Here is a 72,089-nt window from a genome sequence, read left to right as displayed (position 1 = left end):
TTTTGCAAAGGGAGGGAAGCATTGAGCAAAACAGCACCCGCCAATTAAAATAGCACAGATAATAACTAAATAACATAGGATATTTCCCAACAGACCTGTGGGTAGCCAAGCCCAAAAGCTTTCCCACCAAGATCCTAGGTTATCAATTTTCAAATCAGAGGCCAATTTATGTAAAATATCGAGCTGATGCTGAATAATTCTGGATTCATCGGAAAGATTAAAACAACACATCCCATCAAAACTTTCACAACCGACTTCCGGTTCCGGTGGCTGACGGCGACGGGCAACTTGTTGCTCGCTCCGGCTCCCCGGTGGGCTTCCCCACTCCTTGGGGGGCACAGGACGCCCGGTAGAGGTGTCCTGCCAGAGGGGCAGCATCGCAGGGGATCCCTGCATCGGCGGCGGCCGGCGGGAGTTCTCCTGCGCGCTCAAGGCACCAGGGACCAGATTGGAGGGCGCGTGGGCGCGTCTTCGCTGACAGGCTGTTCGGAGTGAAAAAAGAAAGCTGAAGGATGCGGCGGTGGAGCAGTGAGGTGTAGACTCCCTTCATTCCTATTACCAACTTTAAAATCTGTCAGCTGTGCAAAGTTGAACTTTTGGCTTGATTTGGAGAGGTGCGGCTGGAGGGGAGGGGGATTCCCCCCCTCTTGGACAAGCGGCTGGAAACAAGTGAGCTCTCAGCCCCAAGGGAAGGAGGAGGGGGAGAGCCAAACCAAAGATGTCACACCCCTACTAAATGGATTTTCAGATTTAAACTTTTAAGGTTTAAGACAATGAGATCTGGAAGCTCTGGGAACTTTGAACTTTGAAAACTTTATTTGTTGCCTCAATATCCGAAGCTGGCAGGGTAAGATGGCACACTTCTGTTGTCTTCATGAAATGTGAAACTTGACTCCACCTTTTAGCTTCAGGCTTCCGGTCTTTGTCTCCGTGCTACCTGGATAATTCTCTTGTGGATTGTTTGCTTCTGAACCCCCTGGAGTGAAAAATGACTGCTCTTTTGCCAGGGTGATTAGAAAACTCCCCTGTGCCTGGACTCTCTGTCTCCTGGACTCTCTTGGCTGTTCTATCTCTCTGACTGATCCTTCTTTATACTGACTGGACTCTTTACTTTATAAACAATGGCATCTAAAAGACCACCTCCTGGAAAGTCAGGCTTTGCTGCCTCTGCCCCAACATCTGCAACCTCCAGTCCTAGCACACAATCAACGTTAACATCCTTCAAGCAACCAAAATCTACGGACCTGGAGCTTCATCAAATGCTTCAACAACTTCTACAGGGACAAGAGGAAATAAAGAGACAATTGAAGGAGATGAAAGAAGAAATTAAAGAGAACCAGGATAAAATTAATAAGAACTCACAGACTGGATCTTTTGGAAGATGGGGCGGGTGAGATGAAGGGGGGGATAGAGGGTGTGCAGAGGGGAAACAAAGAACTTGACACCCAACAAATGAAAATAGAGTTTGAGAGAATGTCTTTTTATCTTAGATTTCAGAACGTGATGGAGACAGATGATGAAAACATAAGGGACATCATGACAACCATTTTGGCTGAGTATATTCAGAAGGAAAAACAACAGATGGGGTGGGAAATAGATCTGGCCTATAGAGTGAACTCAGTGTATGCTAGAACACACAATGTCCCCAGGGAGGTACACATTAAATTTCTTAGGAAAAGCACAAGAGATGAAATCCTGAATGCACAAAGGGGGCAAGCCTTGACATACAAAGATAAGGAGATAACCATTCTGAAACAGATCCCCAAGAAAGTGAGGGAGAAAAGAAAATTTTATTCGCAATTGGCGAATAAACTATAACAGAAGGGGGTGTGGTTTCGATGGTTACTGCCTGAAGGTATGCTAATATTCTGGGAGGAGACAAGAGTTAGAATTAATACACCCATAGAGGCGCTGGCCTTTATGGAAAAAAATAAACTACTCCTAGAAAAACCAGAAGACACTTCAGTAGATGTACAAGACACGGGAGGGGCCGGAGCACTGCCAACTGGGGGAGAAGGGGCGACATCAAGAAAGCTCACATCACACAAATAAGTAAGAAAATCCACGTGATATAAACTGACCGAAATTACCAATTGAATTTACCACACTGACTATATGCTATTATGTAATATTTGAATTCTATGCAAATGTATACTATGAGTTTGGAGGGGGGGGTGCACCTACCGCATTTCGCGGCTGCCAAAATTTGTAATCTTTCCCATACCTTTTTCCTTTGTAAAATATTAAAAAACCAATAAAACTTTGTTTAAAAAAAAAAACTTTCATAACCCATATGCTGGCGAAGAAGCAAATAGTCAATAGCAGCACGATTTTGCAAAATAGCTTTATGCAAAGCTTGTAGCTCATGATTAATTGCTGAAATAGCTAAAGAAGTAGCATTAATTGTTTTTGCCAAATTACATGCAACAGCGTTAATATTAAAATGAGCACGAGCAGCAAGTGCTGGCACACCCACTATAGATATAGCCAATGCTACATATTCTGCTTTATTAAGAAAAGCTATCTCAGAGTCACAAGTGTTGTCTGGAGTTGCTGTTTGGAAAGCAACACAGGACTTAACTAGCTAAAGCAACATTGCGCTTCACTAATATTAGCAGGAATGTAATTAAAAGTTTCATGACCACATGTAAAAACCATCCTTGCGGAAGCCAAACATTAGCAAAGTGAAAGGAAACCTCCTCAAAAGCTGTACAATTTAAAGTAGGTGAACTAATATGAAAACAGTAAGGCTTTTTACTTGAAGATGTACAGTTAACTACTTTAGCACATGTTATATTCTCAGGAACTGCTACTATAGGAGTATACAAAGCAATTGCATCAGGGGGCGGTTCATAGGCAATCAATCCCCAACTAGATATAGTTTTATAGTTAAAATTTTCATTCAATAGCAATTTACTCAAACCAGTAAAGTTCTGGATTACTGCAGGTGGGGTACAAACAGGAACCAAGCATGTAGAAAGTAAATGTTCCATGTACTACAATTCGGATAAGCAGAAGACATCAGTTTGTGTAATGTTAGCTGCACCCATAGATTTTTACTTCAGTCATGTTCAAATGAGTTTTTTGGGTGAGAGGACAGAACAAGTAAACATAAATAAATGATGACAAAAGAAGTGGCAAAAATGGCAGCGCATAAGTTCTCGGGGATTTGTTCCACGTGTCGTTGTTACAGCACTGCTTGCACTTTGGTGGTCAGGTTTTTCACATCACTGGACAGCTGTTTTGGCAAGATCGTATTGGCCACTGTGCTGTCTGTAAAGTCACTTTGGTCATCTCTAGAACTGGATTTGGGAACTGGTACCACAATATTCTTGGCTAGACAAACACCACCTGCTAGAATCCACAAGAACCTGTAGAAGCAAGCACAGCATATCCTCGTCTCCCTAGCGGGTGAGGCAAACAAACTTTTAAAATCTATTATGTTACCTATGCCAAATTAGCCAAATTGGGTACACCAAATTGTTAGGTACCCGAAATCCTTCCTTTTTTATTTGTTTGAGAAGACAGTCCTTAAAGGACCAATTAACACGTTCCACAATGGCTTGACCTGTGGAATTGTAAGAAATTCCATGCCTTAAAAAAAAGTGAAAATTGTAAGAAAACCCATGCCTAAAAAAATGGCAAAACATTTTGAAACGGAATCTTCTGTCTTAAAAAACATCAAAAGAGTTAGCTGACAATCTCTATGAGGAATGCGATCCACAAATTGAATGCTCAAAAGATCATTAATCTTCTCAACTGCGGCAAATGCAGCTGAGGAAATCACGATAACATCTCCAGGTTGTTTTCCTTTGGTCAGTAATTCAAACAATAAATGTGTCGGCAAAGAAAAATATGGCCTTACCCAATTAAGAGTACCCAATAACTGTTGTAAATTAACTAGTGACATAACGTTAGGCAATTTCAAACAAGGAAATGCCGGGGCAGAATAGGAATGCAACATCTTATGACCCAAATACAGATAAGGAGCATGTAGTTGTACTTTTTTTCTGGGGAAATTTGCAATCCATAAACAGCCAAATCATTTTGTATTTCTGAAAGCCAATTAGGTGGTATCTTTGGGGCTCCAATTAAAATATCATCCATATAATGATATACTAAAGCCAACGGATGACGCTTACGAAAAGGATTCAATTCTGCAACATAAATCTGATATTTTGGGTATTTTGCTTTTAGCTTCAACCCTTGAGGTTTGCTGCCTTGCGAGAAAGCGGCTGCCAATAAATTAGCCTGATGAGAGGCTGTTCCTATATTTTGACATGCTTTAATCATTTCTGCCAACTCAGGATCATTCCCAAAACCAATAATTGCCCTCCGGCATTCAAAAGTAGCATTTCCCTTTGCTAATTTCATCAACAACTTCATCTGAGCCTCGGAATTAGTTATTTGTTGTTTTAAAGCATCATAAACCGGCACAGACTCTTCCTGAAGAGGGGGAGGTGGGGGGAGGGAAGCAGACACACAGAAAACGGACTTTTCCTGACCGGCAGTAAAGTCAAACTTTTCTTGCAAAGCAGGGCAAAGAATGATAGAAGAACAACAATCCTTTAAGCCAATTACTTCATGATCTTGTGGAATCAATTTAGGTGGACAGACAGAAAACATATCTTCTTTTGTTGGAAGTTATCACCCAGCCCTCTCCCAGAAAAATGAAATATCCTAGGAAATATTGAAAAGGCAGAATATTTCTCTGGATGTGAAAAGAAACATGTTTCAAAAAGGCAAGGTAACTCTCCCTGCAGCTTCCTGCCCCCACCTTTTGTCCATGAGTCATTAAAGGCCAAGCTAGTCCACTTTACATAATAAAAGAGTTCTATCCTTCAGCTCCATGGGGAAGGGAATAAAGGCATGGTAATATAACTGACCACATGGCATCTGAACTCAACCAAACCCAGATTCAAAACTCAGCCTAGAGGGTTGCCCTTGCATGGGCCCATGTGAGTCTGAAACCAATCAGAATACATTTCTTACACAGGAACAGGAAACAGATTATAAAAACCCTGCAAGCCCTTCTTCGACCCTTCTTCCCTTTTCTTCTTCTTCACCCAACACCTGGAAGCATGTGATCACCTTTTTCCCCAGGACCTCCAGCCATGCGATCCTGTCCTCCATTAAAACATTAAACCATCTTTGTAAGCAGCCTCCATGCCTCCATTGTATTTTTCCCCACTTGGGGGCGAACCCAGAAGGACATTTCTTCCAACAATTGGCACCCCAGATGGGACCCCAAGCTAACCTGACCAATGGATATGGCCCAGGTAAGTCTCCCTTGCCGGCACAGACCCATTGAGTCTGTGGGAGAATTTTTCCTTGACCTTACCCATTTGGAACTAGGTTTTAAAGGGGTTTTGAGTTTTGAGCTCAAAGGCTGCTTGGAAAGAAGGTGAGTACCATGCTAAATTTAAATTTGTAGAATTAAGCAGTGTGAGTGTGTGTGTAATCTTGCCAATAGAAGCAAAGCCCTAAACCCTAGGAAATTAGAAAAATTAGACTAAATTAATAGGAGCGCCAGTACTTGTCTGCAAACAAGCAGAAAAGTCCTCCTGGATTTGAACTCTTCCAAATCCAAAAACCTTGGCCTGAACTGAGGAGTGTCAGTACTTTTCTGGTGGGGGCAGAAAAGTCTCCCGGACTGTCCTTTTTTTTCAGTCCGAAAACCGTGACCTGAATTCCCTCTGCAGAAGAGTGTGCTTACTTTGACAGGGAATCAAAGTCTCTTCCAGACACCTTTTTGTCTGCAAACAGATAGCCTGCTGACCTGACTACGCCAAAGTGTAAAAATCCCACATCGGAAAGGGGGAAAAAAACATGGGTAGCTGTAGTTCGAAGGTCCTGTCTGAATGGAACCCCCCTGGGAGAGTTAGGTAATGGGCTTTGCTGAGGGATGACACAGGAAAACCAATTTGGCTAAATAAAGGTACTTCTTAAAAGAAAAGGGGAAATGGTGGTGGTTTTTTGTTTTTTTCTTATCTGTCTCTTTTCTATCTTCTATGAAACCACGTGGTTTGTTAAGATTTGTGCCTTCCCCAATTTAACTGAGATTCATGGCGGGAATGATTTTGTTTGTGAAACTCATGAGTTTTGTTATCCCCTCTTTGTCTGTGAGTGTGTATGTCTAAGTCTTTGTGTGCCCTCGAGGTAATTGTATCTGTAAAATGTCTCCCATCCCCTACCCCACCCCTAAGAAAAAAAGAACCTTTGGTCTGTCTGTTTGGCCAACACACAGAGTAAAGAGAAATATATATGCTTTCTTTCTTCCCTCTCAGTACCTTAAAGTAACAAACCAGGGAATCTTTTAAGTTCATTTACAAGAAAAGTTTTCATTCTTGCATTTATTGTGTGCTTAAATGATTTTACCTGTTCATCTCTTTCCTGAAGCATGTGAATCCAGCTCCCTTTTCTTATCTGTGATATACCAGTTTATCTGTTTGATAACTGCAATACTCTTTTTTTTTCTCAAACTCTGCCTGCAAGCTATCTACCCCTCTCTGCCTCCAATCCTCCAAGGATGCCTTTTCGGTGGGGGAGGAGATCTTGTCCCCATGTCTTTCAGTACAGATGAGCAGAGCACATGGATCCAGATGACTCCAGAGGAGACCCTCCATCCATTTCAGCCAGTAATTGGGTTTGGATCCAGTCCTCCACTGAATGTCCAGCAACTAGAGTGAAGCCTAACTCACCAGCCTTACCACCAAACCAAGCATGGCACCCTAGCAGACATGAAATCATCCTGAGATGGAGAAGTAAAGACCAAAAGACTCTTTTCAATTCCAAGAAGACAGCTGAAAAGACTATAGGGAGGGTGGAATTTGATAAGGTTTTCAATTGATTATGCTTTCTTCCTTGCCTCATTTATATTGTAATCAGTTTAATGTACTCATGTAAGAATTGTATTTGAGAATGGCTGGCACTGCAAGATCTGAACATCTTAAATTTCTGTCTGGTGGGAGGGAAATTCATCCAAAATGTCTGTATTTTATGTATTATAGAAGTAGCTACACACATACACACAAATACACAAACACACACAGAGAGAAACTCCATTCAGAATTAGATTGAAAGTATCTCCTCCACTTTACCTAAGCAGAAAGCTTCTCCTAGGTTGATATTTGCCCTTGTTAATCCCATGGGAGAGGAGAAGTTCCCCTCAGGCAATCCCCCCACTTGAAGAGCTAGCAGAGAGGATTTCCAAAAAACCCAAGCCCTCATTGTGACAAAGAAAAAAACCACACTGCCCAGGAAAGCAGGATATGTTGCACTCGTGGTCTCAGGAGGAGGAATCCCAGGGTTCATTGTGTGTAATTTTAAAAATACTAAATAGTCTGGATTGCACACTAGCTAATCTCAATTTGGCCTCACTAAAATAAGAGCTAGGGCAGGTTAAAGAAATCCCTTGGAAATGGGCAGCCTGTACTTCTTAAAAAGGCAGAACCATGGCTGTGAAGGTTTTTTTTTTTTTTTGGAACTTGTAGTTGCTTGTACCCTCTCTGGAAGCTCATAGAAAGTGATATCAAACATCTGAAAATAATTGGCATGGTAAATTGGATATTGTAAATTTCTTTCCAGAAATTGTGCCCTGGTTGCTAGACCTTCATGGTTGAAAGCTCTATGGAAGCCAATGAAGGGATCCTTCTGCTGTCTCTCTCAATGCTTTTCCATCAGAAAAATTAAGCCTCTCTGATCTGACCAATTTTTATCTTTTGTCAAAAATATGTGCGTTCCACTCACATGTTTTGAAAAAAAAAAGGAGGGATTGTTGGAAGTTATCACCCAGCCCGCTCCCAGAAAAATGAAATATCCTAGGAAATATTGAAAAGGCAGAATATTTCTCTGGATGTGAAAAGAAACATGTTTCAAAAAGGCAAGGTAACTCTCCCTGCAGCTTCCTGCCCCCACCTTTTGTCCATGAGTCATTAAAGGCCAAGCTAGTCCACTTTACATAATAAAAGAGTTCTGCCCTTCAGCTCCATGGGGAAGGGAATAAAGGCATGGTAATATAACTGACCACATGGCATCTGAACTCAACCAAACCCGGATTCAAAACTCAGCCTAGAGGGTTGCCCTTGCATGGGCCCATGTGAGTCTGAAACCAATCAGAATACATTTCTTACACAGGAACAGGAAACAGATAGGTGGGACCGAACAGATTATAAAAAGCCCTGCAAGCCCTTCTTCGACCCTTCTTCCCTTTTCTTCTTCTTCACCCAACACCTGGAAGTATTTGATCACCTTTTTCCCCAGGACCTCCAGCCATGTGGTCCTGTCCTCCATTAAAACATTAAACCATCTTTGTAAGCAGCCTCCATGCCTCCAGTGTATTTTTCCCCACTTGGGGGCGAACCCAGAAGGACATTTCTTCCAACACTTTCTTCCCCTCCTCTTTTGTTAATTGCTCCTCTGACTGTGGAGAAGCAGATGAATTAACCTCTCCGTCAGGAGCTGAAAGTCCAACTAAAGATGATTTTGGGGGAAGAATTTTTACTTGCTCACAATTAGGTGGAGGCTCTGTGGTCAATTGTTGTTCTGCCAAAACCTTAGAGCCAAATTTTCCCACTGCATGACAGCACTGAAACCATAGTTGTAATGTCTTTACTGGGGCTCTGGGTTCAAGATGTAAAGTTTGCCCTATTTTTTCCCAGTCACATAAACAAAGCGTTCCCCTTTCAGGGTACCAAAAACAATCTTTCCCTATTTCACCAACTAGCTTCCTTATTTCTGCCTCAGGTGTGGTATCACCTGACTTCTGTAACAAGAATTTAAGTTCTTGAACATGTTTTTGCTGCTAGTGAGACAGATTGCAACCCATACTTACCTCTGAGGGGTCCCGTAGGACGAAGCGCGCTTTGGGGTCTGTTTCAGACGGGAGGTAATTATGTTGGCTGTTGCTCCCCCGAAGGGTGTCTTTGGTCCTGAAGGGTGTCTTTGTTCCTGGGTTTCGGCACCAGATGTAGGTTTCAGAAATCAATCACGCAGTTTGTGTCCAAAATATCTGTCTTCCTTTCGCAGAGTTTATTTGGCTTTTATAAAGTTTTTACAAGCAAAGCACAGAGTAACAACACATTGCTTTCTGTTCACTCCCCCAAATCTTCCCTAGTGAATCAAGAATGCTATTCAGGCCAAGGATACCTCATGACTTTGCTCTGGTGAATTAACATTTTACCACTTGCTCTAATATAGTTATTATGAATAATGCAAAAATTTACATATTTTGATAGTAAAGCCTATGATGTAGTATGTACATTTATGAAGATAGCCATAATTAGGATATGATTCCTACTAAAACTTTGGATCAGTTTTGTTTTTCAACCTTCCCTGGTATCTCCTTTCAGGTTTTCTCCCAACCCATTGAGTAGCCTGATTTGCAATGTTGATTTGAACCAAGATAAGAGCTTGATTGAACTAAAGTAACAACTTGACTACTTCTAAAAGCTCTGGAAATTCTGAAAGACTGTGAAATTGTGGTAAAATGTTCTCTTTGCAAGGGGACTAATACTAATAACTGAAAATCTGAGAGAATATTTATTTCCCCCACCTTTTCATACGATCTATGTGTGAGGGTGAATCTGTGTGTGTGCACACACGCATACATATATAAATTTTGTTGGATGTTGTTGTACATCAGCTTAGGCAAATAACATAGTTCTAACTGAATAATATAATTCTAACCAAATGAAACAAGGGGACTGATAGCAATAAAAGTTGGACAGGAGTGCAGAAATAAAAGAAAAAGGAACTATCCCTCCGATCATAATCTATGTCATCGAATCAGCCTACCAGGTTTTCTAATGATTCTGTTACTGAATGTAGGGTATGCTTAATTTATCATTTAAGTTTAATTAGTAGGTGAGAGGGCCAACTTGGCATATTTAATTAGTTTTGATTTGAATGGGTGAACTTGTATATAGTTGGGTAGACTATATGATGCTGAATCAGCCCAGTCTGAAGGAATTGAGAAGAATGGTTGTAGTTTACTAGTCTTATCTGGAGACTCTTCTGCTTCATTGAAGGATCTGAGTATTTACATCGTTGTTGCAATTATTAATCAGCCTGGTGCCTTGTGAAGGCTGATACTTCGGTTTATACAAAAGACTGACACATACAGACTTCAAAGAAACACATTTCTCTCTGACCTTCCAAGGATGGACAGATAACATTCCTTTCCTGGCCGTAATGAAGGGGAGGCGTTCATCTCTATCTCTGGCTTGTAACTACTTTTTATAATCACGTGTAGAGTGTTGCTATGTATGAAATCATAATCTTCCCTATGATTCCTTTGTTTGCCTTCTGTAACCACCCACTTTTGTAACCAATAAAAGGGACGTGTAGGTTTAGATTTGGGCGCTCCCATCACGAGAAAACTGTGTCTTCTCATCATTCCGCCGGTTCATGGGAGGCCCTCCAGTGACTCTTACACATCGTAAGTTAAGTTAAAGCAGCAGCATAAAGACGTTGATACAGTGTCCATCCCATTGCCTAAAAGCCACTTTATGTGATCTACCTGTGATGTAGAGCAGGGCATCACACACTGGCCACGCCCATGCCGGGTTTAGCAAAAGGGGAAAAAGTCATGATATTTCATGTGATGAGTTTGATACTCCTGATGTAGAGAATCTGAGGCTCTTTAAAACTCACAAGCATTCACATATGGTCTTTTTCATACTTCCATCTAAAGACCTCATGATTTCCATTATGGGCAATATTACTATATCATCAGTCTCAGTCTATGTCAGTAGCACATAAAGCAAAGCCTCTTCATAATAAGCATTGTGTAAAGGTTATGCATGGGAAGGCTTTGTTAGCCCCCTGTTCTCATAGTCAAATTATTTTCTGGTAAGGGTTGGATTGATAGCCATCAGTTTTTCTTATAGTAGGAAGGGATCCATTACGCTTGTAAGGATTGGTGAATTCCAGAATAGTCTGAGGGGTTTCCAGGTGAAAGGTTTGGAAACTGTGCCAAAAAGCATTTACAAAAACTTGAAGAATGTTGAGCCATTACTTTCAGTAAATCATATTCCATAAGAAACAATGCTTGTTTTCCACTTTATTTTTAAAAACAGTTTGCCTGAGTGTCTAAATCTATGTTGGATTATAGCAATTTGCTGTGCTTGGAGCCACTCTTAAGCTTGGCCAGAAAAATGCATAACCCAAGCATTACAGCAATATTGGTTCTGAAGGAGCTGTAACAATTTCCAATTTGGCGCTGAGCTGTGTTTGGTGTGACTATAACAATTTACAAATCTGTATGTAAGTTAGAACCTGAAGATCATTCCCTCTCTCTTATACCACGTTTTCCCCAAAATAAGACCTCCCTGGATAATAAGCCCAGTCGGGCTTTAGCACATGTGCTAAAATAAGCCCTCCCCCCAAAATAAGCCCCTCCCAAATATTGCAACACAGCAGCAGCCATGAGATGACCATGCTCCCCACCTCCTGCATCTCAAAAATAATAAGACCTCCCCGAAAATAAGGCCAAGCGCTTATTGGGGGTGGGGGGTCAGAGAAACACGGTATATCTGAGACAGTAGATATTTTTTAGAAGATTACTTTGCTAGAAATTTCATGCTGCCACCTGAAAAAAGCCATTCTTGATAACAAGTCTGAAATCCCTTGTCCATTGTGCTACAGTTGGCATTTAGCACAATAGATGCTTGTCTCCATTTCAAAATATATCCTTTCCTGTAAGGCTTGTGGCAGTGACGTGCAGTCAGGGGAGGCAGTGGAAGCAGAGCCTCACCATTCTCATCATGAAAATAAAAAAAATTACTCCGGGAAGCCGCGAAAGTGGCTGTGAGAAACGCGCGCCTTGGTTTAGCCTCCCTGGACATTGCAGCAGCAGCCCCAAGTGTGCCGATCTCGACATTTTTTGCATCGGGTGAGCCTGGGATCCTTGCAAGGGGAATGGGACCATGTGTGCAGGAGGCTCCTCAGCGCCAGCCTCAGATCAGCGCAGCCGCGATCCCCTTCATGTTGGCTCAGGAAGGAGGGGAATGGGACCACGTGTGCAGGGGAAGGGGACCGCGGCTCGTGCTGATCTGAGGCTGGCACTGAGGAGCCTCCTGCACACCTGATCCCATTCCCCTTGCAAGGATCCCGGGCTCGCCCGATGCAAAAAATGCCTAGGTAACATCATCAGTGCTAGAAGGGAGTGGGGGGGGGGGAAGGAGGAGAAAGGAGAAGTTTCTCTTCTCAGAAATGTCTTGTCAGTGGAGCTGTGGCAGCCTGCCTGTCCCTTTCTGACATTTCTGAGAAGAGAAACTTCTCCAGTTGGGCTGCGCCCATGAGATCAGAGAAACTACGCGGTTTGATGACGTCACCAGCCTCACCAGCCATAAACCTCACCGCACGTCACTAGCTTGTGGTCAAATTGGGCTTTTGAATCTTTATTTTTTCTTTTTAATCTGAAGTTCTTCTGTACTGTATATTTTTGGTACACATAATAGCATTTTATTATTTTAAAGATGTAGATATTCTTAGGTTTCCCAAAATAAGGGTTCTTCTGGTTTTTACAGTTTCTATGGTGAAAATATTTTTATTTTAAATTGTTTTCATATCTTGTAAAATTTAACATATGTTGTATCTTTCTCAGGGACTGTTTCATGAAATAAAAGCAGGAAAGAAATCTTCAAAAGTAAATACATATAGTAATTCATAGGTTTGATTTTTCTATAAAAGTAGTTCTCCTTGTACCAAAATAATAAGCTCACTCTTAGTTTGCAAAGATAGCAATTTTATTGCAATGCATTGGAAGCAAAATACAATTTCTGATAATTTGAAATTAATTTAGTGACAAAGCTTTTGTATTCATATATACAGCATGGAATACTAAAACTTTTTATTTTTGTAGCTCATTCATCTTAGGGGTCCTTTAAAAATTATCCTTTCTCTCATTAGTTTGGCAAACCACATGTTGGCCTATATTGACCTCTTTAGTGTTTATTATTCAATTTATTAAAAGTCTGACCAAGTCTTAATATATCATGTAACTTCTCAGACAGCAGAAGCTGCCTCATAAAGTGCCATTGGTGTGAGAGAAAGAAGAATAATCCACAATCATTTTCAGAAATAGTTGAAGTAATTTTGCTTTTCAGAGCATGAAGGGATGTTACAATACATGATAGATTTATACAATTTAGATATTAAATACAACTAGTATGTATCCTTCCTGTGTGAAATACAGGGACATATTTTTTTTCTGTGTAGGTTGACTATTAAAATTTGTATATATTCTATGTCAGACTTTAATAAAATAAGAATGACAAAACATATGAAGAACGTTTTAAAAGTTAGCTGTTTTCTAATCGTTTTACTAAGAGTATGTTATTGATGGACTCTCAAATATTTTAAAGGCTAACAATCATCATGAGGAACACAAACCTCAAATGGACTTTGGCATTTTTGTATATAAAGTGCTAATATAAACGGCCTGTTTATGTTATGATCTACTACATCAGCAAATTGCACAGCCATTTAGGAAAAGTCCTTGTCTATGTAAAACGCAGTTTAGACTAATTTTCCTTTCCCCCTAATATTGCCTGATGAAGAGCTCTGAAGATCTTAAAAAAGTAGTTTTAATATTTCATTCGCTTTTAGTTACTTGTATAAAAGATAGTATTCAGCTGTGGATTTGAAATATTTTCTCCATGGAGTAACATGGGTATGATTATTTTTTTAGGTATCTATCTAGCTGTCATCATTTTAACCAGAAAACATAGCCAAATGGGGGGGGATCCTTATTTTTGAACTTCATTTTCATCCTTCAGAAGTCTAAGTGGTCCCACAACAACATTAACCTTCTCCTGAGACTCATCCAGGCCTCTCTTTTTTCTCATTAAGCATCCCTGGTGGCATCTAGATGAACGATCATCTGCTCTACACACTACGAATTTACATTGTAGGTATACTGAATTGTGCATGTTAAGGAACTTAAAGGAATTGAATTGGAAACGAACTACATTGTTTGTCGGTGCGGGCAGGCTTCTATAAGTAGAGTCTCGTGGGCATCTGAAAAATAAAAGAAAATATTGTTGTGTCAGGTATGCCTAGATGCTTATTTCAAATATTTTATTACAGGGTAATGATGTATGTAATTCCTAAATTTCTGCATTAGATTAAAGCTGATGATTATAAGATGCACTAGAGAGCAATGGGGAAAGCATATATTGCAATATTGGAATATCAAAATGAATAAATAAAACCCAAATTTGGGGCTTGTAAAAGTGCTTTAAGATATGTACTTGGGAGGGAAAGTAATATGTTGTTAGTACAGAGGACTGTATAGTGAGAGCAAGGCAACGGCTCTGTAGTAATAACTATTTTTGTACAAAGTATGTGAAATTGACCATAATCTAAACAAAGTTTGGTCATTAGTATACATTTTGTGACCAATCAATTCAGCCCATAATATCCTTTTATTCGCCTTAGTTTTTGTATATGTGATTGAATTATTTGATATTAACTCTTAATTTTATAATTTGATATTAACACCTAACATTCGATAATTTAAGTGAAATATTAACATCACCTGGTATTATTTTGTTTGAAAATGAGTTATTATAGTTTGCAGTCCTTTCTATACTGTGTTAAGAAATATGCAGAAAATCTCATTCAGAATCTATGTGTCTGACACAATGGCAATTTGTTTGTGGCAACTTGGATTATGGTTCTTACATATTTAATACACACTTACCCACTTCGGATTAAGTCATAGGTCAATGTTCTAAAATCATTACTATCTGGAGATGCGATACATGTGTCTAAGAAGAGTAACATATTTGGATCAGCAGTGTGCAGAGTAGCTTGGAGATATAAATTCTGGTTGAGTGAAACGTAGTATGGTGATCCCACAACTTTACGGGCGAAGGATAATGATGAATAGAATGCCAGAGACACATTGCAATGGCCAATATGCCTTTCAGTAAGGTCAACAGCATTTTGGGCAACAAACATTGTTTCTACTATAGTGTTTTGCTTCATTTCACACATAATATGAAATTGAAAGTTTTTCTTTCTTGTAATAATATAATCGGAGTCGATTGTCTTGATTACATTGTAATAAATTATTGTCTCATTCTTCACCTAAAAAAGCACAGAAAGACAGAAAAAGTAATCAACAGTAGCGACATAAAAACACTAATTAAACATCATCATTTTAAAGACTACTATTATTTTAGAATTATAGTAACAAAAGTGATGTTAACAAAAACCATGTTACCCATTACAAAACATTTCAGCAGCCCCAACCCTGGCTTTTCCTCAGATTATAAAGTAGGAAATCAGTCTCAAAGACATTGATTTTTTTTCTCCCTTCCAAAATTCCCCCTTTTAAAATTTTAATTGTAATATTAGATCCAGTTAATGTGTTCAAAGTTAAGCAGAATTTCTTAAACCCAATATCGGAAATTAACTTTAAACTTACATTTCATATTGCTATTAAACATAATTGTTTGTAACATTAGTTCAATTTAAAACCCAATCCAGAGTACATTTTCTTATAGTAATAGTTAAGACAAGAAGAGAGAGCAAACCGTTATTAGCTTTAAGAACAACAAATGATTCTCACCCTTGTCTTTGTGTTACAGCCATAGAATGGTATAACAAAATAAACAAAACCTCTTATAATTTGGGATCTACATGATCCATCTAGGGTATTCAGGTAAACCTGTGATGCATTATAGCCGAGTGAATTGAGATAGGGTATGCTAATCCGTGCAAGCATGAATCCATCAGCACACGAAAGTCCTAAATAATAACACAGAGAAACGTTAAGCAAAATACAAATACATCCAAGGATTACTATTATTTTAATTATTGAATCTGCTTGTGGACCAAATTAACTAATTAAGAAATATCTCTTCTACTTAGCCCGCAAAGGAAACTTTCATTTTTCCTGAGAGTAGAAGCATCCAAATCAAATAATGCATAGAAAAGTGGGTTTATCAGAAATAGTTATGAAGTTTTCATCTTTTCAGAAATATTTATTTATTTATTTATTTGAACTTATTAGTCGCCCCCTCTCCCCATATGGGAGAGAGAGGGGAGAGAGAGAGAGACAGTGAGAGACAGTGGGAGGGAGAGGGAGGGAGGGAGGAGAATGGGAGAGGGAGGGAGAATGGGAGAGGGAGGGCGGGAGGAAGGGAGAGGGAGGGAGGGAGGGAGGGAGGGAGAGAGAGAGAGAGAGGGAGAGGGAGAGGGAGAGGGAGAGGGAGAGGGAGAGAGATCCACATGCCAGTAATGCAAACCACACAATCAACAACCAATTTTCAGAGTGCTTAATGTCAGTAAGAGAAGTTGATCATTGTGTTCTGAGAAGTACAGTCATGGACCTTTGAACTAAAAAAAATGGAAAATCACAAGCCTTAACACAACTAATTGGTTTCAGTGAAACTTTTATTACCTTATTTAGAATGTCAAATTCCACTTCTCTCTAGAAGCTAAACAATTCATTTTATAAATGCTCATGTTCTATATAATCAAAATAATGTTAGATGAGTCCCATCTGAAATCACTTCTTTGTGTATGGTGTGTACATAATACAATACTAAGCTCAGTATTGTATTGTCACCATATATTAAGTTTCAGTCAAAACTAAGAAATAAACTGCTTTATCATGCCACAACTTCATCTCTACTATCTTTTCATAATTGTGTCAAAGGATAAATGTCATGTTTAAGCCTTCCTCAATCTGTTGTCCCGGCATTCTAGCTTTGAGAAGACTATCAGTTATGTACAAATGATTCCAGAACGCTTCCGATTCTTACAAATATATTTTACAACCAAGATTCTAAAAAAGAAAAGTTATAGTTCTTGCATCTGTAATGCAAACTGGGAATCTGAAAATACAACAAAGGTGAATATCTTCACCGAACTAGTGGTTCAACAGTTCAATTTACAGTAACCAATCCACCTTCTTCTACCAACATAATGATAATGAGAATATTTTTCTTTTTTTATTAGTTTAGGATGTTAATGGTGGATAACTTCACAAGTTTACATGCAACTAAGAAATTCAAAAATCTGGATCAAGAATCAGAGCACACACTGTGGTCAGCTTGAATCCTTGCCACTCAAACACATGGGACAATACCATATTAAAGTACTATATGTGAAATGTATTTCTGACATGTCAAATTCATTATATGAGACATATATTATGGTATTATATCTCTAGAAACCATGAAAAGGAAATAAATGCAAGATTTTCTGAAGGAAAAAGGGCTGAAGGGGTTGCTAAGATAGATGTTCAAACTTCTGCACTTCTAAATTTCTAAATTTCTCATTCTAAATTTCAAAAGTAAAGTAGGAAAAAGGAGTAAGCCTATAATCTAAATTCAGTTTAAAGAGGGGTGAAAGATTTACTTAAAACCAAGTAAAAGGAAAGCTGATTTGGAATTAAATATTCATTAAATTATTAAGCAATTATAGCAGCATTGGTCTGTGAATAGAACCATTTCATTAGGCTAATGCTGAAATGGATTCAAAATGATATTCATGATTGCTGGGCTATCTAATAGTTAAAGTCTAACTATTAGACTTTAATCTGTTGCTTGATTTAGACATATAAATGGTGAAAACATAATATTTTAAAATCTTAGGTAGACAATCCCTTGCAGAGAAGAAAAGTACTTCCTAGGTCACAGATATCAAACTCGCCATATCACGAACTGTTTCATGACATTTTCCCCATTTTCAGAGCTGGGGTGGACCTGGTCTGTGTGTGACTCATCCGGCCCATAGGCCATCAGTTTGACACCCGTTAACCTACTCAAATGATTATGAAATTTTAGACTCTTGACATGCCGAGAATACACTAAATATGACAGTAGTAATTTATGAATGGGTCTTGAACAAGAGAACAAGAAAACTCGAGAAAACTTTATTCTAATATGCCTGCTGCTACTTTGTTCCAAACTGAGAGGGGTAGGTAAATCCAGCTTTTCATATTTTTTACAAAGCAAATGAACATGCCTGATTCATCTCATATAGTGGATTCAAATCCTCCTACCTCCATGCCACGATACTTGTACAACATTTGCGGGTTTATTCCTAGATAACTTTACCTACCATCTCCAGTGAAGGTTTAACTCTTTACAGCTCATCAATTAAACAATATCAGAGAAAAAAGAATATCTTACTTGTATATTTAGAAGTAGAAACTGGTGTAGTAGGTCTCATTTCTGTGAACACAATAAAACAATTTCATTAAACATGAGATGATTATTACTTTCATCCAATCTGCATACTACTAAAACTCTTTGGTCTGTTTGTTTGTAACCTAAAATTGGGTGAAATTGGAAAGTGCGTAGGGCAACAGTTATTAAACTGAAGAAATTCAAATGGCTTAATTTACAGAATGCTAGGTGCTGTGGCAATTGTGGGAATGAAATTTGGGGAAATTGTGGTCACTTCAGAACCACTGCACCTTCCAACTATACTTCCCAGAAACCCATAGGTTGCATGGCATAGGGGAAGATAGTGGGCTCTATCCCCACCCTCTTTCCAACCTCCTTCTGGCCCCTGCATCAGTCATCTGGTGTCAAGCAGTGATTGGCTGCTTTGGAACCAAATCTGAAATCTCATAAAAGCAATGGGTAAGATGGGGAGAACAAGGGTTGGGTGATCTATGCTACGAACGTATGTGATTGGATTACATATAGTGAGGCTTCTACTGAAATATAGAAGTATAGCTGTTGAACAAACTTTGTACAACCAAACTGGATTATACAAGTATTGAAAGGGTTGTACTGAATACTTCTTTTAAGATTTTCAGGTTTACTTTTGAAATTCTAAATGACTTGAAAATAAGATCTGCATTCCATTTATCTATTTTTGAACTTTTAAAAAAGGCATTTCTCCAAGCATTTTAAATACATTATAAGGCACAACTAGAGAAAATATGTTCTATTATGCCATCTCAACTGTGGAACCTTTCGATACAACTGGTACACTGCCAGTAGTCTAGCACCATTTTAAAACATTGTTGATTCTCCTAGTTTAAATATTAAATTAAATTAGTTGTGTTCTGCTCTGTTGCATCTGATGCCTCTTCTAATTAATTATAGCATTGTTATATTGTTGTGTCCTTATTTTGTTTCATTTATTTAAATATTATTCAGTTTCAGAAAGTTCAAAGATGATAAAGATTATTTTGTTCATGAAGATAGGCTGTTGAAATATTCATATGAACCAATGGCCCTACACATGGCACAGGACCTAGTTACCTGCGGGATCACGTCCTGCCCCATACATCCCTACGACCAATTCGCTCGCACAGAGAGGGACTTCTCCAGGTGCCGTCCACCAAACAGTGTTGGGGGGCGGCGCCTAGGAGCAGAGCCTTCTCTGTGGCGGGCCCAGCCCTGTGGAATGACCTCCCCCCTGATATCAGGATTACCTCTGACCTCCGCTCCTTCCGTGTAAAGCTCAAGACCCACCTCTTCCAATTAGCTGGCCTGGCTCAACCATAGTTTTATCCTATTGCTCCTGACGGGTTTTTAAATTTTTGTAATTTTAACTGAGGGTGTTTTAAATAGCTATTTTAATTTTATTTTTATATATATTTTATGAATGTTACCTCCTCCAGGTACATGTATGTGTATGTGTTTATTTGTATTTGTATATGTATTGTATATATATGTATATTGTATGTGTTTTATTGTACGCCGCCCCGAATCCTTTAGGAGAGGCTAACAAATTAAATTTCATTCATTCATTCATTCACAATATAAAACTAAATAGAAGTTAGTTTAAAACAATATTGAATCCCTAAATTACATCATTAACAGGATACAGGTTAAATGAATTACATAAATAACCTTACCTGGTGGAGTAGATTGGAAACGAGCAGAGAACCCATTTCCTGAGTCACCTGAATCTCTATGCAGCACTATTGTCATTATGTTGGAAGTTGATGAATAGGTATAATTGAGATAGGCGCTAGAACAAATTCTTCCAAGTGGATATGAACCATATCGGAATCCATCATAAATCTCAACATATTCTTTATCACAGTCCAAGCTGTACAGAAATAGATAAATATTTCACTCCTTATCTCTTACTATGCCACCATTTTTCCCCCTTCCATTCAATCACTGATTTTCTGTGACTGCCTGGACAGGTCCCTGTGGTTTTCTTGGCAAACTGTTTTCAGAATTGATTTTTTTCCCCACTGCTTCCTTCCTAGGACTGAGAGAAAATGATTGACCCAAGGTGGCTTTATGCTTAAGGCAGGACTAGAACTCACGGTCTCCCAGTTTTTAGCTTGATGCCCTAACCACTAGTCCTCAATTACAACTATTCATTTAGCCACCATTCAAAGTTACAATGGCACTGAAAAAATTGGACTTATGACTGGTTCTTGGATTTGAAAACGATGCTGAATCCAGCATCACACAATCAAAATCTGGGCACTTGGCAATCGGCATGTATTTATGACAGTTGCACTATCCCAGGGTCATGTGATTGCCATATGTAACCATTCCAGACAGCTTCCAACAAGCAAAGCCAACGGTTGAAGCTGGACTCACTTAATGACCAAATGATTCACTTAACTGCAATGATTTGCTTAACAACTGTGGCCAAAATAGATTATAATGTTATAAAGTTGGGTGGTACACCTCACTTAACAAATTGTGTTAAATCATTTAAGGAAGAAATAATCACATTAAGCCAAAAGGAGTACCGTACTTAGAGTTTCTTTTAAGGGAGATATTTAAAATCGTAAAGACATTATCTCAGTCAAACTGTGTTGAATTCAGTTAAATATGGAGTTGATTGCTTCATCCCAAATGTATATTATGCCTTGCTAACTCAGTCTGGTTCACTCTGGAATAATAATTATTTGCTGATGTCCCCCGATAATGTATTAGTTGTTTACAAAGCCGAAAACACATTTATTAAGCATATAGAAGGAAATAGTTAAACGGATCTTTCAACTTACTTAATAGAAGAGAACTTTAAATTTATGCGTTCAAGGGGCCTCACTTGAATTTTCCAGACACAGGTCATATTGGTGTGATTTCCAGGATAATAAGGTCCAGAGAAGGATCCATAAGCATTTGTCAGCTGCCCTCCACATTGATTTGCTAGACAACACAAAGACAAATATTGTGCATGTAAGGCACATGAAACTTTGTAGATTTTAAGAATTATTTCCCATGCTACAGTTAATTTCGTTTTGTTATAGGAAATAAGATCAAGAATTCCTTTCCTGCCGGTGTTTCAGAAAAAAATTAAAATTTCTGAGAATTTGGAAGAATACAACATAGGCAATAGCATCAATAAATTATTTTACTTTTAAACCGAATTAATTAGGAGAATCTGCAAGGCAAGTGCAGTGCAATGATTTATGATTTTTTAAAAAAGAAATAACACACGCACAATCACTATTATAGATGTATAAATATCTATTTGCTGACTCTGAAAACCTGTGCTATTGTTACACACACACACACACACACACACACACACACACACACACACAGAGTACATATATAAACATATGAAGCAAAATAGCTGGTGGGTAAAGCCCAATATAGTCGGATTTGGGGAAAACTATCCACAATTGGGCAAAACCTATTTAACAAATGTCTCACTTAACAACAGAAAATTGGGGCTCGGTTCTGGTTGTAAGTTGAGGACTACCTGTAAAAATGACAGTTACATAAAAAAAAGCATCCTTTCAGTTTTTGAAACTTCCAAAAGGAAGGATGAGGAAAAAAAGGTAAGACTGATTCAGTGGTGGGTTTCAATTTTTTTTAGAACCTCTTCTGTAGGTGTGGCCTGCTTTGTGGGAGCGGCTTGCAGCCATGTGACCAGGTGGGAGTGGCTTGCCAGTCATGTGACTGAGTGGAAGTAGCTTGGCAGTCATGTGACTGGGGGGCGTGGCCAACTTATAAAATGTGGTGAAACTTACTTAACAACGCTCTTGCTTAGCAACCAAAATGTTGGCTCAGAAATTCTGGCATTTGAAGCACACAAATCTTAAAGCTGTCAAGTTACAAGACCCTTGCACCCCTAACCCTTTAGGAAAAAAAACCCCAGGGATGTTCAAACTTGACAGCTTTAAGACTTCAAGGTTTAGATAGGATTCTTAGAGGCGGGCAGGACGTTTGTTGAGCCAGCCAATCAGTGAGTGGTGGGCGGGGCAAGCGTGGTGCGACTGGGTGGGGGGAGGGAGCTGGAACCAGTTCTAAACGGCATGGTAGATTTGAACTGGCAGGAACCCACCCCTGCACTTTCTCCCTAATTCAGTATAATAAGGAAGAGGAGACACATTCTCGTCAGGCTTTCAAGAATCTGTGTATATAGCTATAGTACTACAGTCCCAGTTGGTTTCTTAATCTGTTTCATCCTATAGGGCTGATATCAGTCTTCAAGGCCTGACTGAACTTTGCTCTCTTTCCTTCCTTCAGATGCTATCAGAAGAAAGTTACGAGGAAGTCAGTCTGAGCTTCTTTTTCATGCTTTTGCTGTTTCCGGAGCCTGAAGGGCAGTTTTCTTTAGGTAACATTCATTGCTTCTGCTTTGTTTCTCCAGTGTCAACAGGTGGTTCATTGCAATTATTAATAAGACTTGAATTAAATGGATTGTCTGTTATTACAAAACATATGTGCAACATGAATGATACAGAGAATGTCAATAGCCATTTCTCTGAATTAACAAATGAGGATCTCAGATGCAGACTTACTAGGGGTGGTCTCTATCACTGGAGGAGCAGGTGTAGGAGAACCTGTTAAGAAAACAAACTTAATCAAGCAATGAAACATAAATACAGAGGGATTAATATTGGAGACAAACAGAGAACATTATACCTGCTAAATGAAATTAGTCTTATTCGTCTGCCAAAATTTATCAGCGTTATCCCAACTGCTGCAACCAGGTTATTAATTAAAATGTCGGTTAATAAAGGGAAGAGATCCCTGTGGTGCTCAAGACCTTTCAAATGAAGGTGAATAGACTTTCCCTCCAAGCCTGAGTCACCCATGAGCTTTCTTTGGATACAGTGATTCATTTGGCCAACTGCCAACCTTTTTAATAGCAGCATTTGGGCACGTACACTGTGTCTACTGCATTCTCATCTCAAAACTAATATATATATAGTTTTGCATGATGGTCTGATAAAAAAAATGTTTTAGTTCTTTTTCATTATAACAAGCCTGAGGATTACAACTTAATATTCTGTTGAGGAACATGCCCATTAGAGATGTCAAACTGGATTTGTTTAGTCTATGTGCTGCTTTCCCCCCCTTTATTTGAGTGTGTGTGTGTGTGTGTGTGTGTGTGTGTGTGTGTGTGTGTTGTATTTGTGCTGATAAATAAATAAATAAATTTATCAGCACAAATACAACACAAATATAAAAAGGCAACATTAAAAATAAAAATATGGTTTTCTGCCTGGATGGTTTTCTGTGATGAGCCGAAGGACAGAAAGAGAGAGTAGTGAGCTTCCTCCCATATTTGGGCATACCAGGGGTTGTAACACAAATACATACCTATTTCCCTGGCTCAGCTGATAAGGAGGAGAGCCTGTGGCTTAGTGGCTAAGACTCCTGCCTAATAGGTAATGCAGCCCAGGTTCAAATCCCAGTAAGGGTATGGCTAGCTGATGAGAGCTAAATAGCTTGAAATGGATCCATACTAGTCTCCCTTTATTTATTTATCAGCACAAATACAACACACACACACACACACACATATTCAAAACATTAAACCTGTTCCACTGGAAGAAAAATATGTAAACACATTGCATTTTCTTTCCTGTTGTGTCCTTATGTTTCAGAAGATACCTGAGCACGTGACACCAGCATCTTCTCCATGGTTGCAATTATGACGGAACCATCCACTATGAGAACATTTCTCCAATCTGTCTTCAGTCCCTTTACAATTCACATCATCCATAGTGATGTTTCCTGAGCCTTGACCAAAGTAGGCTCCTTGAAATGCATTGTCAGCACGTCCACAACCGAGCTGCCTGCACACGACCTTTGCATCCTTTATATCCCAGGAGTCATCACAGACGGTCCCCCACAATCCATCGCGTAAGATTTCAACACGTCCCTCACACATATTGTTTCCATTGACCAGTCTTATAGATTTATCTGAGAAAGATGAGTCAGAATCCATGTTTTTGAATGTGAAGCTGGAAATAATGAGGCATTTGATGCTCTAAAGATGAGCAAACAATTTTTCAAAATGTTGCCAATTAATTAGGATTAGTATAAACTTCTTTTATGAAAAACATAATATATGTTACTTCATAGTATTCATTGTTCATAGCATTCAACTTTAGAATTCTTATGCAGACTTACCAGGCAACTTTTCTGAGTGTGAAATAGCATCATGTGAAATAGTTACATTAAAGAAAAGAAATAAGGCATAAAATCTATAATTAGGTTAATTATAGTGGAGCATAATTACTCCCAGTTTTGGGGTAACAGTACTACAGTTCATCACTAAAAATGATATATACTGGTAATTAGTGAAATTTTCTTTCCCCCACAGTATAAAGCTGCAGGGGCAAAATATCCAGAGAAAAAACATTGAACCTGTGGACATTTCTAACGATATTTCTATACTAGTATTTGCAGAACTAATATTAGCACATAACCTTTTAACATTACTCATGAAGTCCATTTTCTTTACTGATGTATCTTCATATTTGTGACTGAAATATGATCTTGTACTAAGTTTACATACGTATAAACTTTTCCTTCAATGTTATACTGTGGAAAAGGAAATTTCCCTGTATGTGTGCACGTGTGTGTGTAAATATATGTATGTGTATACATGTATGTGTGTATATATGTCTGTCTCTGTGTGTGTATTCAAAATTAATTAAAGAAGGTTCATATGGCAAGTATATAGTTCTCTGTCATGAAGAATGGTCAGCTTTCATGCATCTATTTTAATATATCCTTCTGTATATAACATTCTTATTTGAAAAAAAATAAGATAGTTCATGTTTATTTTATAATTTGACAATAAATTAGTGCTGAAAAAGTATGGGAAGATACAAAACGTGTGTTGTCCGATATAACTTTAGTTATTTGTTTCATAGAATTCTGACATTGATTCATAGAATATTGTTAATCTTCTCTCATTTGATTGAGAATTACCTCTCTAAGTGGCTTACAACTCCCCCCCCCCCAAGACTCCCTAAATGTTCCTTCCTTTGATCCTTGTCACTTGAAGTGCAATAAGTGATGTGAATATAACAATTATTACTAGACTACATTTTTGATCACTCATCAGTGCATTCTTATAGAAAATAAAAGTGTGAATTTTCTTACTAGGGGCCACTTCTGGCGTGATGGCTGTTTTGATAGTTGTTTTGATAGGAGGTGAAGGTGGAGTAGCTGGAGCTAAAAATGCACCCCAAAAAATCAGAACATATTTATGAGATAATAACAATGAATACAGGCACGAAATAAATTGTATACAGTACGTGAAATTGCCTTACTCCCCAGTATGAGACTGTGTATGCTATCTTTAGTAGTAAAGGGCTTATATATGTTCACTTACTAAGGATATAAAGGGCTTATATATAATCACTTACTAAGGAAGGATTTTGCATGCTAGACATTTACAATGTTTATTGTTAGATTAGGTAATGGATAGGCACACACAGGCTCAACGGTAACAACACCTCTTTATTAAGTACAAGTGAGAACAATCCTGCAAAGGTTGAGTCTGACACCAGCCCTTTTATAGGGAGCTGTCAGACCCTTCGACCAATAGGATTAAACCTCTTTTCCCGTTGGAACAGAGGACCTTGGTGGAAACCACTCTAGTTAGAACAAGTATCTAACATTTATAATACAAAACAGCGCCTGCGCGACACTCCGCCGAGCAGCTGGAGCATCGTGGAGGCTTGCGGAGGCGTCGCTGGAAAGTAAGACACATGCACGCGCTGTGCCACATGCGTTCATGTGGAGGATACCGGGCTCCGTTGCAACGGGATCCGGAACCCACCACTGAGATGCACCCACATACTTTTAAAGTCTGTTTTAAATGGGAAACCTTTACTATTAATTCCTGAAAAGCAATGTGTATTCTACTGTATATTTCTATAAATTTCTGGCGACAAGTGTGCCCCCCAGGAGAGCTTTCTCCTATTCTGATCTATTGATGGAATTTGACAATCATTAACTAGGCAAATATCAAATGGCCAATCATCAAGCCATTTAGAATGGGCAGCATAATAAGACATATGTGGCTATTCTTCCACAAGGAAGAGGCAATTTCATATTGCAGTCATTTACGTCTTCCTTAACACGCTTGGTAAAACAAAGTTCCCCATGTGCTACTCAGAGATTGCGTTAGTTGATGGGAAGGTGGTGTGAATAATTTTCTGAAGAATCAATATCATTAAAAAAGGGGTGGGATGGGGGAAGAGGATGTGCTAAGATCCTTTAGAAGATCAATATTAAAGATACACTACTTCATTTTTAATAATCAAATCAGATCAAATATTGCAGTAAGGAAGGACAGCATCTAAGACCAGATAATGCCATTCCTTCATGATTGAAGATTATCCAGAAGGGTCATGGGGGTTATAGATCCATTATTGATGCTTGAGTAGAACCAGGATTTAAAACAGCAAAGCCTTATGCATACCATGAGACAAACTGCTACAGATTCTAGATATAACAGAGAATTAGGCTGTCTGTAGAGTATATTTTCTTAGCTATCAGATGAACTGCTTTGGTATAAAGAGAAGTTAAAAAATGAGAAATGAATGTGCCACACATTTGCCACTTGGTTGCTTCCAGGAAAATTCCAAACCAACAAGAGGTACCTTCACATAGAAGCAAGGTTTGATGCCCCTCCAAATCCAGCCATGCATTTACAAAACAAGAGGACCAAACACAATTCATATCCAACAAACAATAAAGAAAAGTAAAATGAAGATTGACTCAGCCTTCCATCCTTCTGAGATCAGTAAAATGAGGATCTAGATTTTTTTGGCCAATATGTAAATAATGCTGACTTTGTAGTGTTTTACAGAGAGTCCTGTAAAACACTATGGGGCAGTATATAAGTCTAAGTGCTATTGCTAAAGAAAGAAATACTTTTTCACTACTGAATATTGCATTAACAGTCTGTGGTTTAATATCCAACTAACTATTCCTAATTTTGAGGAAAAAGATACTCTTGGACTTTTTCTGCCAAAAAAATATTTCTTCAATGAGGGTTTTTTAAATCAGTTATTTAAATGACTAAAGGTATCATTTAAACAGAGTAACTAACCAGAAAGAATTGGTTTTAAGACATGAAAAAGGGCTTATTAAACTTACCACTTGTTTCTTCAGGACGAGCTGTTCAGAAAATAAAATTAAATACAATTATATGTAAATAATATCACTTGTATTAATTGTCAATACTATTATAAACAGTCACTAAAATCTGGTATGATTACAACTAAAGTGTGATAGTGAACTGAATTTTGTCAAAAACATCATGAGGGTCAATGTAAAGACAGAATGGAAGGAAGGAAAGAGAGAAAAATAAAATAACAAAGGCAGAAATATTTGTCACATTTCCCAATTTAGAACAATCCCACAAAATAGGAGTCCAATGCCTTATATTTTCCATTTGTGATTTTGTTTTGGAATTGGAAGAATGAAGGAAGAGTGGTCCTGAAAAAGACATCTCAGTACACATACAGTATCTACACAGTAATGTGCATCTTAATGATTGGCAGTTAAAACTCATTTACTCCTCAGAGTAAAATGGCAGGCTTTCCTAACATGGATTTCCCCAAATGGAATAGGGCTGAAGTTCCTAGAAGCAAGATAAACTCAGAGTTATGTAATATTGTTGAAATCTCTGGACTAAGGGTCATGCTTGAGAGCCTGTTCTATTTTAATGTAACCCTCTTGAATTGTATACATTGTTCTTAATTACTGAACAAAAAGTAAACCTGACAATTTTTGATTCATCACACAGTCAGCCTGAATTTGGCATTTTTGTCTATCTTTTGAGTCCTTTCCAAGGACTTGGCATAGGCAGATGTGGATGTTCGATTGTGTTGCAGATATTGTCGCAGGATATACGCTGTTCCAAGTAAAGTTGTCTTTTGTAGCTGACTGATGATGAATTTGCTCCAGTTGGTTTGTAATTGCATCCAATCGATCTATTACTATTGGTTACCGGGGGTGGGTTCTGGCAGTTACTACTGCTGGTTTGCTAATGGCCGTGCAGCAAGCACACATATACTTGATGCACACTGTGCGTGCATGCACAGTGCAATAAAAATTGCTCTGTGCATGCGCAGAAGCAAAAAACAAGATGGCCACGCATACGGCGGCACCCGGAGAACCAGTTCGGGGGAGTGGCAGGCCTGGGTCGCTGCTGGTTCCAGTGACCCAGGCTGCCAAATCACTACCAATTCAGCCAAACAGGTCCAAACTGGTAGGAACCCACCACTGTTGCTTACTACATTTGTTTTCTTTTCCCATAGTCATTCTATTATTATTTAGTTGATTATTTAGTTTAGTTTACTTATTATTTGCAAACAATAATTTTTGAACTTCTTGGAAAAATTATAGATTGAGTGTATAAACTTACTTGTGAGGTCAGCTCTTGGCAATGGAGTTGTGAAAGCCTCTGATAAGAAAAAAAAAAAATATCAGTCTTTGCCCAATACCCTTAGATAGTAGTTATGAGTTATTTGGAAAAATAATGAAGGTGGGATACAAATAAATAAACAAATCTCAGTTGTTTTCTCTGTTTTTCAATTGCTTTTCTACCAATAGCCATAGAAGGTCCTTCCAATTTGTTGTTTTCACTGAGTGGTGGGCGGGGCAAGCCTGGTGCGGACAGGCAGGGAGAGGGAGCTGGAACCAGTACTAAACGGCATGGTAGATTTGAACTGGCAGGAACCCACCCCTGCACTGATTCCTCCCTAATTCAGTATAATAAGGAAGAGGAGACACATTCTCGTCAGGCTTTCAAGAATCTGTGTATGTAGCTATAGCACTACACTCCCAGTTGGTTTCTTAATCTGTTTCATCCTATAGGGCTGATATCAGTCTTCAAGGCCTGACTGAATTTTGCTCTCTTTCCTTCCTTCAGATGCTATCTGAAGAAAGTTACGAGGAAGTCAGTCTGAGCTTCTTTCTCAGGCTTTTGCTGTTTCCGGAGCCTGAAGGGCAGTTTTCTTTAGGTAACATTCATTGCTTCTGCTTTGTTTCTCCAGTGTCAACAGGTGGTTCATTGCAATTATTAATAAGAATTGAATTAAATGGATTGTCTGTTATTACAAAACGTGTGTGTGTGTGTGTGTGTGTGTGTTGTAAAGGCAACATTAAAAATAAAAATATGGTTTTCTGCCTGGATGGTCTTATGTAATGAGCCGAAGGACAGAAAGGGGGAGTAGTGAGCTCCCTCCCATATTTAGGCATACCAGGGGTTGTAACACAAATACATACATACATATATTCAAAACATTAAACCTGTTCCATTGGAAGAAAAATATGTAAACACATTGCATTTTCTTTCCTGTTGTGTCCTTATGTTTCAGAAGATACCTGAGCACGTGACACCAGCATCTTCTCCATGGTTGCAATTATGACGGAACCATCCACTATGAGAACATTTCTCCAATCTGTCTTCAGTCCCTTTACAATTCACATCATCCATAGTGATGTTTCCTGAGCCTTGACCAAAGTAGGCTCCTTGAAATGCATTGTCAGCACGTCCACAACCGAGCTGCCTGCACACGACCTTTGCATCCTTTATATCCCAGGAGTCATCACAGACGGTCCCCCACAATCCATCGCGTAAGATTTCAACACGTCCCTCACACATATTGTTTCCATTGACCAGTCTTATAGATTTATCTGAGAAAGATGAGTCAGAATCCATGTTTTTGAATGTGAAGCTGGAAATAATGAGGCATTTGATGCTCTAAAGATGAGCAAACAATTTTTCAAAATGTTGCCAATTAATTAGGATTAGTATAAACTTCTTTTATGAAAAACATAATATATGTTACTTCATAGTATTCATTGTTCATAGCATTCAACTTTAGAATTCTTATGCAGACTTACCAGGCAACTTTTCTGAGTGTGAAATAGCATCATGTGAAATAGTTACATTAAAGAAAAGAAATAAGGCATAAAATCTATAATTAGGTTAATTATAGTGGAGCATAATTACTCCCAGTTTTGGGGTAACAGTACTACAGTTCATCACTAAAAATGATATATACTGGTAATTAGTGAAATTTTCTTTCCCCCACAGTATAAAGCTGCAGGGGCAAAATATCCAGAGAAAAAACATTGAACCTGTGGACATTTCTAACGATATTTCTATACTAGTATTTGCAGAACTAATATTAGAACATAACCTTTTAACATTACTCATGAAGTCCATTTTCTTTACTGGTGTATCTTCATATTTGTGACTGAAATATGATCTTGTACTAAGTTTATATACATATAAACTTTTCCTTCAATGTTATACTGTGGAAAAGGAAATTTCCCTGTATGTGTGCACGTGTGTGTGTAAATATATGTATGTGTATACATGTATGTGTGTATATATGTCTGTCTCTGTGTGTGTATTCAAAATTAATTAAAGAAGGTTCATATGGCAAGTATATAGTTCTCTGTCATGAAGAATGGTCAGCTTTCATGCATCTATTTTAATATATCCTTTTGTATATAACATTCTTATTTGAAAAAAAATAAGATAGTTCATGTTTATTTTATAATTTGACAATAAATTAGTGCTGAAAAAGTATGGGAAGATACAAAACGTGTGTTGTCCGATATAACTTTAGTTATTTGTTTCATAGAATTCTGACATTGATTCATAGAATATTGTTAATCTTCTCTCATTTGATTGAGAATTACCTCTCCAAGTGGCTTATAACTCCCCCCCAAGACTCCCTACATCAGTGATGGCGAACCTTTTTCGCCTCGGGTGCCAAAAGCACATACGTGCGCGCTATCACACGAACTCGAGTGCCCACCCACATAACTTAATATCCCCCCTCACCTGTGTGGACCGTGCATTTTTGCGCAAGGCTCCCTCGCCACTCCCTGCTCTGGCTGCTTCCCCTTGGATAACACCCAGTGAGGGGAGAAGTTGCTCTGCCACTATAGCGCAGAGATTGGGGTGGGGGTGGGGGGATGCTCAAGTGTGCTCCTGTGTCAAAAAAGCTTCCCTTATCATTCTCCTGTGTAAACATTGGGCCCTTTTTACAATGGCAGGTGTGAGTCCAGTTGCTAAATTCTCCCCTTCTATTAAAGAGGATCCTGGGCACTACAGTCAATAGACAAATGAGGAAGGGCGCTGCTGGCACAGGGGAAAGAAAAGCAGCAAGGAAATAAGGAAAAGCAGCTTTTTTCCCTCAAGGTGGCTGCTCTGTTTCCCCCCCTCCCCTGTGCTAGCACAGAGGATCCTGCCTGGTCCCTGCAATCCAAAGGGAAATGAGGAAGAGAGCAATCTGCATGAGGGAAAAACAAGCAACAAGGAAAGAAGAAAAAGCAGCTTTTTTTCCCTCAAGGTGGCTGCTCTGGTGCCCTTTTCTCCATTTCAGCACCACTCCATGGAGCCTGCCCCCACCCCCCATCGCCCAGGTCCTCGCTTCTCCCAAGCATTTCTTTGCCTATTTAATTTCCCCTCCGTAGCATTTTCCCATCGTGTTTCTTGCCGTTTTGGACAGGAAAACAAAGTTTGTGGGACTAAAAAAAACTCCTTTCAATCAATCAATTCCAACTTTGCGAGATCTCTTCCCCCCCCCCAACATGTAATTGATTGAAGTTTTGTTTTAGTCCCACAAACCTTGTTTCTCTGCACACGATGGCAAGAAACGCGATGGAGCTGGAAATCAGGTAGGCAAAGAAATGTTTGGGAGAAACGAGGACCTGGGCGATGGTGGGTGGGGCAACCTCGATGCCCTAGCACTGAAATGAAGAAAAGGGCAACAGAGCAGCCACGTTGAGTGAAAGAAGCCTATTTTCTTCTTTTCTTGCTGCTTGTCTTTCCCCCCTGCTGGTAGCTCTCATTTCCCTGTGGATTCAAGCGATCGGGCACGATCCTTTTTAGTAGCAGGGGAGGAGGGGGGAACAGAGCAGCCAGCACGAGTGAAACAAGCCTCTTTCCTTGCCGCTTGTCTTCTCCCCCTCCCCCCTGCTGGCAACTCTCATTTCCCTGTGGATTCAAGCTATCGGGCAGGATCCTTTTTAGTAGCAGGGGAGGAGGGGGGAACAGAGCGAGTGAAAGAAGCCTCTTTCCTTGCCGCTTGTCTTCTCCCCCTCCCCCCTGCTGGCAACTCTCCCCATTTCCCTGTGGATTCCAGCGATCGGGCACGATCCTTTTTAGTAGCAGGGGAGGAGGGGGGAACAGAGCAGCCAGCACGAGTGAAACAAGCCTCTTTCCTTGCCGCTTGTCTTCTCCCCCTCCCCCCTGCTGGCAACTCTCATTTCCCTGTGGATTCAAGCGATCGGGCAGGATCCTTTTTAGTAGCAGGGGAGGAGGGGGGAACAGAGCGAGTGAAAGAAGCCTCTTTCCTTGCCGCTTGTCTTCTCCCCCTCCCCCCTGCTGGCAACTCTCCCCATTTCCCTGTGGATTCCAGCGATCGGGCAGGATCCTTTTTAGTAGCAGGGGAGGAGGGGGGAACAGAGCAGCCAGCACGAGTGAAAGAAGCCTCTTGCCGCTTGTCTTTCCCCGTTCCGGCAGCTCTCTCCTCATTTCTGGTTTGCATTGGGCTGTTTTTCGCCCTTTGGAGGCTTCAGGGAATCCTCCGGAGATTTAAAAAAAAAACTATCGAAAATCAGCTGGCCAGCGGGCGCATGCGCACTGGAGCTGACAGGGCATACCTCGCGTGCCCTCAGAAATGGCTCTGCGTGCCGCCTGTGGCAAGCATGTCATAGGTTCGCCATCACGGCCCTACATGTTCCTTCCTTTGATCCTTGTCACATGAAGTGCAATAAGTGATGTGAATATAACAATTATTACTAGACTACATTTTTGATCACTCATCAGTGCATTCTTATAGAAAATAAAAGTGTGAATTTTCTTACTAGGGGCCACTTCTGGCGTGATGGCTGTTTTGATAGTTGTTTTGATAGGAGGTGAATGTGGAGTAGCTGGAGCTAAAAATGCACCCAAAAAAATCAGAACATATTTATGAGATAATAACAATGAATACAGGCACGAAATAAATTGTATACAGTACGTGAAATTGCCTTACTCCCCAGTATGAGACTGTGTATGCTATCTTTAGTAGTAAAGGGCTTATATATGTTCCCTTACTAAGGATATAAAGGGCTTATATATAATCACTTACTAAGGAAGGATTTTGCATGCTAGACATTTACAATGTTTATTGTTAGATTAGGTAATGGATAGGCACACACAGGCTCAATGGTAACAACACCTCTTTATTAAGTACAAGTGGGAACAATCCAGCGAAGGTTGAGTCTGACACCAGCCCTTTTATAGGGAGCTGTCAGACCCTTCGACCAATAGGATTAAACCTCTGTTCCCGTTGGAACAGAGGACCTTGGTGGAAACCACTATAGTTAGAAAAAGTATCTAACATTTATAATACAAAACAGCGCCTGCGTGACACTCCGCCGAGCAGCTGGAGCATCGTGGAGGCTTGCGGAGGCGTCGCTGGAAAGTAAGACACATGCACGCGCTGTGCCACATGCGTTCATGTGGAGGATACCGGGCTCCGTTGCAACGGGATCTGGAACCCACCACTGAGATGCACCCACATACTTTTAAAGTCTGTTTTAAAAGTGAAACCTTTACTATTAATTCCTGAAAAGCAATGTGTATTCTACTGTATATTTCTATAAATTTCTGGCGACAAGTGTGCCCCCCAGGAGAGCTTTCTCCTATTCTGATCTATTGATGGAATTTGACAATCATTAACTAGGCAAATATCAAATGGCCAATCATCAAGTCATTTAGAATGGGCAGCATAATAAGACATATGTGGCTATTCTTCCACAAGGAAGAGGCAATTTCATATTGCAGTCATTTACGTCTTCCTTAACACGCATGGCAAAACAAAGTTCCCCATGTGCTACTCAGAGATTGCGTTAGTTGATGGGAAGGTGGTGTGAATAATTTTCTGAAGAATCAATATCATTAAAAAAGGGGTGGGATGGGGGAAGAGGATGTGCTAAGATCTTTTAGAAGATCAATATTAAAGATACACTACTTCATTTTTAATAATCAAATCAGATCAAATATTGCAGTAAGGAAGGACAGCATCTAAGACCAGATAATGCCATTCCTTCATGATTGAAGATTATCCAGAAGGGTCATGGGGGGTTATAGATCCATTATTGATGCTTGAGTAGAACCAGGATTTAAAACAGCAAAGCCTTATGCATACCATGAGACAAACTGCTACAGATTCTAGATATAACAGAGAATTAGGCTGTCTGTAGAGTATATTTTCTTAGCTATCAGATGAACTGCTTTGGTATAAAGAGAAGTTAAAAAATGAGAAATGAATGTGCCACACATTTGCCACTTGGTTGCTTCCAGGAAAATTCAAAACCAACAAGAGGTACCTTCACATAGAAGCAAGGTTTGATGCCCCTCCAAATCCAGCCATGCATTTACATAACAAGGGGAACAAACACAATTCATATCCAACAAACAATAAAGAAAAGTAAAATGAAGATTGACTCAGCCTTCCATCCTTTTGAGATCAGTAAAATGAGGATCCAGATTTTTTCGGCCAATATGTAAATAATGCTGACTTTGTAGTGTTTTACAGAGAGTGCTGTAAAACACTATGGGGCAGTATATAAGTCTAAGTGCTATTGCTAAAGAAAGAAATACTTTTTCACTACTGAATATTGCATTAACAGTCTGTGGTTTAATATCCAACTAACTATTCCTAATTTTGAGGAAAGAGATACTCTTGGACTTTTTCTGCCAAAAAAATATTTCTTCAATGAGGGTTTTTTAAATCAGTTATTTAAATGACTAAAGGTATCATTTAAACAGAGTAACTAACCAGAAAGAATTGGTTTAAAGACATGAAAAAGGGGTTATTAAACTTACCACTTGCTTCTTCAGGACGAGCTGTTCAGAAAATAAAATTAAATACAATTATATGTAAATAATATCACTTGTATTAATTGTCAATACTATTATAAACAGTCACTAAAATCTGGTATGATTACAACTAAAATGTGATAGTGAACTGAATTTTGTCAAAAACATCATGAGGGTCAATGTAAAGACATAATGGAAGGAAGGAAAGAGAGAAAAATAAAATAACAAAGGCAGAAATATGGTCACATTTCCCAATTTAGAACAATCCCACAAAATAGGAATCCAATGCCTTATATTTTCCATATGTGATTTTGTTTTGGAATTGGAAGAATGAAGGAAGAGTGGTCCTGAAAAAGACATCTCAGTACACATACAGTATCTACACAGTAATGTGCATCTTAATGATTGGCAGTTAAAACTCATTTACTCCTCAGAGTAAAATGGCAGGCTTTCCTAACATGGATTTCCCCAAATGGAAGAGGGCTGAAGTTCCTAGAAGCAAGATAAACTCAGAGTTCTGAAATATTGTTGAAATCTCTGGACTAAGGGTCATGCTTGAGACCCTGTTCTATTTTAATGTAACCTTCTTGAATTGTATACATTGTTCTTAACTACTGAACAAAAAGTAAACCTGACAATTTTTGATTCATCACACAGTCAGCGTGAATTTGGCATTTTTGTCTATCTTTTGAGTCCTTTCCAAGGACTTGGCATAGGCAGATGTGGATGTTCGATTGTGTTGCAGATATTGTCGCAGGATATACGCTGTTCCAAGTAAAGTTGTCTTTTGTAGCTGACTGATGATCAATTTGCTCCAGTTGGTTTGGGATTGCATCCAATCGATGTATTACTATTGGTTACTGGGGGTGGGTTCTGGCAGTTGCTACTGCTGGTTTGCTAATGGCCGTGCAGCACGCACACATGTACTTGATGCACGCTATGCGTGTATGCACAGTGCAATAAAAATTGCTCTGTGCATGTGCAGAAGCAAAAAACAAGATGGCCACACATACGGAGGCACCCGGAGAACCAGTTCGGGGGAGTGGCAGGCCTGGGTCGCTGCTGGTTCCGGTGACCCAGGCTGCCAAATCAGTACCAATTCAGCCAAACTGGTCCAAACTGGTAGGAACCCACCACTGTTGCTTACTACATTTGCTTTCTTTTCCCATAGTCATTCTATTATTATTTAGTTGATTATTTAGTTTAGTTTACTTATTATTTGCAAACAATAATTTTTCAACTTCTTGGAAAAATTATAGATTGAGTGTATAAACTTACTTGTGAGGTCAGCTCTTGGCAATGGAGTTGTGAAAGCCTCTGATAAGAAAAAAATATATATCAGTCTTTGCCCAATACCCTTAGATAGTAGTTATGAGTTATTTGGAAAAATAATGAAGGTGGTATACAAATAAATAAACAAATCTCAGTTGTTTTCTCTGCTTTTCAATTGCTTTTCTACCAATAGCCATAGAAGGTCCTTCCAATTTGTTGTTTTCACTGAGTGGTGGGCGGGGCAAGCCTGGTGCGGACAGGCAGGGAGAGGGAGCTGGAACCAGTACTAAACGGCATGGTAGATTTGAACTGGCAGGAACCCACCCCTGCACTGGTTCCTCCCTAATTCAGTATAATAAGGAAGAGGAGACACATTCTCATCAGGCTTTCAAGAATCTGTGTATGTAGCTATAGCACTACAGTCCCAGTTGGTTTCTTAATCTGTTTCATCCTATAGGGCTGTGTGTTGTCCGATATAACTTTAGTTATTTGTTTCATAGAATTCTGACATTGATTCATAGAATATTGTTAATCTTCTCTCCTTTGATTGAGAATTACCTCTCTAAGTGGCTTATAACTCTCCCCCCCCCCAAGACTCCCTACATGTTCCTTCCTTTGATCCTTGTCACTTGAAGTGCAATACGTGATGTGAATATAACAATTATTACTAGACTACATTTTTGATCACTCATCAGTGCATTCTTATAGAAAATAAAAGTGTGAATTTTCTTACTAGGAGCCACTTCTGGTGTGATGGCTGTTTTGATAGTTGTTTTGATAGGAGGTGGAGATGGAGTAGCTGGAGCTAAAAATGGCACCCCAAAAAATCAGAACATATTTATGAGATAATAACAATGAATACAGGCACGAAATAAATTGTATACAGTACGTGAAATTGCCTTACTCCCCAGTATGAGACTGTGGATGATATCTTTAGTAGTAAAGGGCTTATATATGTTCACTTACTAAGGATATAAAGGGCTTATATATAATCACTTACTAAGGAAGGATTTTGCATGCTAGACATTTACAATGTTTATTGTTAGATTAGGTAATGGATAGGCACATACAGGCTCAACGGTAACAACACCTCTTTATTAAGTACAAGTGAGAACAATCAAGCGAAGGTTGAGTCTGACACCTGCCCTTTTATAGGGAGCTGTCAGACCCTTCGAACCAATAGGATTAAACCTTTGTTCCCGTTGGAACAGAGGACTTTGGTGGAAACCACTGTAGTTAGAACAAGTATCTAACATTTATAATACAGAACAGCTGCTGTTGTGACTAAATGAAGTCTTTTTCCCCCAGTGAGTGATATATCGTCAAACAATTGACCTTCCTGAAAATGGCGAATGATCAGTCTGGTGGGATTTCCTCTGGACCAAGATTTCTTTAACTACTAATAAGGGAACCATTTTCCTTTCATTTATGACTCTCCCAGGTTAGGCATAGTCTTAGTATCACCCCACAAGACCCTCCATACAACAATGGTCTGCAAGAAGCTTCAGGAGCAGCTGGGGGACAGGGTTGCAATCACTTTGCTGTTTAAGTAGCAGCCATTTTGGATTTTATTTTTTAAACAGATAATAAGAAGTGCATATTACTCTTAATCAGTTTGTAAGATTATTATCTTTATTAAGCTAAAATAAACTTTTTGCAGTCACAGCCTTTTATACATTTTGAAGATCGGTCTCATTTCTGAGACTTCCTTATTGGTAAATAAATAATAATAAACATAGTTATTATATAAATAATAACTATGCCGTCGATATAGTTTACTTGGACTTCAGTAAGGCTTTTGATAAGGTAGACCATAACCTACTACTAGAGAAAGTAGAAGCATGTGGGTTAGACAGCATCACCACCAGATGGATTCGTAACTGGCTCACCAACCGCGCTCAACGTGTAGTCCTCAATGGAACTGCATCTACATGGAGGGAAGTATGCAGTGGAGTACCCCGAGGCTCTGTTTTAGGCCCAGTACTCTTCAACATCTTCATCAATGATTTGGATGAGGGAATAAATGGGGAACTCATCAAATTTGCAGATGACACCAAGCTGGCAGGAATAGCCAACACTCCAGAAGATAGGCTTAAGATACAGAAGGATCTTGACAAACTTGAACATTGGGCACTATCTAATAAAATGAAATTCAATGGTGAAAAGAGTAAGGTTCTACATTTAGGCAACAAAAACGGAATGCCCAGGTACAGTATAGGTGATACCTTGCTCAGTAGTAGTAACTGTGAAAGGGATCTTGGAGTCCTAGTGGACAACCATTTAGGTTTCCTGCCTAGGCAGGGGGTTGGACTAGAAGACCTCCAAGGTCCCTTCTAACTCTATTATTGTATTGTATTGTAAATGACAGGGAAGAGGGTTGTTGGAGACAAGTTAAAATAAGGAAGAATGGAGGTTTTTTTTTAACTTTGATGGAAAACATAAGAATATAACAAGCTGTGGTTTTATTTATTTATTTATTTATTTTGTGCTCTGCAGCTTTGGATTGTTTAGTTGTGGGTGGCTGAAAGTTTTCAATTTGTATAAATTCTGATTGGCCAGGAAGCATAAACAATGTATTAAAAAATTATTCCTTGACCACAAGAGGGGGCTAAGAACATGAAAAAAAATTGTGGCCTTTATCAGATTGCCAGAGTATGCTTGAGAAGTATTTAAATAAAACAATTCACTTTATGGTTCAATTATGTTCTAAAAATGTTAGAAAAGCAAGAGGAACGAACTATTTAAGTAATTGGAATAATGATGACTAATTCAGAGGTGCCATTAAGTGTAGAAAGTTATCAAATCACTGAGGCAATTTCACAAGTACCAGACTATGCAAATAATTTAACTGCAATTTTGGAATATAAATCTGGTACTACTCTCTATTACGATGATGGTTTAATTACAAGCCTTCCATATAGTTGAAAGAAAAGTTCCAAGTAAATCTACAATTCTCAAGAAAACAGGCGTGGAATTTTTTTCTTCATAGATACTAACAAGGTTGAGAATCCTTTGAGAAAAAGAAGTTTATAATTGCTTGATAGTTATTGCACAGAAGAAAAATATTTTATTCTATAAGGACAAGATAGAGGGAGTGACTTAATGAGTAATTGGAATTAGAATGGATTTTTACTGATCTGATATATGTAATAGAAAGAAAGGTCTAGTGTATGAATTTGTTTTTTATTTGTTTCACAGATTTCTGATATTGATTTTCTAGTAAATAGACTCTCAGTTGAGAATTACTTCTCTGACTGGCTCCAACACTTCTATTAAATCCCCAGATGTTCCCTCCATTGATCCCTGTCACATGAAGTGCAATAAGTGATGTTGATATAACAATTACTAGACTACATTTTTGATCACTTATCAGTGCTTGATTATAGAAAATTAAAATATGATTATTATTTTTTACCAGTGGCCTTTTCTGATGAGTTAGTTAATATGATAGCAGTTGGACCTGGAGAAGATGGAACCAAAATGCACAAAAAAAGTCAGAGCATATCTGTGAGATAATAGCACTGAAGCCAGACAAAGAAATAAATACAGTAACCCATCTGACTCCCCAGCTTAACACTGCAGGGATATATTTAGTAGTAAACTGCTTATATATGATCACTTAGTTTCCAATCAAGGATTTTTGCGTACTAGAGATTTACATTGTTTATAATACGAAACAACTGCTGTCATAACTTAATAAAGTCTTTTTTTCCTCAAAAATATATCCTCAATCAATGACAGTTAGATTAGTCTTTGAGATGATAGTCACATCCATGGAGCCAATAGTTTCACTGAACTTCTAGATGTAGAAAGACCAATGGTGAACAAGCTAATTATTATTTTTAAAGAAAAAAATCCAATTGGAGGTTATGACACCTATCATTGATACTTAACAGTTTATTAGAAAGTTATATTTGGAATGGAAAAAAAGAAGTTTGCTACTCACGAGTGGTATCCTCTCCAATAACACCTGTTCCTAAAGAAAGGAAATTTAAACGTCACTCCTATTACTTTTACCATTCTTCCATTTATCCAGTCATATATTTCAGTGAGTAATTTATAAAAACTAGAGTAACTATCTCTTTATCAGATTTGGAATCATCCACAGGGTGGATCGTCCACCCTGGCTTGTTTTGAGCTCGTTTCGGGCTGCCAGGGTGGTCGGGGGAGTTTGTAGTTCGGCGGAATGGAAGGCTGTAAGCTGTAAGCGAGGAGAAGGCTGGGCTGTAATGGCGGCAATAGCGGCGCGTAGCGGCGCGCAGCGCAGCGCGTTGTGGATTGCGCTGGTGCTAGCGCTGATGGCGAAAAGACACTGGCAAGACACTGGTAAGAAGAACAAGGCACCGGGGAGGAGAACAGGAGAACAGGACTGATGGGTGTGAGGCGCGAGGATTGCATGGATGCTGGCGGCGGAAAGACTCTGGTAATAAGAACAAAAGACCGGGGAGGAGAACAAGACAAGGCTAGGAGGCTGTGAGTCAGCCGGGAGAGACTAATTGGAGACGGTTATGGCAGCGGGTGATGGGAAAGAAAGGTCGCCACTGCCAGGGACTCCTGTCGTTTTTCCATCATATCCTGGCTGCTCCCATGCCCCTATGCCCCCCCGGGCACTGTCGATGCCAGCAGGGGGGCGCCAAATGCCTACTACGAGTCTCTGTGAACCTTTGTGAAGTTTGGTGAATTTTGGAGAGCTCTACCCCAAACTTTACCCTGCACCTTGGAGAACCTTGGAGCGCTGGGTGGGAGCCTTTGGAACCATCTTGAATAGTCTCCCACCTTTTAGTCATCTTTGCCATTTTAAATAACTAAGGGATATTCGATCATTCCCCCCCTTTTTTTTCATCCAAGTACATTAACATCTCCTTCCTCCCACTAAGACCCCAACTCATCGTCTATCAACTTTTTTATCAGCACCCTGATCCCACTGGGCTTTTAACTAATTATCTATTATCTATTCGAGGTCTGACCTGCTCCGCCTGCGGGAGGCCCTTCTCTTGCAGGTATGGCCCTTGGCTCTCTCAAGGGCCTGCCTTGATGACGGGTTTGCGAACCCCGAGAGATGGAAGAAACGGAAGCTGAGGGGCTTTTTATCTAAATGTTTTTCTTTGTTATTAAGGGGTTCCAGGGAGGGGGGGTGGGTTAACCAGGCCGGGAGAGGAGCCAGTGCCAGAAGAACAGGTGAGTCCAGGAGGGAAGTGAGCGGGGTGGGGGGGAGAAGGAACAAGCTATTCCAACAGAGGGTTGTTTGATTAAAACGGTCGCGGGGAGGGGGGGGATGCAAGGACAAGAGAAGATCACAAGGTCGGTTGGGAGACCGTGGCTGCTGGCTACGCCTGGTCCTTTGTACCAACCCCCGCAACCTAGGTGGCCAGGAACTACAGAGCCTGGGCCTGCGGCTGATGCTTTGCAATGCAAGGTCCGGGACCAACAAGGCCCCCCTCATTAATGAGTTGATCTCTGAGGGGGAGCTGGACCTTGCAGGGATAACGGAGACCTGGTTGGGCCACGAGGGTGGTTTACCCCTCGTGGAAATGTGCCCACCGGGTTTCCGTGCATTCCATCAGCCTCGGGCCCTGGGTAAGGGTGGTGGGGTGGCGGTAGTTATACGGGAAGGTCTAGAGCCGAGGGAGTTCACTGTTCCTCAGATACCCGGGTGTGAGTCCCTTGGTGTGAAATGGGGCCCAGGGAGGCAGTGGGGTTTGCTGATTGTATACTTGGCTCCTCGCTATACATCAGCGGCCCTGCCCAAGCTCCTCGAGCTGATCTCGGAGACGGCGGTTGAGATCCCCAAGCTTGTGGTTATGGGGGATTTCAACCTGCCGTCAACGGGAGCAGCATCTGAGGTGGCTCGGGAGTTCATGGCTTCCATGACAGCCATGGACCTGACCCAATTAATTCAGGGCTCCACACACGAAGGTGGCCACACACTGGACCTTGTTTTTGTATCTGAGCAGTGGACGAGTGATCTGGGAATAGGGGACTTAGCTGTTACACCCCTGTCATGGTCAGATCACTCATGTCTCCGGCTGGACTTCCCTGGCTCTAGCCCCCACCGCGAGGAGGCGGGACCAGACGGTCCAAGCTGGTACCGCCCCAAGCACCTGATGGAGCCGGATAGGTTCCAGACAGAGCTTGGGCCATTACCTGTAGCCCTGACCCGCGCTCGGTCGGAGGACCTAGCGGCCGCCTGGAATAGGGCGGCGGCTGGGGCCTTAGACCGGGTTGCGCCTTTGCGACCTCTCCTGCGGCAGCGACCCACCTGAGCTCCTTGGTAGACCGAGGAGTTGAGGGTGATGTAGCGCCATAGGAGACGTCTAGAGGCCGGGGGTGGTCTAGAACAGCAGAAACTACCGGAAGATTGGGCCTAGGGCCATGGAGAGGCCGGAGTGGTGCCTGGATTAAGCAGGCCTAGGCTAAGAACGCCCCCCCACCCACTGAGGACCCTAGACTTCTGTCCATGAGCTCATGCTCACCTGGAACCATCTTATGCCCACTCGGGACCATATAGGGCTTTCACCCACTTTTGTCATCTTTTATCATCGTTTATCATCTTTGCCACCTCTATTATGCCTGCACCATCTGGACATTTGGACTTCTATCTGCCCCCCCCCCCTATCCTCATCCAAATACGAACAGGATTCTGCCTCTTACCCCCCCCCCCACTGACTTTGTTACCATCTGCAGCACCCACTGGATTCTTATATCAATTTACCTGAGGTCAGACCTGCTCCGCCTGCGGGAGGCCCCTCTCTCGCAGGCATGGCCCTTGGCTCTCTCAAGGGCCCGCCTCGATGACGGGTTTGTTCAACCCCGAGAGGTGCAGGAAACGGAAGCTAAGGGGTTTTTTAATTAAATGCTTTGTATCTTTTTTAGGGGGTTCCAGGGTGGGGGGGAGGGTCCATCAGACCGGGAGGGAAGCCAGTGCCAGGCAAACAGGTGAGTCCAGGAAGGAAGGGAACGAGGTGGGGGGGGGGGAAAGAAAAGGTCATTTCAACGGAGGGTTGTTTTATTACAACGGTCGTGGGGAGAGGGGGATGCGAGGACAGGAGCAGATCCCAAGGTCGGTTGGGAGACCGTGGCTGCTGGCTACGCCCGGTCGTTTGTACCAACCCCTGCAGTCTGGGTGGTCAGGAGCTACAGAGCGAGGGCCTGCGGCTGATGCTTTGCAATGCAAGGTCTGTGATTAACAAGGCCCCCCTCATCAATGAGTTGATCTCAGAGGGGGAGCTAGACCTTGCAGGGATAACGGAGACCTGGTTGGGCCACGAGGGCGGTTTGCCCCTCGTGGAAATGTGCCCACCGGGTTTCCGGGCATTTCATCAGCCCCAGGCCCTGGGTAAGGGTGGTGGGGTGGCGGTAGTTATTCGCGAATGTTTGGAGCCTAGAGAGTTCACTGTTCCTCAGATACCCGGGTGTGAGTCCCTTGGTGTGAAATGGGGCCCAGGGAGGCAGTGGGGCTTGCTGATTGTATACTTGGCTCCTCACAATGCATCAGCAGCCCTGCCCGAGCTCCTCGAGCTGATCTCGGAAATGGCAGTTGAGACCCCCAAGCTTCTGGTTATGGGGGATTTCAACTTGCCGTCGACGGGAGAGGCTTCTGAGGTGGCTCGGGAGTTCATGGCTTCCATGACGGCCATGGACCTGACCCAATTAGTTCAGGGCCCCACTCACGAAGGTGGTCACACACTGGACCTTGTTTTCGTATCTGAGCAGTGGACGAGTGATCTGGGAATGGGGGATTTAGTCATCACGCCCCTGTCATGGTCTGATCACTCATCTCTCTGGCTGAACTTCCCTGGCGCTACCTCCCACCGCGAGGAGGCGGAACCAGACAGTCTAAGCTGGTACCGCCCCAGGCACCTGATGGAACCGGATAGATTCCAGACGGAGCTTGGGCCAATACCTATAGCCTTGACCCGCTCCCGGTCGGAGGACCTAGCGGCCGCCAGGAATAGGGCGGCGGCTGGGGCCTTGGACCGGGTTGCGCCTTTGCGACATCTCCTGCGGCAGCGATCCACCCGGGCTCCTTGGTTTACCGAGGAGCTGAGGGTGATGAAACGCCACAGGAGACGTCTAGAGAGCAGGTGGAGGTCCTCACGCTCTGAATCTGATCGAGCACAGGTAGGAGCCTACTTGCGGGCTTACCTTGTGGCATTAAGGGCGGCCAAACGTAGACATTGTGCCACCCTTATTGCGTCCGCCGATAACCGCCCTGCCGCCCTGTTTCAGTGACCCGCTCCCTCCTATCACAGAGGACGCGGGGGGCACCCCTGCAGGGAAGAGCAGAGGAGTTTGGGGAATATCTACAGGACAAAGTCGCTCAGATCCGGAGCGGATGGGCCCCCTTCAGTGGACCGGACGAGCCGTCAAGAGCGAGTCTTGTGAGACCACTCTGGGAGGAGTTTGACTCTGTTGCCCCCGAGGATTTGGACAGGTTACGTGGACGGCTGCGACCCACCACATGTTCAATGGACCCGTGTCCCTCCTGGCTGGTACTGGCATCCTGGGAGACGACACGAGGCTGGCTTCTGGGCCTGGTGAATGCTTCGTTGGGTGAGGGATCCTTGCCAACCGCCTTGAAAGAGGCGGTGGTGAGGCCCCTGCTCAAGAATCCTTCACTGGACCCAACGGAACTAGCTAATTACCGTCTAGTCTCCAACCTTCCCTTTTTGGCGAAGGTTGTTGAGAATGTGGTGGCGCAGCAATTTCCGCGACACTTCGACGAATCCGAATATCTAGACTCACGCCAGTCCGGTTTCTGACCCGGGCACAGCACGGAGACAGCCTTGGTCGCGTTGGTTGATGATCTCTGGAGGGCCAGAGATAGAGGTTGTTCCTCTATCCTGGTCCTATTAGACCTCTCAGCGGCTTTTGATACCATCGACCATGGTATCCTATTGCGCCGGCTGGGGGGGATGGGAGTCTGAGGCACCGTTCTACGGTGGTTCGGCTCCTACCTCTCTGACCGGACGCAATGTGTGTTGACAGGGGGGCAGAGGTCGACCCTGAGGCCACTCTCTTGTGGGGTGCCGCAGGGGTCGGTCCTCTCGCCCCTCCTGTTCAACACATATGTGAAGCCGCTGGGGGAGATCATCCGTGGTTTTGGGGTTGAATACCATCTGTACGCTGATGATACGCAGCTGTACATCTCAACCCCAAACCACCCCAACGAGGCTGTCGAAGTGATGTCCCGATGTTTGGAAGCCGTCGGGGTCTGGATGGGGGACAACAGACTCAAACTCAACCCCTCCAAGACTGAGTGGCTGTGGCTACTGGCACCCCGGTTCAGCCAGCTAACTCCATTGCTGGCCATAGGGGGTGAACAACTCCCCTCTGTGGAGCGGGCGCGCAATTTGGGCGTCCTCCTAGATGCCCGGCTGTCTATGGATGACCATGTGGCAGCCGTGGCAAGGGGGGCGTTCCACCAGGTTCGCCTGGTGCGTCAATTGCGCCCCCTACTGGACCGGGATGCCCTACGCACGGTCACTCATGCGCTGGTGACGTCTCGCCTGGACTACTGCAATGCCCTCTACATGGGGCTTCCCTTGGGACGCATCCGAAGACTACAGCTAGTCCAGAACGCAGCCGCGCGGGTGATTATGGGGAGCTCAAGATACTCCCATGTGACACCTCTCCTGCGCGAGCTGCACTGGCTACCTGTGGTTTTTCGGGTGCGTTTCAAGGTATTGATTACCATCTTTAAAGCGCTCCATGGCACAGGACCCAGTTACCTGCGGGATCGTATCCTCCCGCACACATCCCTACGACCAATCCGCTCTCACAGGGAGGGACTACTACTGGTGCCGTCCACTAGGCAGTGCCAGCGGGCGACGCCTAGGGGTAGGACCTTTTCTGTGATGGGCCCAACCCTCTGGAATGACCTCCCCCCCGACATTAGAACTACCACTGTCTTCCGTTCCTTCCGTCAAAATTTAAAGACTCACCTGTTTCGATTAGCTGGCCTTGCACATTCTTAGTTTTTACCTCCTGGTGGATATATTTTAATGGGTAATTTTGGGTAATATTTTAACTCCTGGTTTATTAGAGTTTTTAATGTACTATATTTATTATTCTATATACAGTCTTGCAACCTCCTCCACCTACGTATTTAATTATTTAACTGTTTTATGTATGTATTTTATAACGCATTTTAGTGACTGTACACCGCCCCGAGTTCCTTTCGGGAGAGGGGGGCGGTCTATAAATACGAATAATAAATAAATAAAATAAAAATAAATAGAGAGCAGGTGGAGGTCCTCACGCTCCGAATCTGATCGAACACAGGTAAGAGCCTATTTACGGACCTACCTTGTGGCATTGAGAGCGGCCAAACGTAGATATTGTGCCGCTCTTATTGCGTCCGCTGATAACCGCCCTGACGCCCTGTTTAGGGTGACCCGCTCCCTCTTATCACAGAGGACGCAGGGGGCGCCCTTGCAGGGCAGAGCAGAGGAGTTTGGGGAATATCTGCAGGACAAAGTCGCTCAGATCTGGAGCGGATGGGCCCCCCTCAGTGGACCGGATGGGCCGCCAACAGCGAGTCTTGTGAGACCATCCTGGGAGGAGTTTGATTCTGTTGCCCCCGAGGATTTGGACAGGTTGCGTGGACGGCTGCGACCCACCACATGTTTAATGGACCCGTGTCCCTCCTGGTTGGTACTGGCATCTTGGGAGGTGACCCGAGGCTGGCTTCTGGGCCTGGTGAATGCCTCATTGGGTGAGGGATCCTTACCAACTGCCTTGAAGGAGGCGGTGGTGAGGCCCTTACTTAAGAGGCCTTCACTTGACCCAACGGAGCTAGCTAATTATCGTCCAGTCTCCAACCTTCCCTTTCTAGCGAAGGTTGTTGAGAATGTGGTGGCGCAGCAGTTTCCACGACACCTTGACGAATCCGATTATCTAGACTCACGCCAGTCCGGCTTCCGACCCGGGCACAGCATGGAGACAGCATTGGTTGCGTTGGTCGATGATCTCTGGAGGGCCAGAGATAGAGGTTGTTCCTCTATCCTGGTCCTATTAGACCTCTCGGCGGCTTTTGATACCATCGACCATGGTATCCTATTGCGCCGGTTGGAGGGGATAGGAGTCGGAGGTACCGTTTTGCGGTGGTTCGGCTCCTACCTCTCCGACCGGAAGCAATGTGTGTTGACAGGGGGGCAGAGTCGACCCTGAGGCCACTCACTTGTGGGGTGCCACAGGGGTCGGTCCTCTCGCCTCTCCTGTTCAACACATATGTGAAGCTGCTGGGTGAGATCATCCGTGGTTTTGGGGTTGAGTACCACCTGTACGCTGATGATACTCAGCTGTACATTTCAACCCCAAACCACCCCAACGAGGCTGTCGAAGTGATGTCCCAGTGTTTGGAAGCCGTCGGGGTCTGGATGGGGGACAACAGACTCAAGCTAAACCCCTCCAAGACTGAGTGGCTGTGGCTACCGGCACCTCGGTTCAGCCAGCTGATTCCATCGCTGGTCATAGGGGGCGAACAATTGCCCCCTGTGGAACGGGCGCGCAATTTGGGCATCCTCCTTGATGCCCGGCTGTCAATAGATGACCATGTGGCAGCCGTGGCAAGGGGGGCGTTCCACCAGGTTCTCCTGGTGCGCCAATTGCGCCCCCTACTGGACCGGGATGCCCTACGCACGGTCACTCATGCGCTGGTGATGTCCCGCCTGGACTACTGCAACGCTCTCTACATGGGGCTGCCCTTGGGACGCACCCGGAGACTGCAGTTAGTTCAGAACACAGCCGCGCGGGCTGTGATGGGGAGTACTAGGTACTCCCACGTAAGACCTCTCCTGCGCGAGCTGCACTGGCTGCCTGTGGTTTTTCGGGTGCGTTTCAAGGTTCTGATTACTATCTTTAAAGCGCTCCATAGCACAGGACCTAGTTACTTGCGGGATCGCATCCTCCCACACAAATCCCTGCGGCCAATTTGCTCACACAGGGAGGGGCTTCTCCTGGTGCCGTCCACTAGGCAATGCCAACGGGCGACACCAAGGAGTAGGACCTTCTCTGTGATGGGCCCAACCCTCTGGAATGACCTCTCCCCCGACATCAGAACCACCACTGACCTCCGCTCCTTCCGGCAAAAATTGAAGACTCACCTGTTCCGATTAGCGGGCCTGGCATAACTACAACTGTTACCACCTGGTAGACGTACTAACTGGTTATTTTAGGGGTATTTGTTTTAAATTTGTGTGTGTCTTAGGGGTTTTAAAATTATATTTATATATACTGGCTAACTGTACAGTTCTTTTTAATTCTATTTTAACCTCCTCCATATTTAACTGTACATATTTAACTCTTCTATTTATTGTATTTTGATATTCTTTGCATGGACTGTACACCGCCCCGAGTCCCTTTTGGGAGAGGGGGCAGTCTAGAAGCACAGTAAAATAAATAATAAAATAATAATAATCCTCATTGTCTATTTACAGTCAGAAAATAGCTCTCTGTCGATAATACATAAACTACAAAGAACACCAAAAAGGTAATGAATGAATCCATTTTTTCTGATTGAATTAACTGTTCCTATAGATGCATCAGTGGTGAATTACAGGCGGTACGCCCCGGTACGGGCATTCCAGAGCCTGCCAGGAGCACCGGGTACCATTCCGGTACAGTGCTTCGGAGGGCCCGCCTGCTCCTTACCTATCCTTTAAAACCTTTGGCATTTCTGTGCATGCACATGGTGCATACAGCACCTACGCGACACTCCGCCGAGCAGCTGGAGCATCGTGGAGACTTGCGGAGGCGTCACTGGAAAGTAAGACACATGAACGCGCTGTGCCACGTGCGTTCATGTGGAAGATACCGGGCCCCGTTGCAACGGAATCCGGAACCCACCGCTGAGATGCACCCACATACTTTTAAAGTCTGTTTTAAAAATGAAACCTTTACTATTAATTCCTGAAAAGCAATGTGTATTCTACTGTATAATAAGACATATGTGGCTATTTCTTCCACAAGGAAGAGGCAATTTCATATTGCAGTCATTTACGTCTTCCTTAACACGCATGGCAAAACAAAGTTCCCCATGTGCTACTCAGACATTGCGTTAGTTGATGGGAAGGTGGTGTGAATAATTTTCTGAAGAATCAATATCATTAAAAAAGGGGTGGGATGGGGGAAGAGGATGTGCTAAGATCTTTTAGAAGATCAATATTAAAGATACACTACTTCATTTTTAATAATCAAATCAGATCAAATATTGCAGTAAGGAAGGACAGCATCTAAGACCAGATAATGCCATTCCTTCAGGATGATTGAAGATTATCCAGAAGGGTCATGGGGGGTTATAGATTCATTATTGATGCTTGAGTAGAACCAGGATTTAAAACAGCAAAGCCTTATGCATACCATGAGACAAACTGCTACAGATTCTAGATATAACAGAGAATTAATATGTCTGTAGAGTATATTTTCTTAGCTATCAGATGAACTGCTTTGCTATAAAGAGAAGTTAAAAAATGAGAAATGAATGTGCCACACATTTGCCACTTGGTTGCTTCCAGGAAAATTCCAAACCAACAAGAGGTACCTTCACATAGAAGCAAGGTTTGATGCCCCTCCAAATCCAGCCATGCATTTACATAACAAGAGGAACAAACGCAATTCATATCCAACAAACAATAAAGAAAAGTAAAATGAAGATTGACTCAGCCTTCCATCCTTCTGAGATCAGTAAAATGAGGATCCAGATTTTTTCAGCCAATATGTAAATAATGCTGACTTTGTAGTGTTTTACAGAGAGTGCTGTAAAACACTATGGGGCAGTATATAAGTCTAAGTGCTATTGCTAAAGAAAGAAGTAATTTTTTACTACTGAATATTGCATTAACAGTCTGTGGTTTAATATCCAACTAACTATTCCTGATTTTGAGGAAAGAGATACTCTTGGACTTTTTCTGCCAAAAAAATATTTCTTCAATGAGGGTTTTTTAAATCAGTTATTTAAATGACTAAAGGTATCATTTAAACAGAGTAACTAACCAGAAAGAATTGGTTTTAAGACATGAAAAAGGGGTTATTAAACTTACCACTTGTTTCTTCAGGACGAGCTGTTCAGAAAATAAAATTAAATACAATTATATATAAATAATATCACTTGTATTAATTGTCAATACTATTATAAACAGTCACTAAAATCTGGTATGATTACAACTAAAGTGTGATAGTGAACTGAATTTTGTCAAAAACATCATGAGGGTCAATGTAAAGACAGAATGGAAGGAAGGAAAGAGAGAAAAATAAAATAACAAAGGCAGAAATATGTTCACATTTCCCAATTTAGAACAATCCAACAAAATAGTAATCCAATGCCTTATATTTTCCATTTGTGATTTTGTTTTGGAATTGGAAGAATGAAGGAAGAGTGGTCCTGAAAAAGACATCTCAGTACACATACAGTATCTACACAGTAATGTGCATCTTAATGATTGGCAGTTAAAACTCATTTACTCCTCAGAGTAAAATGGCAGGCTTTCCTAACATGGATTTCCCCAAATGGAATAGGGCTGAAGTTCCTAGAAGCAAGATAAACTCAGAGTTCTGTAATATTGTTGAAATCTCTGGACTAAGGGTCATGCTTGAGAGCCTGTTCTATTTTAATGTAACCCTCTTGAATTGTATACATTGTTCTTAATTACTGAACAAAAAGTAAACCTGACAATTTATGATTCATCACACAGTCAGCCTGAATTTGGCATTTTTGTCTATCTTTTAAGTCCTTTCCAAGGACTTGGCATAGGCAGATGTGGATGTTCGATTGTGTTGCAGATATTCTCGCAGGATATACGCTGTTCCAAGTAAAGTTGTCTTTTGTAGCTGACTGATGATGAATTTGCTCCAGTTGGTTTGGATTGCATCCAATCGATCTATTACTATTGGTTACCAGGGGTGGGTTGTGGCAGTTGCTACTGCTGGTTTGCTAATGGCCGTGCAGCACGCACACATGTACTTGATGCACGCTATGCGTGCATGCACAGTGCAATAAAAATTGCTCTGTGCATGCGCAGAAGCAAAAAACAAGATGGCCATGCATACGGCGGCACCCGGAGAACCAGTTCGGGGGAGTGGCAGGCCTGGGTCGCTGCTGGTTCCGGTGACCCAGGCTGCCAAATCACTACCAATTCAGCCAAACCGGTCCAAACTGGTAGGAACCCACCACTGTTGCTTACTACATTTGCTTTCTTTTCCCATAGTCATTCTATTATTATTTAGTTGATTATTTAGTTTAGTTTACTTATTATTTGCAAACAATAATTTTTGAACTTCTTGGAAAAATTACAGATTGAGTGTATAAACTTACTTGTGAGGTCAGCTCTTGGCAATGGAGTTGTGAAAGCCTCTGATAAGAAAAAAAAATATCAGTCTTTGCCCAATACCCTTAGATAGTAGTTATGAGTTATTTGGAAAAATAATGAAGGTGGGATACAAATAAATAAACAAATCCGTTGTTTTCTCTGCTTTTCAATTGCTTTTCTACCAATAGCCATAGAAGGTCCTTCCAATTTGTTGTTTTCACTGAGTGGTGGGCGGGGCAAGCGTGGTGCGTACGGGCAGGGAGAGGGAGCTGGAACCAGTACTAAACGGCATGGTAGATTTGAACTGGCAGGAACCCACCCCTGCACTGATTCCTCCCTAATTCAGGATAATAAGGAAGAGGAGACACATTCTCTTCAGGCTTTCAAGAATCTGTGTATGTAGCTATAGCACTACACTCCCAGTTGGTTTCTTAATCTGTTTCATCCTATAGGGCTGATATCAGTCTTCAAGGCCTGACTGAACTTTACTCTCTTTCCTTCCTTCAGATGCTATCTGAAGAAAGTTACGAGGAAGCCAGTCTGAGCTTCTTTCTCATGCTTTTGCTGTTTCCGGGGCCTGAAGGGCAGTTTTCTTTAGGTAACATTCATTGCTTCTGCTTTGTTTCTCCACTGTCAACAGGTGGTTCTTTGCAATTATTAATAAGAATTGAATTAAATGGATTGTCTGTTATTACAAAACGTGTGTGTGTGTGTGTGTGTGTGTGTGTTGTAAAGGCAACATTAAAAATAAAAATATGGTTTTCTGCCTGGATGGTCTTCCTTAATGAGCCGAAGGACAGAAAGGGGGAGTAGTGAGCTCCCTCCCATATTTGGGCATACCAGGGGTTGTAACACAAATACATATATACATATATTGAAAACATTAAACCTGTTCCATTGGAAGAAAAATATGTAAACACATTGCATTTTCTTTCCTGTTGTGTCCTTATGTTTCAGAAGATACCTGAGCACGTGACACCAGCATCTTCTCCATGGTTGCAATTATGACGGAACCATCCACTATGAGAACATTTCTCCAATCTGTCTTCAGTCCCTTTACAATTCACATCATCCATAGTTATTTTTCCTGAGCCTTGACCAAAGTAAGCTCCTTGAAGTGCTTTGTTAGCACGTCCACAACCGAGCTGCTTGCACACGACCTTTGCATCCTTTATATCCCAGGAGTCATCACAGACGGTCCCCCACAATCCATCGCGTAAGATTTCAACACGTCCCTCACACATATTGTTTCCATTTACCAGTCTTATAGATTTATCTGAGAAAGATGAGTCAGAATCCATGTTTTTGAATGTGAAACTGGAAATAATGAGGCATTTGATGCTCTAAAGATGAGCAAACAATTTTTCAAAATGTTGCCAATTAATTAGGATTAGTATAAACTTCTTTTATGAAAAACATAATATATGTTACTTCCTAGTATTCATAGTTCATAGTATTCAACTTTAGAATTCTTATGCAGACTTACCAGGCAACTTTTCTGAGTGTGAAATAGCATCATGTGAAATAGTTACATTAAAGAAAAGAAATATGGCATAAAATCTATAATTAGGTTAATTATAGTGGAGCATAATTACTCCCAGTTTTGGGGTAACAGTACTAAAGTTCATCACTAAAAATGATATATACTGGTACTTAGTGAAATTTTCTTTCCCCCACAGTATAAAGCTGCAGGGGCAAAATATCCAGAGAAAAAACATTGAACCTCTGGACATTTCTAACGATATTTCTATACTAGTATTTGCAGAACTAATATTAGCACATAACCTTTTAACATTACTCATGAAGTCCATTTTCTTTACTGATGTATCTTCATATTTGTGACTGAAATATGATCTTGTACTAAGTTTACATACGTATAAACTTTTCCTTCAATGTTATACTGTGGAAAGGGAAATTTCCCTGTATGTGTGCACGTGTGTGTGTAAATATATGTATGTGTATACATGTATGTGTGTATATATGTCTGTCTCTGTGTTTGTATTCAAAATTAATTAAAGAAGGTTCATATGGCAAGTATATAGTTCTCTGTCATGAAGAATGGTCAGCTTTCATGCATCTATTTTAATATATCCTTTTGTATATAACATTCTTATTTGAAAAAAAAATAAGATAGCTTATGTTTATTTTATAATTTGACAATAAATTAGTGCTGAAAAAGTATGGGAAGATACAAAACGTGTGTTGTCAGATATAACTTTAGTTATTTGTTTCATAGAATATTGTTAATCTTCTCTCATTTGATTGAGAATTACCTCTCCAAGTGGCTTATAACTCCCCCCCCCCCGAAGACTTCCTACATGTTCCTTCCTTTGATCCTTGTCACTTGAAGTGCAATAAGTGATGTGAATATAACAATTATTACTAGACTACATTTTTGATCACTCATCAGTGCATTCTTATAGAAAATAAAAGTGTGAATTTTCTTACTAGGGGCCACTTCTGGCGTGATGACAGTTTTGATAGTTGTTTTGATAGGAGGTGATGGTGGAGTATCTGGAGCTAAAAATGCACCCAAAAAACCCAGAACATATTTATGAGATAATAACAATGCATACAGGCACGAAATAAATTTTATCCAGTATGTGAAATTGCCTTACTCCCCAGTATGAGACTGTGGATGATATCTTTAGTAGTAAAGGGCTTATATATGTTCACTTACTAAGGATATAAAGGGCTTATATATAATCACTTACTAAGGAAGGATTTTGCATGCTAGACATTTACAATGTTTATTGTTAGATGAGGTAATGGATAGGCACACACAGGCTCAACGGTAACAACACCTCTTTATTAAGTACAAGTGAGAACAATCCAGCGAAGGTTGAGTCAGACACCAGCCCTTTTATAGGGAGCTGTCAGACCCTTCGACCAATAGGATTAAACCTCTGTTCCCGTTGGAACAGAGGACCTTGGTGGAAACCACTATAGTTAGAACAAGTATCTAACATTTATAATACAAAACAGCGCCTGCGCAACACTCCGCCGAGCAGCTGGAGCATCGTGGAGGCTTGCGGAGGCGTTGCTGGAAAGTAAGACACATGCACGCGCTGTGCCACATGCGTTCATGTGGAGGATACCGGGCTCCGTTGCAACGGGATCCGGAACCCACCACTGAGATGCATCCACATACTTTTAAAGTCTGTTTTAAAAGTGAAACCTTTACTATTAATTCCTGAAAAGCAATGTGTATTCTACTGTATATTTCTATAAATTTCTGGCGACAAGTGTGCCCCCCAGGAGAGCTTTCTCCTATTCTGATCTATTGATGGAATTTGACAATCATTAACTAGGCAAATATCAAATGGCCAATCATCAAGTCATTTAGAATGGGCAGCATAATAAGACATATGTGGCTATTTCTTCCACAAGGAAGAGGCAATTTCATATTGCAGTCATTTACGTCTTCCTTAACACACATGGCAAAACAAAGTTCCCCATGTGCTACTCAGACATTGCGTTAGTTGATGGGAAGGTGGTGTGAATAATTATCTGAAGAATCAATATCATTAAAAAAGGGGTGGGATGGGGGAAGAGGGTGTGCTAAGATCTTTTAGAAGATCAATATTAAAGATACACTACTTCATTTTTAATTATCAAATCAGATCAAATATTGCAGTAAGGAGGGACAGCATCTAAGACCAGATAATGCCATTCCTTCATGATTGAAGATTATCCAGAAGCGTCATGGGGGGTTTTAGATCCATTATTGATGCTTGACTAGAAGCAGGATTTAAAACAGCAAAGCCTTTTGCATAACATGAGACAAAGTGCTACAGATTCCAGATATAACAGAGAATTAAGCTGTCTGTAGAGTATATTTTCTCAGCTATCAGATGAACTGCTTTGGTATAAAGAGAAGTAAAAAAATGAGAAATGAATGTGCCACACATTTGCCACTTGGTTGCTTCCAGGAAAATTCCAAACCAACAAGAGGTACCTTCACATAGAAGCAAGGTTTGATGCCCCTCCAAATCCAGCTATGCATTTACATTACAAGCGGAACAAACGCAATTCATATCCAACAAACAATAAAGAAAATTAAAATGAAGATTGACTCAGCCTTCCATCCTTTTGAGATCAGTAAAATGAGGATCCAGATTTTTTCGGCCAATATGTAAATAATGCTGACTTTGTAAACCACCCAGAGAGTGCTGTAAAACACTATGGGGCAGTATATAAGTCTAAATGCTATTGCTAAATGTTAGATCTGGGCAACGAGAGACAGACTGCGGACACGTAGTGACTTAACAGCTCTTTATTAGTAGTAGTAATGATCCAGCTTGCTCTGTGGTCGGAGGGTTCCCCTTTTATAGGGATCGGGTACGCCCCTCGATCAATCAGAACGATACCTGTTTCCCGCTGTAGCAGCGGACCAGAGGGGAGACTTACTACGATATATGCTAATATCTAACACCCCTCCCCTCCTTGATGGAACGTTGCGGTAGGTAACATAGTCTTTTAGGTATGTGGGTGTTTGTCTTGCTCGGGAGGAGCGTCGTAGTTCGGGCTGGTTAGAAGTGGTTGCAGGATCGGGTGCTTTTCCTGTTTCACGTTCGGGAGGTTTTGTGCCTTCGTTGCTAAGGCGTTCTGGAGTCTGCTCGGTTGCGTTGTCTGGGGTTCGCTCTGCTTCGTGCGTGTTTTCTTGTTCCAAGCTTGGTTCGTAGGTGTCGTAGTTTGGTTCGCAGGTGTCGTAGTTTTCTATGATGGGGCTCTCGCGTGGTTGACTTTCTGTAGGCAGGGAAATCTCGTCTTCGTTTCGAAGGTCTGAGTGTGCTAGGCGACCCCGAAGTTGATCGATGTGCCTTTTCCAGTTCCGCCCATCTTCTAGTTCCAGCAAATACGATCGTGGACCCGTGATGCCAATGACCTTTGCCGGCATCCACAATGTTCCCCCTGCATAGTTGTGGGCGTATACTGAATCCCCTATGCTGAAAGACCGAATTTTACTTGTGGAGTCTGGGGGAGCTGTGGCAGAGTAATTTGGGTGAAGACGGTCCAGGTGAGACCGTAGACGGCGGCCCATGAGTGGTTCAGCAGGACTCCTACCCTTCGTTGCGCTTGGGGTAATATGCTGAATTAGGAGGTAATGGTCAATGCGTGTTTGCCAATCACCTGGACCCATCCTAGCGAGGGCCTCTTTTGCGAATCGCACCATTCTCTCCGCCTGTCCGTTTGATGCCGGATGGAATGGCGCGACGAGGGCATGCCGAATTCCCTGTCCTGCTAAAAACGTTTCGAAATGCATGGCCGTGAATTGGGGCCCGTTATCGGAGACTAGGAGGTCGGGCAGGCCATGAGTGGCGAAAAGTCACCGTAGAACCTTAATGACTGCCTCTGCCGTGGTTGAAGTCATTAGGACTACATCTAGCCATTTTGAGTATGCATCCACAACTATAAGGAAAGTCTGACCTTGGAATGACCCTGCGAAGTCGATGTGTATTCGCGACCAGGGTGCTTTAGGTTTCTCCCATTCTGTGGCGGGCGCTTCCGGGGGTGCTGGTCTCGATTCCTGGCATGGGTCGCAAGTGGCCACCCACTCCTCTATTTCTTTGTCCATGTTTGGCCACCAAATGTAACTTCTTGCTAACGCCTTCATTCTAACAATCCCCGGATGACCCACATGTAAAGCCTCTAATACATTTCTACGTAAAACATACGGAATAACAACTCGATCCCCCCACAATAAACAACCTTGTAACACTGAGAGTTCGTCCCGTTTTGACCAAAACATTTTGAATTCCGGGCCCACGTTTCCTTTCGGCCACCCCCTCCAAACCCAAGTTTGAACTTGCTTTATTACATTGTCTTTAGAGGAGAATCTTGCAACGTCGTATGAAGAAACCGGTCCAGAGTCCAAACAGTCAATGAGCAATACCGGTACTTCTGGAGTGGGGTCTGGCAGAATGTCAGGTAATGGGCAACGGCTGAGTGCGTCTGCATGTCCGAGAGTGGAGCCCGGTCGATGAATCAATTTGTATGAATACGCAGCCAGGAAAACAGTCCACCTGGTCATGCGTGGAGAAAGGGAGATCGGGGTGGGGCGGTTTCCCGCCAAAAGTCCCAACAACGGTTTGTGATCTGTAATTAGTTCAAAATCGCGGCCGTAGAGGTATTCGTGGAAACGCTTTACTCCAGCTACAGCAGCCAGCGCTTCCCGGTCCATTTGGCTGTAATTCCTTTCGGCCGATGAAAGAGTTCTGGAGTAGAAGGCGATGGGTGCTTCTTTTCCGTCGGGCATCCTGTGGCTGAGGACTGCTCCAACTCCGAAGGGTGATGCGTCGCAGGTCAATACCAGCGGTAGGGTCTGGCTGTATTGGACAAGCAGTGAGTCAGTGGTGAGCAGGCGCTTTACCCCGGCGAAAGCTGCAGCTTCGGATCGTCCCCATTTCCATGGTGCGTTCCTCTGGAGTAGACGGTGTAGTGGCTCAGCAACGGTCGCCTTCTGCCTCAGAAAAACGCTGTAGAAATTAAGTAATCCGAGGAAGGCCTGCAACTCGGTCTGATTTCGTGGTGTGGGGGCGTCCTGGATCGCCTTAATTTTCTTTGAAGTGGGGTGTATTCCCTGACCATCGATTCTATAACCCAGGAATTCTACGCTAGGCACGTTAATTTGGCATTTTTCTTTTTTAAGGCGGAGACCCTTTTCTCTGATTCTGGCCAAAACAGTTCTGACTCTTTTATTTAATTGCTCCTCGTTTGCAGCGGACACCAAGATGTCGTCAAAATAGGGGACGACTCCCGGTATCCCTTGCAAAAGTCGTTCCATGACGCTCTGGAACAATCCTGGGGCAATGCTCACGCCGAATTGTAGCCGGTTGCATTTGAATGCTCCTCTATGCGTCACTATAGTTTGGGCCTCCGCTGTGGCGCTATCAACTGGCAGTTGCTGGTAAGCTTGTGCCATGTCTAACTTAGCAAATACCTTTCCTGGCCCCAACGAGTGCAATAAGTGCTGTACTACAGGCACAGGATATGCGCTCTGTTGTAGCGCGACATTAATTGTGCATTTATAGTCCGCGCAGATGCGGACTGATCCGTCTGGTTTGACTGGGGTCACGATGGGTGTTTCCCAACGCGCGTGATCCACCGGCTCAAGGATTCCTTGCTCCACTAACTTATCTATTTCCTTATCTATTTTTGGGCGGAGTGCAAAAGGCACTCGCCTCGGTTTAAGTTGGATTGGCGCCACTTTGGGGTCTAAATTGAATGATATTGGTTTACGCACATACTTACCAAGACCGGGGCTGAACACGTCCTCGAACTCCTTAAAAATCTGATCAGCGCTGCTGTTTCTCATGGCGTTGATTCCGGTGACTTCTAACCCCAAGGCTTCAAACCAATCAAGCCCCAGAAGGTTCTGTAATGGCGCGCTGGCGATGGTCACGGGCAGCTGGGCTTCGATGTCCTTGAAACGGATGTGGAATGTGCCTTGGCCCACGATGGGGACTTGGTTCCCCTGGTAGTCTCGCAGTAGGACGTCTGGAGCGCGGAGTTGGCTCTTTCTGAGGCTAGGGATAGCCTGTTTCATGGATGCCCATGAAATAATCGTCAGGGTTGATCCTGTGTCAACTTCTAGCTCGCAGGGTGAGCCCTCCAAGAGGACTGTGACTCTCAGCCTTTTTGGTCGCTTAGGGCGGACCTGATGTATTGTGGTGAGATACGTTCGCAACTCCTCTCTCTGGGTCAACTCTATCTCATCGTCTTCATCCTGAAAATACTCTCGTTGAGCGTCTTGATAGAATGCTCTTTCAGCTCTTTGTGTGTATTCTCTCTGGGGATACGCTCGCTCAGCTCCTTGTGAGTAATCTCTCTGGGGATACGCTCGCTCAGCTCTTTGGGAATTTTCTCTCTGGGTATACACTTGTGGATTTCTCTCTGGGCGCCCTTTCTGATTCCGCCAAGCCCCTGGGTTGGGCTTCTGTTGGCGGTACATGGGTGGCTGCCATGAGGCAGGGACTCCGCTCCGGCACACTCGTGCGATGTGCCCAAGTTTGTTGCAGTGCGAACAAACAACGTTCCTGAACCTACAAGTAGACCTGGGGTGATTCCCTCCGCAACTTGCGCAGGGCGGCAAGCGGGATCCGGGTCTCCCCCCAGGCCTCATGTGACTGCTCCGCATCATGTGACTGTCCTCGAACTCGGGATTCTCGTAGTCGGGGCTTGTGTCCTCGTAGTGTACTCTGGTTTGCCTCGGTGCTGGCTGGATTACGTTGGCCCCTCGTTGTATGGTCACCGATGATTTCTCTGCTGACTCTGACGCTCTTGCTTCGTTCAGCGCTATCTGTAGGGTTAAATTCGGGTTTGCCAACAGCTTCTTTTGTAGAGAAATGTCTCTTAACCCACAGATGAGCTGTGCTAAGATGTGCTCGTCCAGATCCCTGAACTCGCAGTGAGTTGCTGCTTTTCGTAGGGCTGCAACATATTGATTGATGGATTCTCCCGCCTTCTGGTTCCTCGTGTTGAATTCCTTGCGGCAGACATGGCGGGAAGGTTTTGGCACGTAATGAGTTTGCAGGGCCTGTTGCAACGCCGTCCACGATACTGCCTGTATTGGAGTAGGCGCGGTGAGGTCTCTGGCCGTATTGAAGACTTCCTTTCCACAGTAGCCGAGGAAGATGTTTTTCTTCCTCGCGTCGGTGATCCCCGTGTATTCGTTCGCTTCGAGGAAACACTCGAAACGAATCATGAAGGCTTCCCATTCGTCGTTTGCTGGGTCGAAAGGAGCGGGGGGAGCATGCATCGCCATCTTCTCTGTTTGAATTTGCCGCGCTGCGGTGATCTGAGATGGCTGCCAGAATTTCTGCCGAATTCCTGGGCTGGATCAAATCCGGAGATTCTGGAGGTAGCGTTCTTCGTCCTATCTGCCCCTCAATCCCACCTTCGTCGCCAATGTTAGATCTGGGCAACGAGAGACAGACTGCGGACACGAAGTGACTTAACAGCTCTTTATTAGTAGTAGTAGTGATCCAGCTTGCACTGTGGTCGGAGGGTTCCCCTTTTATAGGGATCGGGTACGCCCCTCGACCAATCAGAACGATACCTGTTTCCCGCTGTAGCAGCGGACCAGAGGGGAGACTTACTACGATATATGCTAATATCTAACACTAAAGAAAGAAGTAATTTTTCACTACTGAATATTGCATTAACAGTCTGTGGTTTAATATCCAACTAACTATTTCTGATTTTGAGGAGAGAGATACTCTTGGACTTTTTCTGGCAAAAAAATATTTCTTCTATGAGGGTTTTTTAAATCAGTTATTTAAATGACTAAAGGTATCATTTAAACAGAGTAACTAACCAGAAAGAATTGGTTTTAAGACATGAAAAAGGGGTTATTAAACTTACCACTTGTTTCTTCAGGACGAGCTGTTCAGAAAATAAAATTAAATACAATTATATATAAATAATATCACTTGTATTAATTGTCAATACTATTATAAACAGTCACTAAAATCTGGTATGATTACAACTAAAGTGTGATAGTGAACTGAATTTTGTCAAAAACATCATGAGGGTCAATGTAAAGACAGAATGGAAGGAAGGAAAGAGAGAAAAATAAAATAACAAAGGCAGAAATATGTTCACATTTCCCAATTTAGAACAATCCAACAAAATAGTAATCCAATGCCTTATATTTTCCATTTGTGATTTTGTTTTGGAATTGGAAGAATGAAGGAAGAGTGGTCCTGAAAAAGACATCTCAGTACACATACAGTATCTACACAGTAATGTGCATCTTAATGATTGGCAGTTAAAACTCATTTACTCCTCAGAGTAAAATGGCAGGCTTTCCTAACATGGATTTCCCCAAATGGAATAGGGCTGAAGTTCCTAGAAGCAAGATAAACTCAGAGTTCTGTAATATTGTTGAAATCTCTGGACTAAGGGTCATGCTTGAGAGCCTGTTCTATTTTAATGTAACCCTCTTGAATTGTATACATTGTTCTTAATTACTGAACAAAAAGTAAACCTGACAATTTTTGATTCATCACACAGTCAGCGTGAATTTGGCATTTTTGTCTATCTTTTGAGTCCTTTCCAAGGACTTGGCATAGGCAGATGTGGATGTTCGATTGTGTTGCAGATATTGTCGCAGGATATACGCTGTTCCAAGTAAAGTTGTCTTTTGTAGTTGACTGATGATGAATTTGCTCCAGTTGGTTTGGGATTGCATCCAATCGATGTATTACTATTGGTTACCGGGGGTGGGTTCTGGCAGTTGCTACTGCTGGTTTGCTAATGGCCGTGCAGCACGCACACATGTACTTGATGCACGCTATGCGTGCATGCACAGTGCAATAAAAATTGCTCTGTGCATGCGCAGAAGCAAAAAACAAGATGGCCACGCATACGGCGGCACCCGGAGAACCAGTTCGGGGGCGTGGCAGGCCTGGGTCGCTGCTGGTTCCGGTGACCCAGTCTGCCAAATCACTACCAATTCAGCCAAACCGGTCCAAACTGGTAGGAACCCACCACTGTTGCTTACTACATTTGCTTTCTTTTCCCATAGTCATTCTATTATTATTTAGTTGATTATTTAGTTTAGTTTACTTATTACTTGCAAACAATAATTTTTGAACTTCTTGGAAAAATTATAGATTGAGTGTATAAACTTACTTGTGAGGTCAGCTCTTGGCAATGGAGTTGTGAAAGCCTCTGATAAGAAAAAAATATATATCAGTCTTTGCCCAATACCCTTAGATAGTAGTTATGAGTTATTTGGAAAAATAATGAAGGTGGGATACAAATAAATAAACAAATCTCAGTTGTTTTCTCTGCTTTTCAATTGCTTTTCTACCAATAGCCATAGAAGGTCCTTCCAATTTGTTGTTTTCACTGAGTGGTGGGCGGGGCAAGCGTGGTGCGGATGGGCAGGGGGAGGGAGCTGGAACCAGTACTAAACGGCATGGTAGATTTGAACTGGCAGGAACCCACCCCTGCACTGATTCCTCCCTAATTCAGTATAATAAGGAAGAGGAGACACATTCTCGTCAGGCTTTCAAGAATCTGTGTATGTAGCTATAGCACTACAGTACCAGGTGGTTTCTTAATCTGTTTCATCCTATAGGGCTGATATCAGTCTTCAAGGCCTGACTGAACAACTTTGCTCTCTTTCCTTCCTTCAGATGCTATCAGAAGAAAGTTACGAGGAAGTCAGTCTGAGCTTCTTTCTCAGGCTTTTGCTGTTTCCGGAGCCTGAAGGGCAGTTTTCTTTAGGTAACATTCATTGCTTCTGCTTTGTTTCTCCAGTGTCAACAGGTGGTTCTTTGCAATTATTAATAAGAATTGAATTAAATGGATTGTCTGTTATTACAAAACGTGTGTGTGTGTGTGTGTGTGTGTGTGTGTGTGTGTTGTAAAGGCAACATTAAAAATAAAAATATGGTTTTCTGCCTGGATGGTCTTCTGTAATGAGCCGAAGGACAGAAAGGGGGAGTACTGAGCTCCCTCCCATATTTGGGCATACCAGGGGTTGTAACACAAATACATACATACCTATATTCAAAACATTAAACCTGTTCCATTGGAAGAAAAATATGTAAACACATTGCATTTTCTTTCCTGTTGTGTCCTTATGTTTCAGAAGATACCTGAGCACGTGACACCAGCATCTTCTCCATGGTTGCAATTATGACGGAACCATCCACTATGAGAACATTTCTCCAATCTGTCTTCAGTCCCTTTACAATTCACATCATCCATAGTTATTTTTCCTGAGCCTTGACCAAAGTAAGCTCCTTGAAATGCTTTGTTAGCACGTCCACAACCGAGCTGCTTGCACACGACCTTTGCATCCTTTATATCCCAGGAGTCATCACAGACGGTCCCCCACAATCCATCGCGTAAGATTTCAACACGTCCCTCACACATATTGTTTCCATTGACCAGTCTTATAGATTTATCTGAGAAAGATGAGTCAGAATCCATGTTTTTGAATGTGAAACTGGAAATAATGAGGCATTTGATGCTCTAAAGATGAGCAAACAATTTTTCAAAATGTTGCCAATTAATTAGGATTAGTATAAACTTCTTTTATGAAAAACATAATATATGTTACTTCCTAGTATTCATAGTTCATAGTATTCAACTTTAGAATTCTTATGCAGACTTACCAGGCAACTTTTCTGAGTGTGAAATAGTTACATTAAAGAAAAGAAATATGGCATAAAATCTATAATTAGGTTAATTATAGTGGAGCATAATTACTCCCAGTTTTGGGGTAACAGTACTATAGTTCATCACTAAAAATGATATATACTGGTACTTAGTGAAATTTTCTTTCCCCCACAGTATAAAGCTGCAGGGGCAAAATATCCAGAGAAAAAACATTGAACCTCTGGACATTTCTAACGATATTTCTATACTAGTATTTGCAGAACTAATATTAGCACATAACCTTTTAACATTACTCATGAAGTCCATTTTCTTTACTGATGTATCTTCATATTTGTGACTGAAATATGATCTTGTACTAAGTTTACATACGTATAAACTTTTCCTTCAATGTTATACTGTGGAAAAGGAAATTTCCCTGTATGTGTGCACGTGTGTGTGTAAATATATGTATGTGTATACATGTATGTGTGTATATATGTCTGTCTCTGTGTTTGTATTCAAAATTAATTAAAGAAGGTTCATATGGCAAGTATATAGTTCTCTGTCATGAAGAATGGTCAGCTTTCATGCATCTATTTTAATATATCCTTTTGTATATAACATTCTTATTTGAAAAAAAAATAAGATAGCTTATGTTTATTTTATAATTTGACAATAAATTAGTGCTGAAAAAGTATGGGAAGATACAAAACGTGTGTTGTCAGATATAACTTTAGTTATTTGTTTCATAGAATATTGTTAATCTTCTCTCATTTGATTGAGAATTACCTCTCCAAGTGGCTTATAACTCCCCCCCCCAAGACTTCCTACATGTTCCTTCCTTTGATCCTTGTCACTTGAAGTGCAATAAGTGATGTGAACATAACAATTATTACTAGACTACATTTTTGATCACTCATCAGTGCATTCTTATAGAAAATAAAAGTGTGAATTTTCTTACTAGGGGCCACTTCTGGCGTGATGACAGTTTTGATAGTTGTTTTGATAGGAGGTGATGGTGGAGTATCTGGAGCTAAAAATGCACCCAAAAAACCCAGAACATATTTATGAGATAATAACAATGAATACAGGCACGAAATAAATTGTATACAGTACGTGAAATTGCCTTACTCCCCAGTATGAGACTGTGGATGATATCTTTAGTAGTAAAGGGCTTATATATGTTCACTTACTAAGGATATAAAGGGCTTATATATAAGCACTTACTAAGGAAGGATTTTGCATGCTAGACATTTACAATGTTTATTGTTAGATGAGGTAATGGATAGGCACACACAGGCTCAACGGTAACAACACCTCTTTATTAAGTACAAGTGAGAACAATCCAGCGAAGGTTGAGTCAGACACCAGCCTTTCTATAGGGAGCTGTCAGACCCTTCGACCAATAGGATTAAACCTCTGTTCCAACGGGACCTTGGTGGAAACCACTATAGTTAGAACAAGTATCTAACATTTATAATACAAAACAGCGCCTGTGCGACACTCCGCCGAGCAGGTGGAGCATCGTGGAGGCTTGCGGAGGCGTTGCTGGAAAGTAAGACACATGCACGCGCTGTGCCACATGCGTTCATGTGGAGGATACCGGGCTCCATTGCAACGGGATCCGGAACCCACCACTGAGATGCACCCACATACTTTTAAAGTCTGTTTTAAAAATGAAACCTTTACTATTAATTCCTGAAAAGCAATGTGTATTCTACTGTATATTTCTATAAATTTCTGGCAACAAGTGTGCCCCCCAGGAGAGCTTTCTCCGATTCTGATCTATTGATGGAATTTGACAATCGTTAACTAGGCAAATATCAAATGGCCAATCATCAAGTCATTTAGAATGGGCAGCATAATAAGACATATGTGGCTATTTCTTCCACAAGGAAGAGGCAATTTCATATTGCAGTCATTTACGTCTTCCTTAACACGCATGGCAAAACAAAGTTCCCCATGTGCTACTCAGACATTGCGTTAGTTGATGGGAAGGTGGTGTGAATAATTATCTGAAGAATCAATATCATTAAAAAAGGGGTGGGATGGGGGAAGAGGATGTGCTAAGATCTTTTAGAAGATCAATATTAAAGATACACTACTTCATTTTTAATAAGCAAATCAGATCAAATATTGCAGTAAGGAAGGACAGCATCTAAGACCAGATAATGCCATTCCTTCAGGATGATTGAAGATTATCCAGAAGGGTCATGGGGGGGTTATAGATTCATTATTGATGCTTGAGTAGAACCAGGATTTAAAACAGCAAAGCCTTATGCATACCATGAGACAAACTGCTACAGATTCTAGATATAACAGAGAATTAAGCTGTCTGTAGAGTATATTTTCTTAGGTATCAGATGAACTGCTTTGGTATAAAGAGAAGTTAAAAAATGAGAAATGAATGTGCCACACATTTGCCACTTGGTTGCTTCCAGGAAAATTCCAAACCAACAATAGGTACCTTCACATGGAAGCAAGGTTTGATGCCCCTCCAAATCCAGCCATGCATTTACATAACAAGAGGAACAAACGCAATTCATATCCAACAAACAATAAAGAAAAGTAAAATGAAGATTGACTCAGCCTTCCATCCTTTTGAGATCAGTAAAATGAGGATCCAGATTTTTTCGGCCAATATGTAAATAATGCTGACTTTGTAGTGTTTTACAGAGAGTGCTGTAAAACACTATGGGGCAGAATATAAGTCTAAGTGCTATTGCTAAAGAAAGAAGTAATTTTTTACTACTGAATATTGCATTAACAGTCTGTGGTTTAATATCCAACTAACTATTCCTAATTTTGAGGAAAGAGATACTCTTGGACTTTTTCTGCCAAAAAAATATTTCTTCAATGAGGGTTTTTTAAATCAGTTATTTAAATGACTAAAGGTATCATTTAAACAGAGTAACTAACCAGAAAGAATTGGTTTTAAGACATGAAAAAGGGGTTATTAAACTTACCACTTGTTTCTTCAGGACGAGCTGTTCAGAAAATAAAATTAAATACAATTATATGTAAATAATATCACTTGTATTAATTGTCAATACTATTATAAACAGTCACTAAAATCTGGTATGATTAAAACTAAAGTGTGATAGTGAACTGAATTTTGTCAAAAACATCATTAGGGTCAATGTAAAGGCAGAATGGAAGGAAGGAAAGAGAGAAAAATAAAATAACAAAGGCAGAAATATGGTCACATTTCCCAATTTAGAACATTCCCACAAAATAGGAATCCAATGCCCTATATTTTCCATATGTGATTTTGTTTTGGGATTGGAAGAATGAAGGAGGAGTGGTCCTGAAATAGACATCTCAGTAATGTGCATCTGAATGATTGGCAGTTAAAACTCATTTACTCCTCAGAGTAAAATGGCAGGCTTTCCTAACATGGATTTCCCCAAATGGAATAGGGCTGAAGTTCCCAGAAGCAAGATAAACCCAGAGTTCTGTAATATTGTTGAAATCTCTGGACTAAGGGTCATGCTTGAGAGCCTGTTCTATTTAATGTAGCCCTCTTGAATTGTATACATTGTTCTTAATTACTGAACAAAAAGTAAACCTGACAATTTTTGATTCATCACACAGTCAGCGTGAATTTGGCATTTTTGTCTATCTTTTGAGTCCTTTCCAAGGACTTGGCATAGGCAGATGTGGATGTTCGATTGTGTTGCAGATATTGTCGCAGGATATACGCTGTTCCAAGTAAAGTTGTCTTTTGTAGTTGACTGATGATGAATTTGCTCCAGTTGGTTTGGGATTGCATCCAATCGATGTATTACTATTGGTTACCGGGGGTGGGTTCTGGCAGTTGCTACTGCTGGTTTGCTAATGGCCGTGCAGCACGCACACATGTACTTGATGCACGCTATGCGTGCATGCACAGTGCAATAAAAATTGCTCTGTGCATGCGCAGAAGCAAAAAACAAGATGGCCACGCATACGGCGGCACCCGGAGAACCAGTTCGGGGGCGTGGCAGGCCTGGGTCGCTGCTGGTTCCGGTGACCCAGGCTGCCAAATCACTACCAATTCAGCCAAACTGGTCCAAACTGGTAGGAACCCACCACTGTTGCTTACTACATTTGCTTTCTTTTCCCATAGTCATTCTATTATTATTTAGTTGATTATTTAGTTTAGTTTACTTATTATTTGCAAACAATAATTTTTGAACTTCTTGGAAAAATTATAGATTGAGTGTATAAACTTACTTGTGAGGTCAGCTCTTGGCAATGGAGTTGTGAAAGCCTCTGATAAGAAAAAAATATATATCAGTCTTTGCCCAATACCCTTAGATAGTAGTTATGAGTTATTTGGAAAAATAATGAAGGTGGTATACAAATAAATAAACAAATCTCAGTTGTTTTCTCTGCTTTTCAATTGCTTTTCTACCAATAGCCATAGAAGGTCCTTCCAATTTGTTGTTTTCACTGAGTGGTGGGCGGGGCAAGCGTGGTGCGGACTGGCAGGGAGAGGGAGCTGGAACCAGTACTAAACGGCATGGTAGATTTGAACTGGCAGGAACCCACCCCTGCACTGATTCCTCCCTAATTCAGTATAATAAGGAAGAGGAGACACATTCTCATCAGGCTTTCAAGAATCTGTGTATGTAGCTATAGCACTACAGTCCCAGTTGGTTTCTTAATCTGTTTCATCCTATAGGGCTGTGTGTTGTCCGATATAACTTTAGTTATTTGTTTCATAGAATTCTGACATTGATTCATAGAATATTGTTAATCTTCTCTCCTTTGATTGAGAATTACCTCTCTAAGTGGCTTATAACTCTCCCCCCCCAAGACTCCCTACATGTTCCTTCCTTTGATCCTTGTCACTTGAAGTGCAATACGTGATGTGAATATAACAATTATTACTAGACTACATTTTTGATCACTCATCAGTGCATTCTTATAGAAAATAAAAGTGTGAATTTTCTTACTAGGAGCCACTTCTGGTGTGATGGCTGTTTTGATAGTTGTTTTGATAGGAGGTGGAGATGGAGTAGCTGGAGCTAAAAATGGCACCCCAAAAAATCAGAACATATTTATGAGATAATAACAATGAATACAGGCACGAAATAAATTGTATACAGTACGTGAAATTGCCTTACTCCCCAGTATGAGACTGTGGATGATATCTTTAGTAGTAAAGGGCTTATATATGTTCACTTACTAAGGATATAAAGGGCTTATATATAATCACTTACTAAGGAAGGATTTTGCATGCTAGACATTTACAATGTTTATTGTTAGATTAGGTAATGGATAGGCACATACAGGCTCAACGGTAACAACACCTCTTTATTAAGTACAAGTGAGAACAATCAAGCGAAGGTTGAGTCTGACACCTGCCCTTTTATAGGGAGCTGTCACACCCTTCGAACCAATAGGATTAAACCTTTGTTCCCGTTGGAACAGAGGACTTTGGTGGAAACCACTGTAGTTAGAACAAGTATCTAACATTTATAATACAGAACAGCTGCTGTTGTGACTAAATGAAGTCTTTTTCCCCCAGTGAATGATATATCGTCAAACAATTGACCTTCCTGAAAATGGCGAATGATCAGTCTGGTGGGATTTCCTCTGGACCAAGATTTCTTTAACTACTAATAAGGGAACCATTTTCCTTTCATTTATGACTCTCCCAGTTTAGGCATAGTCTTAGTATCACCCCACAAGACCCTCCATACAACAATGGTCTGCAAGAAGCTTCAGGAGCAGCTGGGGGACAGGGTTGCAATCACTTTGCTGTTTAAGTAGCAGCCATTTTGGATTTTATTTTTTAAACAGATAATAAGAAGTGCATATTACTCTTAATCAGTTTGTAAGATTATTATCTTTATTAAGCTAAAATAAACTTTTTGCAGTCACAGCCTTTTATACATTTTGAAGATCTGTCTCATTTCTGAGACTTCCTTATTGGTAAATAAATAATAATAAACATAGTTATTATATAAATAATAACTATGCCGTCGATATAGTTTACTTGGACTTCAGTAAGGCTTTTGATAAGGTAGACCATAACCTACTACTAGAGAAAGTAGGAGCATGTGGGTTAGACAGCATCACCACCAGATGGATTCGTAACTGGCTCACCAACCGCGCTCAACGCGTAGTCCTCAATGGAACTGCATCTACATGGAGGGAAGTATGCAGTGGAGTACCCCGAGGCTCTGTTTTAGGCCCAGTACTCTTCAACATCTTCATCAATGATTTGGATGAGGGAATAAATGGGGAACTCATCAAATTTGCAGATGACACCAAGCTGGCAGGAATAGCCAACACTCCAGAAGATAGGCTTAAGATACAGAAGGATCTTGACAAACTTGAACATTGGGCACTATCTAATAAAATGAAATTCAATGGTGAAAAGAGTAAGGTTCTACATTTAGGCAACAAAAACGGAATGCCCAGGTACAGTATAGGTGATACCTTGCTCAGTAGTAGTAACTGTGAAAGGGATCTTGGAGTCCTAGTGGACAACCATTTAAATATGAGCCAGCAGTGTGCAGCAGCTGCCAAAAAAGCCAACACAGTTCTAGGCTTCATAAATAGAGGGATAGAATCAAGATCACGTGAAGTGTTAATACCACTTTATAATGCCTTGGTAAGGCCACACTTGAAATACTGCATTCAGTTCTGGTCGCCACGATGTAAAAAAGATGTGGAGACTCTAGAAAGAGTGCAGAGAAGAGCAACAAAGATGATTAGGGGACTGGAGACTAAAACATATGAAGAACGGTTGCAGGAACTTGGGTATGTTAAGCTTAAGAGAAAGAAGGACTAGGGGAGACATGATAGCAGTGTTCCAATATCTCAAGGGTTGCCAAAAAGAAGAGGGAGTCAAACTATTCTCCAAGGCACCTGATGGTAAAACAAGAAGCAATGGGTGGAAACTAATCAAGGAGAGAAGCAACTTAGAACTGAGGAGAAATTTCCTGACAGTTAGAACAATTAATCAGTGGAACAGCTTGCCTCCAGAAGTTGTGAATGCCCCAACACTGGAAGTCTTTAAGAAGATGTTGGATAGCCATCTGTCTGAAACGGTATAGGGTTTCCTGCCTAGGCAGGGGGTTGGACTAGAAGACCTCCAAGGTCCCTTCTAACTCTATTATTGTATTGTATTGTAAATGACAGGGAAGAGGGTTGTTGGAGACAAGTTAAAATAAGGAAGAATGGAGGTTTTTTTTTTAACTTTGATGGAAAACATAAGAATATAACAAGCTGTGGTTTTATTTATTTATTTATTTATTTTGTGCTCTGCAGCTTTGGATTGTTTAGTTGTGGGTGGCTGAAAGTTTTCAATTTGTATAAATTCTGATTGGCCAGGAAGCATAAACAATGTATTAAAAAATTATTCCTTGACCACAAGAGGGGGCTAAGAACATGAAAAAAAATCGTGGCCTTTATCAGATTGCCAGAGTATGCTTGAGAAGTATTTAAATAAAACAATTCACTTTATGGTTCAATTATGTTCTAAAAATGTTAGAAAAGCAAGAGGAACGAACTATTTAAGTAATTGGAATAATGATGACTAATTCAGAGGTGCCATTAAGTGTAGAAAGTTATCAAATCACTGAGGCAATTTCACAAGTACCAGACTATGCAAATAATTTAACTGCAATTTTGGAATATAAATCTGGTACTACTCTCTATTACGATGATGGTTTAATTACAAGCCTTCCATATAGTTGAAAGAAAAGTTCCAAGTAAATCTACAATTCTCAAGAAAACAGGCGTGGAATTTTTTTCTTCATAGATACTAACAAGGTTGAGAATCCTTTGAGAAAAAGAAGTTTATAATTGCTTGATAGTTATTGCACAGAAGAAAAATATTTTATTCTATAAGGACAAGATAGAGGGAGTGACTTAATGAGTAATTGGAATTAGAATGGATTTTTACTGATCTGATATATGTAATAGAAAGAAAGGTCTAGTGTATGAATTTGTTTTTTATTTGTTTCACAGATTTCTGATATTGATTTTCTAGTAAATAGACTCTCAGTTGAGAATTACTTCTCTGACTGGCTCCAACACTTCTATTAAATCCCCAGATGTTCCCTCCATTGATCCCTGTCACATGAAGTGCAATAAGTGATGTTGATATAACAATTACTAGACTACATTTTTGATCACTTATCAGTGCTTGATTATAGAAAATTAAAATATGATTATTATTTTTTACCAGTGGCCTTTTCTGATGAGTTAGTTAATATGATAGCAGTTGGACCTGGAGAAGATGGAACCAAAATGCACAAAAAAAGTCAGAGCATATCTGTGAGATAATAGCACTGAAGCCAGACAAAGAAATAAATACAGTAACCCATCTGACTCCCC

The 72,089-nt window shown here is 41.3% G+C and overlaps 1 protein-coding gene and 1 long non-coding RNA gene across 2 annotated transcripts in view; both read right to left on the bottom strand.

The window, feature by feature from the left end:
* Positions 1–12,962: 12,962 nt before the first annotated feature.
* On the bottom strand, positions 12,963–52,936 carry LOC309392642 (scavenger receptor cysteine-rich domain-containing protein DMBT1-like; the record flags this gene model as incomplete). Its single annotated transcript, XM_081954072.1, has 12 exons — positions 12,963–14,022; positions 14,708–15,096; positions 15,581–15,759; positions 18,153–18,194; positions 19,838–20,034; positions 20,957–21,101; positions 22,706–22,747; positions 23,805–24,116; positions 25,308–25,379; positions 29,550–29,861; positions 33,054–33,125; positions 52,600–52,936. The coding sequence occupies 12 exons, from the start codon at positions 52,934–52,936 to the stop codon at positions 13,752–13,754; spliced, it is 2,370 nt and encodes a 789-aa protein (XP_081810198.1). The 3' UTR covers positions 12,963–13,751.
* Positions 52,937–68,688: 15,752 nt separating this feature from the next.
* LOC309393433 overlaps positions 68,689–72,089 on the bottom strand; it is a 13,895-nt gene continuing 10,494 nt past the window's right edge. The window contains exons 3-4 of the long non-coding RNA XR_014175587.1: positions 71,938–71,982; positions 68,689–68,764 (exon numbers count right to left, since the gene is read on the bottom strand). This is a non-coding gene — a long non-coding RNA (uncharacterized lncRNA). The remainder of the gene's footprint in view (positions 68,765–71,937; positions 71,983–72,089) is intronic.

The sequence above is a fragment of the Natrix helvetica genome (genome assembly GCF_964273705.1).
Source record: "Natrix helvetica genome assembly, chromosome: 5".
Taxonomy (NCBI): domain Eukaryota; kingdom Metazoa; phylum Chordata; class Lepidosauria; order Squamata; family Natricidae; genus Natrix; species Natrix helvetica.
This window is presented reverse-complemented; position numbering and strand designations above follow the sequence as displayed.